Raw genomic sequence first — 72089 nt, forward strand, 5'->3', positions numbered from 1 at the left:
CATTAGATAAGATTTTTTGAATTTTTGCGGTCAAATTTTGACTTTCCAGAGTGGCAAATGTTAGCGGACGCCCATCTAAATTTTCAGGTCACCACTGAACAGTCCACAAGAGAATTAAGCCGGATTGCATTACAGCCCAGTTATGAGAAGGCCAATTTTGGAGGTCTAGGGACCAAATATGAAGTGACACCTCTAATTTTGAAGGTAACCATTAAGAAATTGACCACAGTAGTTCGGATGCCAACTCTGATACTAGTGTATTATTTGGATGACGGAATGGATAGCCTAAAGTTCGTGCAGGCATGCGCTTACATAAGGCTCTGTCCACTCACTCTTATTACATACTCTGCCAACGCGCTCCACCTTCGCGCGCTGGCGACAAGCTCTCTTGAAGCCGCCCATGAATCAAGAAATAGTTGCTCATTAAAATCTTTGAAATAATTACAACGTTAGCAGTAAACGATTGCTTTATTAGACACCATCGACGTATGTGGTTTAGGCCCCTGATACAGGTCTTCTTCTTCGTCGCGGATGTAATGCACCAGGGGGAGGCGGAGTACCACGCTGCATGCACAAGCCTACTTGAGGGTGTGCAGCCCAGGGGTAGCAGTCACAAGCAGGATGGCACGGCCCATTTTCAGGAACACTGCACTGGTATGGCAAACGAGAGGAAGAATTTGATGCGGACACTTAAGCTCTTAGTTTAAGGGTATAACGCGACAGCATTCATGACCCCCAAATATTACTACTCTTGTAGCACTAACCTATTCATTTCTGACTCCAGCATGCCGTACAGTAGTCGTAAGCTACCTGAATATATGAACGATTATCCCCATAGGGAACCTGCGCCACCCCGGGGGCGAACTTGAACTCAGACACCCAGCGCCACCTGGTTTCAAAATGAGCAAGAGTATAGTAGGACGGAGCACGCCGCTTGTACCGTGGCTGCGTCCATCGGCGGATTTTGATCTTTCTATTTCGCGCATAATGCTTTTATCGCAGGTTTAATGTTCTGCAGAACTTGGAGATTCCTTTTTAACTGCTTGAAGGCGCAACGTGACCGCCTCTGTTGCATGCCAATTTGGCTACGAGCCACGCCGCTGCTGTATGAAGGAAGCTATTATAACGTCATTTTGCTATGGGGCGCTTGTATAAGTGCAGAGTCTTTGCACGGTGAATTAAGGGCACAGTTTTTAGCAAAGATTCTCCAGCGATGAGGCATCGCTAGTGGACGGTAAATATATATCACAGCAAAATGAAACGACTTCCCTGCTATATTAACATTTAGAGGATTTGACAATACTGCGCGCGTTAAGCGCATTGAACGCGTGAAGTACTCACCTACTGCCCATTTGAGGAACGGTAATGAATAAATGGTGCCTCGCGTGTCGTAAAATATAATGCGCCATTTTAGGGCATCTGAACGCATTTCAACGCATCTGAAGAGAAGCAATCGCGTGTAGTTGCGTTTCGGCATTTGCCTATTTTAGAAAGCGAACGACAAGCAGCTGATGGGTTTAATTGTCTTTTGTGTATTCTTCGAAGCGAATAACCCCCAGATCCGCTGCAAAATATGCATCCAAAATACTCACACTGCTAGCGCTGTAAAGTGTTAAGCGGCCGCAATTGTCCTGTTGATAAATGTTGGGGTGAAATTATCGGTGCCCTACAATGTGAGAGAGTTGCCATACCATAAATATCTATAGTCTAAACCCGTGCCCTCTATCTGAAGAGCCAAAAAATGAACTGTATCGAAGGATGGGGTTAGCATCGGTGATGGTTATTAAAAAAAAAAGATCAGTGCGAACTTGTAACAACGAAGTTGCTATGCTTTATTCCTTGCACAGAATAACAATTGTAGCAGACACGATTTAACGGTGTGATGTGAGTTTTTGTACATTGGACGTATCCCCCGCCCCCACTTTCACTCGCCCCGTGCGCCGAACTAGAAATCGGCGTATCTATACTATTTCATGACCAAATAAAATACTCGAGCAATCATAGTCAGTTAACAGCATGCGTGCCTTACAACAATCATTTGGTGAGACAGCTAGATCATACAGCGCGATATTTACAATAGGCAAGTTCTGGATTTAATATGAAGGATATGTACCTACTAATTTGTACGTGTGCTAAAACAAATATGTCACGAATGTTTTCAGCTGTACTTCAGCCACCAAACTAAAACATTTAACTTAAAACCAAAAACTGCTTGCTCTGAAGCAATACATCTGTTATTCGTAGCAAGCAACGAACAAATTAATTCTCTAATTGTGGAGCTTGTATCAACCACAGCTCACTTTTTTTTTTCGAAGAGTTTGCCACAAGGCATAAGTTGGGAAAGGGGGAATGGGATGCAGGAGATAGAAAGTTAAAAGGAGTGCAGTCCAGTTGTGCCTATGAATTCGAGAAGGTTGGCAGTATAGCGATTGTCCATTGTCCATTTCTCATAATCACTATCGCGATTCCACCGCAGGCCCACCTTCATGATTATCCGTTGCCTGATATGCGTTGTTGATGGACACGTCCACCACAAGTGGCGCACACCGCAGACGTCAGGTGGAGTGTCACAATGAGGGCACCTGTCAGTCACTGGTAGGTCTTTTTCCCGCCATCGATGTCGAACAGATGGGGTCAGAGCCGCCCCTGCCCGGATCCGGCGCACTGTCACCTCCTCCTGCCGAGTAAGATTACGGGGGAGAGGGTGCGAACACGGAGGAATGAGAGCGCGTGTTCGGTGGCGCAGAACTTGCGAATCGGAAACGTGGGACAGGAACGGATCTGGGGGAAGAGGGGAAGGTGGTGGATCGTCTGATGTGTTTATATGCGTCATAGCATCTGCTTGTATGTTATGTGGATCGCGAGCATGGCCGCGAATCCAGTGTATGCGAATAGGACATGGGTACTTTGAACATAGCAAATGTATGGACTGTGTTATTTGGAATGTGCGTCGAACGGCCTTAAGCTGTTTAAGGACAGTGAGAGAGTCTGTGTAAAGATGAACTGCATTGAATGTAGGAACTGGTGGGAGGGAATGTATAGCATTGTAAATTGCTTGAAGTTCCAGTGCCAGAGGGGTGCACGTATCTGCGGTATGTGTCACGTGAGTGTTGAGATGTGGATGAGAGGGACTATACACGGCAGTAACTCCTCGCTCTGCAGTATGTGATGCATCAGTATATAATATGCACCCTTCAGGCAGATGTGCGGATGATACCGACGGGGAAGCAGTGGGGCGATTGTCCGTGAGCTGGCAGTACGACCATGGAGGTAGTGTCTTTAAATGATGTAGTTGTAAAGACTGTTTGCGAGCTCTGTTTGCCATCCGCTGATCAACGAGTTCAGTGAGCGTATTTAGCTGGGCATACTCCTGAAGTACTGGTATGGGTGTTAGGCGGGGGAGGTACGTTATTGCACGCATAGCCTCACGATTGATGGCCTCAAGGGAGTCCCACTGTCTGCGGGTGAGACGTTGAAACTGTGCCTGGTATATTATACGTGGCTGGAGGACAGAGCGAACAAGCTGGCGGGCCGTGTGAGCACGCGCGCCGCCAGAGCGCATAGCTATGCGACGAATGAGACCTAAATTAGCGTGAGCGGTCTTACGGATGGCTGTCAGCCACGGCGTGCCAGTCCCAGAGGAATGTAGAAGAAGACCAAGAATGCGAACGGTTTGTACCTGAGGAATTGGGGTATTATCTATCATAAAATTTATATTGGGAGCTTTCCGTAAGCCAGCTTTATTTTCAATTCGAATGAAACAGGATTTTGTATGCGAAAGAGTTAGGCCCAAAGGAGGGAGGCGAAATGTCAATACATCCAGCGCATGCTGGAGGGTCGCCTGATGGACAGACGTATCTGGGTGACAGCACCATAAGGTTATATCATCGGCATACGCAAGCACCCGTATAGAAGGTATGGCCTCTAGGGCTCGAATAAGTGGAATGAAGGCCAGATTAAATAAAGTAGGGGCGAGAACGGAGCCCTGGGGCACTCCTCTGTTTGAGGGGAAGTGACCAAAGGGCTTTCCATGGACACGCCCACTGAATGTTCTATTTGTTAGAAAGGCGTGAATGGCGAGGAGAAACCTGTGAGGAAGACCAAGAGTTTGTAGGGAGGCAAGAATGGCTGAGTGAAGGATGTTATCATATGCCTTTGTTATATCTGTAGCGATCACAGTTCTAACTAGATGACTGTGCGGAGAGTGGTGAAGCACGCCAGCAGCCAAAGTAGCAAGACCGTCCTCCGTTCCTATTTGCGGGCGGAAGCCAATTTGGGATTCTGGATAACAATCATGGGATTCCAACCACCACGATAAGCGAGTGGCGAGAATGTTTTCGTAAAGCTTGCAGATTGTTGGCATCAGGAAAATTGGACGAAGGGCCGAGAGAGATACTGGAGGATGACCTGACTTTGGTATTGGGACAACAATAGAATGCTTCCACTCGTCCGGCATGACACCAGAATGCCACACGTCATTGAATGCATCAAGCAGGGCCTGCAAAACAGTCCCTTCCAAGTTGCGGAATAAGAGTTAGGTATGCCGTCGTGGCCGGGAGCAGAGTTAGATTTGATGCGTTCAATGGAGGCCAGCAGCTCTGCCATGGTTAGGTCAGAAGTAATCGCATCGGGGGGTTCGGTAACCGGTAAGCAAGGTGGAGAAGTTGAGGTGGAATCATAGTGGGGAAAAAACTGTCTGGCCGCCTGTTTTGCAAATGTGTCCTCATCTACATTCATAGCAAGGCGAATGCTCTCTGTGTAATCAGAAACTTGAGAAGAGCGCTCCATGGCGTGAAACATTCTCCAAAGTTGTCGATTACTCTGCTTGGAGGACAGGCGCTCACACCATGAAGTCCAACGTTGCCTTCCTAGACGCTTTGCATACCGCCTCGCACGCGCGGTAGCCCGGTGAAGAGCGGGGATAGCCGATGGGTCATCGGCTATCAGCTCACAGCTCACTTGCTGGCCCATTGAAAAATTGTTGAACGGTCCCTAGGTGAGTTGCTATAGCTTAATGCAGAAAAACGTCTGAAATCAAGCGGGTTAGGGAATTACCCGACTCTTTGAAATTCCGACGAAATACTGCGTGTTCGATAGGTTATTAACAATCTCGGTTTGTCATCTCGATGATCGCAATATGCATATCAGGATGCCACGTAAATTCGCCCTATAGTGAACTAGAAAGTATTCTAGTTCACTATAGTTCGGCCTTTTGTTGACTTTGACTTACCGTCCATCTTGCAATGACCCCATTCTCGACCAGTTCTAAAAGCCGCCCTTCATAACACGTTCTCCTCAAGTTGTGCAAGTGATAAAAGCGAATAAACAGAACTTTATGTGTACGGTACGGCAGGCGAAGCCACCTTATGAACCGCAATAAGCAGCGCTTGAACGAGAAGCTCAATAATCCTCCATACTCATCCAGTCTCCTGAATCCAACCGAGTTCTACCGCCACTGTTTTATACACAGCTGCGGTGGAATAGAGTACAGAGCAATCTTTTTTTCGTACCGGAGCGCTTCTAAGCGCAGCAGCATGTTCCTTTGGTTTCGCGATAAATTAGAAGCTCTTCAGCGCCTCGAGCCGTGGCAGTCTCAGCCGTCCTACCAAGATAGGGACGCGGCGGCCACTAGGTGGCGCTGGCGGTACGCGGAAAACTCCAGCGCAGGTTCCCTATAGAAATTACTGCTTTTAAGCCAGGCGCATGAAAATGCCTGCATAAATTAAGGGCAGCATTTTCCAAACGGGATCAAGCGTCCTAGAAGATTGCACTGCGACCTCGTGACTTCCCACGTGAAAGACAGTGTCCGAGGTGGCTGTACCTGTGTCGAGGTCTTGTGGTCTAGGTATTTCACACAACCCTACGCTCATGGAGTGCACGACCCTTCCAACGCGAAAAATTTCTACCAGTTGCACAACAAAAATGTTTAGCTCACAGGGTCGACGCCGACGAAAACAATTTTCAAGGAAACGCTTTCAGTCGTGGTATAACCTTAGATGTGTGCTCTCGCCGTTGCCGTTCACGCCTCCTAAACTGCAGCAAACATCTGCTCTGTGCAGTAAAAATGCAATTCATAAAATTTTATTGGCACTGTTCCTTCCTTTATTCTAAGTAAACATTGCCGCCATGCAGTCGACGCACTCTTTGTGTTTATTTTACGCTAGGCTTCAGTGTGGCGAGACCTGCCTCAACACTAATCTCTGCCTGAGCTGCTTTCGGTAGTTATTACTACAGAATTACCACGCATTCCAAATATACGTTAGAGGGTTTACGCGCCTCAAGGCGTTCGCTGAGTGTCCCGCTAGAAACAAATAATCTCCATACCCTGTGGAATATTTACGATTATTTTGAGGTCGTGTCACTATTATTGCTAACGCATCGAAACGCGCAACTTGAGCATTCCTTATCTGAAACAATATGACTCGTTTATGTTTGAATGCTCGAGACAGCGGGAAATGCTGGGGCGAATATATTCTAATAACAGAACCGCGCCTTATAGGGGCAAAGTAATGTTAAGTGATCATCACTTTACAATGAAATGTTTTACAATATTAGCTTCCCATTCTTGCCTGAAGGACTCTTCAGCTACATTTTACACTAACCAATAGAAGGAATACTTTAAACAATTCAGAATTTCCACTCAAAATGAAGCATAGTAAACACATCACACGAAAATGGCACGCGCCCAGTTTTGTGACTTATGTAGGTTCCCAGCCACATAGTCTGTTATTCTTTACAAAATATTTCACTTCGGTGACCAGGGTGGAATGAGAGAAAGAAAATGGCTACATAGTGTGAATGAGCGCTGAACAAGGTAAAAGGGCAGCTCAAGTTTGACATTAAAACCAACGTTTGGATAGGTGGACTTGCCTTCGGTTAGGCGAAGAGAAGTCCACTTGTCCAAATATGGGTTCACTTGCGAACCGAATCTCTTCCCTACCATTCTTCAGTGCTCGTTTAATTTGGGTGAAGACATATAGCACACCAGGGTATTTAATATGAAGGCTTGAGAAACTCATAAGTAATCATACCGCGTTCAAGCACAGGTCTGGTCTTCCACGTGGACGCTGAGCAGGCTGCGCCCTGAAACTGTGCAGGAAGGCGTAGTTACGTATGATACGAATTGTGAAAATGAAGAATGAATTCCGTAAAAATATATGGGTGACAAACAACGTTAGGAAGTAAAAAATTTAAAGAATCCTTAAGCATCGCCTGAAGCCCATTTTGCATGCAACGTTTCGTCCTCTAATGTTCGCGTAGAAAGATCAGCGAGTGGAAATAACTGCACACCGAGACTGATGAGAAAAACGACTCTGTCCCTTCTGGCAAAACCAAGAAAAGCTTCTGTACGGCAATTATTTGCTAATTGTAGCAAGCGTACATAGGTCGCAAAGAGATTGGCATGTTTGAATGAATGAAAACGCATACCTTCACTTAGAGCAAAAAGGCTCGGCTAAAAATGTATTTAAAAAGTGTTGTATTGATTTCATATTGTTTTGTAATATTTTGCCAGTACAATCCAAATGTAGAAAAATACATTATTAATATATAAGAAGTACACACTGCATATTTTTACTAACATGTAAAAGTACATTTTTTTCTGCTTAGTGTATTTTTAGCATATTAAAAATGAAATTTATTTCGTTGTGATTATTATGAAGTTATGAAACATGTCCCACCAACGCACGGACAGTGTTCTTTCAGAATCATTATAATATACCTAATATGACCTTCACTCATGCTAGCAGCAAGCATACAAATAATGCGTAAAACGTATTCATTTCTAGAATACTTAAAATACCTAAAATGACCAGAAAATAGGATACGCTTTTCGGAACGCAAAAACTTTACAGAGGATAGATAAAAATATACTCTTCAATGCTCTAAAAAGATATAAAAAACACCGCGCATTTACTATGCCTCCGTCTTCATGATTCTTGAAACATGTACACGAGTTGACATTCAATGCATTTGAAACTAAAAGACTTGCGCTTTACTAGCCCAATTACGTATTAAATCATCAGTATTTATGCATTATTGACACACAATGAGAACAACAGGCATCATACAGAAATACAAGTCATTCCTGGCGGTGGCCAATATGACATTAGTTATGAGAATTTGCTTATCAGATTTGTTCGTCGAAATCAATCTTTGCGCATGTTCAGAGTGCGGCCTTAAAATTCGTTTAAAGTATCCAGGCAGCACAAAGTGGACCATGAAGTGTATGGCCCAAGTGGGCTCAATGTGGGTGCTGCAACGGGGGCCGAAGTAGGCTTGAAGTGGCTGCCGACAAACGCCTTAATGCGTCCCACTTGGGACCGATGCAGGCAGCTCTTGTGGGCCTGCCCAAACTTTTGCCGCAGGTGGGCCTACTTTGAACAGATTCAGGCAGACGGTCTGGATGAACGTTTATTTGTTATTTCATGCAGCCCCTCAGATAATTACAACGGCAGGCCGCACATCGGGGTGACCACGTTGTTCACATAGGTGTCCGACGCAGACAACTGATAGGAAGCCCTAGTCCAAGTTCTCCCGCTGGATATTTACGGCTTAATTAAGCAGTTATTTTATACATGACTGCCTTTTCTAAACCGCATTATAAATTTCACAATTCATAACATTAATCTAGCGTAAGTGACTTCATGTGCCGTCATGTTCAGGCGCGGAGAGGTGTGTTCTGAGCACTAATGTTATAGTGAGTTTCGGGTTGTCCACGCAATCACATAGCAGCAACATTCAGCAATGAGGACGTTTCTGTCTTTTCAGCGCAATTTGCATAGCCACGAGAACTAAAGCCATGTAATATATCTTACCGATGACAGTTGGTAACAAAATGTTATACAAACAATCTATGATAGTAATTTAGGGCAACTTCTAACATAAATAAAGGATGAAAAAATGCGTCGATTATAGCATGCGCTCACTCCGGAGTTTTCTGCCCCGCTATGGCTAATATAGTATCCACAGCGGCACTGACTTGTCAGCCCCATTTGGGCTAGCGCTTTTGCTCGCGACAAGAGCCCGCATCTATGTTGCTCAGCAATCATTCTTAACAAATCTGACGAACATGCGGAAGTTGAAGTTTCTATCCCCGTCAAGGCAAATGTGGGGTCTTCATCTGTTTTGTGTGTGCAGCCACAATTGGGTTGGGTGTTGTTTTTGGACGAGAGTCCACTTGGCTGTTGCACTTGCTTTCAAATTCCCCACAAGGGACCGATTGTGGTATCATGTGGGCACCCTGATCTTCTAGCCCCATTACAGCCGGTGGGGGACCTATAGCGGGTTTGCATGGGCCACCCCAATTGGGCTAGGTTTTGTTTTTGTACCTAAAGCCCACTTGCTGTTGCACGTGCCAGCAACTTTCCACAAGGTACCGATTTTAGTATTATGCGGTCAAGCCCGTCTTCCAGCCCCATTACGGTCGACAGGGGACCTAAAGCGGTTTTAAGTCTGCCTCGTTTGGGCTTCACGAGGGCTTGACCTAATTGAGCTCTTCCACCTGCCCTCAAGTAACCTACAAGGCCGAGTTTGGCAGCATATGAAACTGCAGCATATTTGCCCCACTACGGCCGATGTAGGTCTCGCCGAGATTTAATGTGGGCGGCCAGATTTCGGGTCTACGATGCAATTCCCATAAAAAAAGCTCACAGGTAGGTAGTATTTGCCCTCAAATTATTGTCAAGGGAACCTTGTCGTCTAGATGCATGAATGTGTTCTGCATTAGCCTGAGCAACGGCACTGTAGGATCCGCGTAGCAGGAACAAGGCCAGCCGAAATGGGGCTTGCCCACAGTGTGTCCTATTAGGAACCGATGCAGGTTGTATGATTGTTGTGCCAGACTTACTTATTTACATCCCACTTACTGGGGCTCCACATCCTGTGCTAAAATAGTACAAGGCTTAAAACATACTTCAGAATTATTTTTATATTTCATAAGTTTTTCAATTCATTGCTAACGTGTTAAAATCGCGAGCATTTTTCAGCTACTCGAAATATGATCGAAGTGTACTTTGTTTTGATATTTTTGACATATTTTAGGCATAATAATCAGTATGTGTGTAAGGAGGGTGCGAAGTCTGCAGCTCGACGAGCTTGAAATGGGCTCTTCTCTTTATGAGGTAGCTGAGATCGCTGAGAAGGCCCTTGATATTGACATCTTTGTCTTCTAAATGTGAGCAAGCGGTGGTTCATTAAGGCATACAATTTTAAGGTTGTAAGCGCATATCATATGACACGAATAAATTTATTTTGAAGAAGAAGCAGCTTTTGAATGTTTGCATTTTCGGTCACCTCTTTAGCGCGGCAGCCGTAGTTGAGGTGACTGTTGAACAAGAATATTTAATAGCAGTTTTTGCATTGGGGAGGGTAGCTGAGGTAATGAGCTCACAGCTTATCGGTGAGGAAATTTACACGGAATGCCAATACATATATTGATCGAAGTGCACCCCTAATACGATTTATCGTACCACTTTGATAGTAAAGGTAATCAGGAATCAGTAGTCTGTCTTCAAGCAACAAGATAGTCATATTTTGTTATGAAAGTAGAGATGTGTTCATTTTAAGCTTGTTATTAGGCCATTTCTAAAAGCTAAATGGTTAATTTATAAAGCACGCTGTTAGTACGCAAGGCCAGGTCATATGGCAGTTCCGATGAAAACAGAAGCCTGGTATCATCGGCATACTTAATATATGTAGCGTACCGATAAGTAATAAGAGGTCATTGATCAAAATGCTAAGCAAAAGGGGACCAAAGATGCTTCCCCGAAGGACACGTAGATGAACTGGAAGGTGATTGGATGACAAGCAGTTAACAGGTACAAATTACTTTTCGTGACTGAAGTATGATTCATGTAAGTCGAGTGCGGTAGTACCAATGCCATAATAGGTCAATTTACGAAGCACATGTTCTCTGAGAATAGAATTGAAAGCTTTAGACACGCTGACAAAAATTGCTTTTGGCTGAGCTCAGCTGGTCCGGGATATACATAGCAAAAGCTACGTTGGCTGGTGTTGCTTGCGTAAGTTTGGGGCGACACTGTATTAAGATACACTGTTTGATGTGTGTAAGACACATGTTTATTCAACACATGACTTTATGCTTCAGAAGATGACCCGGTGATTGGCACAGTATGGGGCTGCTATCTCAGTTTCGCTTGTAGATTATTGAGGCTTGATAATTTACACAAAGTTAAGCGTGGTCACCCGGAGTGTAGCTTGAAAGTTAGGGACGCGTTGACAGATTAAAGTCAAACATTTCCTTCATAAAACCTTTGAAACGGCCGTATTTGCGATTGAAGCGTTTGATAGCGACACGCTGTGGTTATCATTGGGCAGTTTGCCGAAGTGCATTTGCGAAACGTTTCTCTCGTTCTTCGGGCGTCTCGGCCACCTACATAGATTTCTCTCCTCGCTTTCAGGCTGTCGTCCAGCCTCATACCATGCGACGAATTCTTCATCGGAACACTAAATTTCCCGCAGCCTGTACTGCTGCCGTGACGATCACGGCCGCTCTCCTTGTAATGTGCGCGTCTGAGGGGCGAACGCATTGCCCCGGCTCATTTCCCAGCTGCGCGGTGGAACTCGGCGCATAAGTAAAGGGGCACAGGGCGAGGGGATGATGTCTGGCGCTTGGACTCGGCGCAGCGGCTGCGAATAGTTCGGTGCACACCTGTGGCTCTGAAACAACTGGTGGTCATGGTAAAGGCGGATTCGCTGTAGTGGCCTCCGCCTGGCTCAGCGAAATGCGCTTCTATTAGCCTAGTGGAGCCTTTGCTACAGAAACGCCTAATGTTAATAAACGTACACCGTTGTCAGTTAATATGCCTAGTGAGAAATTGTCACACGTACAGAAAGTTTGTAGTGCTGCGACTCACGTAGCAAACCCCGTCCTTTCGCAGTGCCGTTAGGGCCCTTAAAATGCAGCAGGTGTAAACAAACTAGCATTGTTTGTATGTTCGGTGAGTAGAAGCACAGCTCAGTGGCAAAAGCAAAAAGGCTACGTGCAGCATGTAATTACAAATCAAACGGTCATAGATAAGCGTCGAAGGCTCGGGGAAAAGAGCCAAGATGTGTTCGTCCATGCCTGGATCTTGCTCCTTGAGATTATGAGAGGTTCCTCGGGGTCAAAGTAAGCAGGCTGGGGCTTGCTGTCTCTCCAAAAGTACCGTGACTGGAACACAGCCTCAATGAACACCCATGCATGGTTATTGGCAAAACGATTTGAATTGAGGTGAGGCGCCTCGTGCTGAGCAAGTTAAAAGCATTACGTACTACTCACACCCAGAAACAAAATTTATGCTTCGTGACTATGGAGAGGCAGAATTAGCAGCTGAGGACCTCTCACATCTGCTGCACACTAATCCAACTTGGCCGCCTGCTTCTTCACCACTTCGTTTCTTTAACGAAAACAAAACAGTTCATGATATATCTGATAGTTAGACTGTAGTGGGTACACTTTGAGAAAGTGCTTCTTAAGCTAATCCACACCGCTAAGGTGCAATAGCAACTTACTCATTTTTCCATATGAACAAGCTGTAGTTCCAGTTAGGGCCAGCGCCCTTGGGGCATTTATGGCAACAACAACAACACAAGATTATAACAGAAAGGTGCGGTCCAGTGTATGCCAAGAAGTGGGACAGACTCTGTGCCTTCCCGATATATTAATTTACATTTTTCGTTTTTAGGATGAACAGAGTCAATGAACGACCTGTTCTAAAGCATAAAATCTTATTGGTACCTGATTGTTTCTGCTTATGCTAGAGCGAAAAAGAAGTGAAGTTGCCTTCTCCGTCAAAATGTGCTCTTATTGATTAATTGTGCTGAATTTATGGGTCTGCAGCAGCGTACTTTAAGAAAATGATTATAATGCTTATACAAATCGACAAGTTGCAGTAGCAACTTGTTAATTCACATCTATTTCAAGGCACTGGAGTCTGAGTTAAAGTACCTCGTAGGAGAGGTATCACGAGAAGAAAACTGCGAGTACAAAATCATTCAAAGCAACCTTGGTGAAATAATAGCCGTTTTTAAAGCACCAAAAGTTGGTGGTACCTAATTTCACTTGTCTGTTTATCACGACAGCAAATTGCTGATTATTTTTGCAGCAAAATGTGATGTTAATTATGACGCTGATCTATTCTGTACTTTTTTTTTCATTCTCGTTGCCGCGAGACGCCGCTTTATCATTTTCTTTTATCCCGGAAGATGTGCCGAGGTGTTTCTCGAAGATTAAAGCCGCTGTCGTGTGTTTCCACAATTTTACAGGTTATGCAAGTCATCGTTCGTGGCTTTATCTAGATGTTTCTTCGCCCCAGATTCGTTTGCTTTTCTTGAGGGTGCAAGTAATCCCAGTAAAATTTAATTCCAGTGCGACATCATTGTCTTCGTTTATGCCTTCGTGCTTGTCCCCACTATATGGGTTCCTGTCGCCCTGGGGGACCAGCCAAGAGGCCACCGAGCAACTCACCGACATTAAGGGCTCCAACCCGAACACGGTCTGCTGTCGGACCTCGTTCGACTCAGAAACAACGTCTCAACGTTGACAAAGGCCCAGTGTACAGTTACATTTGTTATGCAGCAGCGCCAAACCCGCCGTTTTCCATGGCACTCAGGGAGAAGATGCCGAAGAGTGGCTTGACCAATACGAGCGGATGGCAGCCTTCGACACCTCAATTGATGTTCTGAAGCTTCGGAACATTTTCGCGCTTGATTTTACCGACAGTACATGGTTTGAAAGCCACGAGTTGCCCCTAACAGCATTGGAAGCATTGAAGAAGGCGCTGTTCGGGCTATTCGCGAGCGTCGTCTAGGGTCCAGCTCTCCAGTGAATCTGTCCTCTAATACGTGGAAGAAGGAAAGCAACTTTTTCGTCGACTGTACCTAGAATCAGCGAGGAGAAAAGGCTGAAAATTTTTATACGAGCCATGAAGGATTCGCTTTGCTCCTGCTTCATCAGGAACAAGCCGAAAACCTTTGACGAATTCGTCACGAAAGCCTCCAACGTCGAAAAGATCCTCGACAACCGCACTCGGCAATACAAACTTCCAATGCAAAGCTGTGCTGTTGTCCCTGCACGCCAATAGCCCGCACAGGCTGTTAGCCCGATCAATTACTGGTAGGAACATGTCCGTGTAGTCCGGGAAGAACAGCCCCGACAGCTGCCATCGCCTCTGCAATCTGAATACGCGCAACTCGAGGTTGTCATCTCTGATTAAGTTCAGCAGGCATTAGTTGTTCCTTAAGGGACGTATCCGAAGCCTGCAACGCAAGAAGCCACTGCGATGAACTTTACGGGTGCTTTACACCGTCCTGCCTTCCGACAAGACCCGCGCCAAACCTTCCTTTCTAGTGAATTAGTCCCTGCTTAACGACGCCCCTTGGCCCCCGCCACCCAAGCCGTCTAGAACTTCGCGCTGCGCTATAAACTTCCAGCGTCAATTTTATGCATGTGAAATGGATGGATGCTGATTACGAATAAAGCGAAGTGGGATGAAGCCACGAGACCTTCATACCGGGGAGGAAGGCTCCAACAACCAGGTGGCATCCAAATACTGCACACTGTCCGTGGTGCCCTAGCTAGCTCTTCCACCTTGCATATATTGAGACGTTCACTACGATCACTAAAGGCCCGTTTACACTAGGCCGATCTACGTCGGCCGACCATCGCCAGACGCGTTTTTTGCGTGGTCGTCGTGCTTGTCACACGGCGCCGACGCCGACAGCGTGCCGATGGCCTAGCGACGGGGATGTTGGTCGGTCGACGCCGAGTGCGAAGCGATCGGGCTGCCATCGGCCGATTTCCTAGTCACACTACGACTGCTACGACGACGCGATGCCTCACTGCCCGAGCCGACCAATAGCAGTCGCTGCCTTCACCTCGCCCCGCCCACCGCCGCGTCTCTCGTCTGCTGCAGAAACCGGGGGTACTGATTTCGATACCTGATTCTAGGTTTTTACCACTTGTTCACCAAATAGCGCAGGCATTCGCTTAATGAATACTTCATGATAATATTAAACGCTTTGCCATTTCCCGTGTGAGCGAGAAATTTTATCAGGAATGCGCCGATGACGACGAGTCCATTGCATCGCTGCTGGAGTTTACACGTTTACATCTGTGCGCATGCACAACGCTGCTCGTTTTCATGGCAGCCGGGCTCTACTTTACTCGGGTATTTTCTCTTCCCGCGTTACGGCTGGATAACTCCTCAAGAACCGCCGATGAGGCGATGTACCGCATGAAAAATGTTTGGGATTTGGTTGTTGACATCGCACGCGAGCGGCGCTTCCTGCTAATTGTATTTGCTTTCTTCGATGCCATCAATGCTCGATTCTGATTCCTTTTAACCGAAAGTATGTTCGGCAATCATTTGCATGAATTAAAACAGTGTTATTGGTGACACGAGTGCCGCCGACTACTACCAGCCGCCCTCAACATTGCTTGGCAAACCGGGTTGCGCCGGCGCTCACCGCTTTCTGTACAGGCGTCCCGTGATAAAAGCAAACTTCGGTCTTAGGTCACTATAACCAAACCTACCCTGGATGACCATTTGCACTTGTTAAAACATAATAATTTGCTTCCCACGATTGTCGAAATCACACACAGGATTCCTGCGGGCTCGCTAGGCCTACTCGCCTTCGACGGGGCCGGCGTCAACTCATGTTGAGCGAAAAAAGCACACCTGCCAGTGCCGAAGTGTGATAATATGAACCGCCATCGTTCCTTGCCTATATTTTAGCATGTATATGACACAGGGAAGCGCAGTACGTCGTTCGTCGGCATTTCATTTTCGCTTGCACGACGATCTGTCGAAGACTGATCGGGCGACCGTCGGCCGGTGTGTTTCGTCGGCGTCGCTGGTCTGGGAACTTGTCACACTACGACGACAGGCGGTCGTTGGTCGTGCTGGCGTCGTTGTCGGTCTAGTGGGACTGGCCGGTGGATCAACGACAGGATCGGCCGACCGACCCGCCGACCACCGATGTCGGCGTTGCATCGGCATCGGCGTCGCGTTGGCCTAGTGTAAACAGGCCTTAAGAAGATTGAGAGACAGCAGACGTCCTCCGAAGTGAGCTTCATGCATAAAACTATCAGTACTCTGGAATCGAGACTGCCACACTTCAGGTAAACGCGGAGCAGCTAAGTAGACTTTTCACTCAAATTAAGTTGTCACCTGGAAGCAGAAAAAGTAGTGTCAAAGCTGACGCCAGATGTGGTGGTACCCTGATGTTCGCCCAGCAGAATCGGAACCTGAAAGCATCGTGTAGCATTAATGAAGGTCTCATGACAACGATGAGGCTCAGTCATATCAGCGATGACATCTCTAGCAGTTACAACAATCAGATGGACCAAGGCGCGAAACTGAAGCAGATGACGGACGAGCGCAAAAACGATGTATTATGGTGCCTCAGCGCTGACGAATCAGCGAAGTCTGTGGCTGGGTGTATAGCAAACGAATGTTCGGCAGAACTTGGACAGAGTGCGGGCTACAGTGCAAAATTTGAATTTGTGATTGCCATGCTCCTACGCATCCATCTTGTTCTGCACTGTTGTTGTCCAATTCCGGATGTTGGAAGCCCGTCCTCGTAAAGTATCGTGTCATCACTGACGAGCTTCAGGAGCGAGCTGTCAGAACCGATTTCATCACGGTGGGCATCTGAGACCATTCATGTGACACTGTTGCAGCTTCGAGCAACGTGGCACCTCAGGGCGTGGTGCGTGTTGTAGATTCGCACGCATCTACAAGCAAAACGAAGAGTAAAAGTAAGAGTGGGAGGAGATAGCCCGGTATAGAGATTGGGCGATTGCGACTTCGAAAATCGTGAAGCAGGGGAGTAAACGCAGTGAGAGGCGGACTGGTGCCTGCCTTCTTTCTCCTATGCATGCAGTGCGCAGCCAAGCATGGAACGGAAGGTCGACTGAAGGTCAAACTCTTGCGTACTGCTAGCCAAGTGAAGTTTATTTTTGAAAACAGCAGTAATGACCAAAGATTTTCATGTGATGACTCGACCACTGAGGCCAAAGACACGGGTTCATTCCAGCGGCTGCTTTCCGGTGCAGGCAGAAAGCAAAGCGTCCGTGCGGTTTCAGATGTCAGTGGACGACAACATACCCCAGATGTTCGAAACTTCCTGTGCCCTCCAAACTATGGTCATTTATAGAATGAGTAGTTTTGCGACGTTAGATCGCATAAATAAATATTTCATGCATATGTGAAGGCAAGTAGATTCTACTAAGCTTAGGCAAGACGTTGCCAGGTATTGATGTCAACTAAAAGATTTCTTGTCAGCCACTATTGAGGCACGAATGTTAGTAATTTCATGCTCAACTCTGAGTGGGTTATGAGCATGTTGCGACATCTGCTAATTTATTGGGGAGCTGAATAACTTGAAGTCCTTGCTTCCTTGAACAGCTGTTTCCACCTAACGACGAACCATATCGTGACTGTTTTCATAGCCTCATTAGACTATTACTGCCTTGCTGCGCCTGCAAATGAGGGCTTACAAAGTAATAGCAACAATAATATTCTTGGTATACGAGCGCAATAAGACGAACACAGACGAGATAAAAAACACGAAACAAAAACAGCATACAGATCACGAAAAAGCAAGAAGTTACAAAGAGAACAAAACTAGATGTGGTATCAGGGATCCTAATCAGGACACGGAAACACACACATGATAAAACATAAAGCAAAACTCAGAACACTGGCACCAAACAAGCACGCGGCAAACGCAAACGCAGCAATTTAGGAGCTCATTAAAGTGTCTTCGGGGGTGCTAACGCACATGTCAATTGAGTCTACAATATATTAGGCTTCCTTAAGCTCGCGGGCGAATTTGCCTGGGAGTGTGAAAAGAACAGTGCTAATATTAAACTGTCAAACATTGCTTACGCCTTCCTAATCTTTTGCTATGATCGGCCGGGTTATAGTGGTCTTGACTGAAATGATTGTAGTGCTCCATGAGGCCTATATTTGGCACTGGCTATTTTGTCCAATGTAAGCATCCCGACAGGCCGTCGGAAGTTCGTGTAGAGTATTTTTTATAACATTCAACATCTGCTATATGATTCATGTCACATACTTTGCTGATGAAACGGTATTAGCATCCGCTGGTTGCTGAACAGCCGCGCACATGCAGTACAGCTTGCTGGGGCGAAGACAAGAACATTTTCATAGCAATAACGGCCTATTTATGAAACAACGAGAAGCTTCATGTGCGTACGAGATTGCGGCAACCTTCGAGTTTCCTCGCTGACACTTTTTGCAGGCCGCGTTGAACCTAATAAAAATAGCCAGACTCTCAGATTTGAGAGGAAACCTTCAGGGAGCCCAAAGCTTTCAGCCTAGCAGCCTGTTAATTAAACGCATTTTGAGCATTATGCGTGAATGAGTTTCTGAGGGTCGATCACAGACAAGAAAATACAACCCTCTTTTTTCACGGTTTTTTGATTGTGCGGACGAGCAATATATTTTAGGTTTCGAGATTGTAGGAGCGTAATGCCAGTAGAAGTAGTCAGGTAAAAAGTGTATGCTAGGTACTGAAAACTGGATTTTTTGGTCATTTAGAAGTTGAAATAAGAAGGCAGTCCATAATGTATTCCTTAAAGACATTTAAAACATCAGTAATGTGCCTGCTGAAGTTATGTATTGTTGCGAACACCGCCAAGTCATCTGCATACACACATGGACGAGGGTGAAGTGAGTTGAGGTAGTCTTGTATGCGTACATCAATGGGGCCTAGAAAAATACTACAAATGGAGATGCTACCCCGGAATAATGCGTATACAAGAATTCAGAACGCACCGGTTATCGTTTTGCCAGAGAAAAATTGATTGCAGATAAAAAAAAAGCGAGAGACATCTGTTCTGCCGTTTAGTTTTGTTTTATTTCTATCTTTCCCCTCTCTGTGTTCTTTATTGCTTCTTTTTAAATAAACCATTCAATTCTGAGTGAGCGCTCATGCCGTGTAGGCTTCGCTGCTCATTTCCCGTTTTCGAGCTCGTTTACCATATGTACCAACTAGCCCAAGCTATCACAACTAACGTGCCAGGGTAAGTGTGCACAGTCATAAATTAAGTGCAGCTCACGAGTGGCATTAAATCGCCGCTAGAATCTATGAGTTAAACCAAGTATAGCAGGAGCGCGGAGAGAAGGCCGCCTCTACCGACCTTTAATCCCCAATCCTCCTGGCGGTCGATGTGGTTCAATGACGCCTCCGCACGCCCGTAGTTAAAAATCCCGTCTTTTTCTACCTCCCTCATTATGCAGACGCTTACGCGAATCGGAAACGAGCTCTACGCCCTCAGGTTAGACATATCTCGGACGGTTACTGGGGATCGAAATTAGAAGTTCATAACTGTGGTACAAAGTTCTACAAGTACTAGTATGACACCAATATTTACTCTAATATTCTGAAGGGGTTCCTGCTTATTCGGTTTCTGCGCAGTGGCCTTTCGTCTTAAAGCAGCGCGAAACACAGGACAAAAGAACAGGAGACGACAGAAGCGCTTGCGTTTTTTTTTTTTTTTTTTGTCCTGTGCTTCGCGCTGCTTTAAGATCAATCTAATCCTACTCGCCCAGTTTTCTATACACTGACCTTTCTTCCTGCGCTTCGAAAACAGAAGCCACTTTGTTATGATGCTCAAAGAGTGGCCTTTTCTCTTCTGGAACTCTGCGGAAGCTCTTGCAGCATAACAGGATTCTGGCTTGCACGAGCTTATCAACAGAAACATGCTATTCGGGCTTCGCTTGGGCCTTTTCGTAGTCTTTACGCTCAGCTCTTAGATGACCAGTGCAACAAGATACGTCAAAGCCTTAACAGCACCAACCCTGCAGGGAGCCCGGCGCCTAATGGAAATTGCGACTGTTACGTGGAAACAGAAGATGGCTTGCTCCTGCAGTGTATACCTGCTGCCGACGCAGACAGTAGTCAGTCCGCATTTCGTGTAGTCGTTCCTTAGAGCCTCTGGAAACATTTTCTGGAGTACTATTACGGCACACTCCTCGCAAGCCACAGCAATGGCAAGAACTTATGAAAAATTGTGTCGTGTCACGTCGTGGCTCCTCGTGAGCAAGGAGGATGTCCTGACGTACGTCTATAATTGTATTAATTGCCAGACAATGAAGTCGATAGGAGGGAAACCACAGGACTTGTTGTATCTGTGTTTGCGGCTGTGCGTCTGTCTGTCTGCCTGCCTGTCTCTTTGCCTGTTGACCTCTTATACTGTACCAGTTAAAGCAAGAATTGTTTGACACATACAAGCATTCAAATATTGTTAAGAATTTTTTATAGGAAATGTATGTAATGACACTGCCAGTATGTTTTTATTGGTACCTCTAGTGTCTTTTTACACAGTGTTATTATGTTTTTTGTGCTATACTGATTAGAAAAAAGAGAGAGATCCTTTATTGTAGAACAGAGAATTTTTTCGGCGTTTAGATTTTGCTGACATGATAGTCCGTGTAGGAAGGGTAATAAAAGAAATGAAGGGGGGATAAAATGCGGCCGTTAAATTCGTTTTAAGGTGCATGGTGGAGTAAAGGTACAAAATGATGTGATGAAATGAATAGTCCGATAGGAGGAGGAGGAAGATGAGGAGGAAACGCAGGGAGGTTAACCCGTAAAAGCTACCGGTTTGCTACCCTGCACTGGGGGAAGGGTGTGAGTGGATATAAAAGTTGTGAGAGAGCGATAGTTTAAGTTAGTACAGTCACATCACAGACATGCCGCATCACATCACATCACGGTCATATCACTTAACAGCGAACTCATAGTCTGTCGATTAGGCCTGTGCTTTTCATAAAGCGGAGCAGTACCTGGGAGGTCTTCACCGCAGACGATCGCCGTGTCCACGGACCTAAAATCTTGACTGTTTTTCCTCGCTATATATAGAGCACTCACAAAATATATGGTCTATAGACTTGTCGCACCCACAGTTTGTACTTGCAAGGCTGTTTTCCATGCCTATCATAAACGCATACGTGTTTGTGAATACTACACCAACCCAGAGGCGGCACAGCAAAAAGTCTTCGCGTCGGGGTAGGCCAGGTGAAAGCCGGAGCTTATGATCAGTGTCCACGGATTTCAAGTGGCAGTTTGCAAACTGGCCACAATTCCACAAGGAGAGTGTGTGTTCCCGCGCAAGTGCGCGAAGCCTGCCCGCTGCGTCTGCCCTGGAAAAGGAAATCGATACATAATCGTCGTCTTGGTGGGCTGTTCTTGCGACCTCATCCGCCCGAAGATTGCCCTCTATGCCGCTGGTCCTAGAAGCCATTGGAAGATGATGTCATGTCCTCCAGTAATTTCACAGTGATGAATTTGTCGTATTTACGCAACAAGTCGTTCACGGGCTCCACGGCGAAGAGCCGCTTATAAGGCTTGCAGGGCCGCTTTTGAATCTGTGAAGATAGACCCCCGCTTAGGGTTCTGCTGACTGATATGCCTAATTGCGACGCGAAGAGCGGTGAGCTCTGCAGCAGTTGAAGAAGTCTGGTGAAGTGTCCTAACTCTTATAGTCCGATAATTGCGCTTATAGAGTTCACTGGTCACAAATGCCTGAGGGTAACATTCAAGGTGAATTTAAAGTTTGTCTAGAAGACCAATATCTTTCAAATACGTAAATAAAAAGTTCACTTCGAGTTCCTAGTGCCTAGGGCAGGCTAAGGGACCTGTATTCGGAATAGCGCGATATTTATATTCTGAAATGTTTCTGATAAAATATGCCGCTTGTCTCACGCAATGCCACTCTGGATAAATGAGATGATCTGTGTCAAGCTTGCGAGCTTTTAGTCTCGTATCCTTCTTTAATTTAGAGAAAATAAAAGAACAATTGATTGGGTGTTTTGTCGGCAAACCACTTCCGGCCTACGTCGGCCCCCGTTGCAGCACCCGCACAGAGCTCACAGGGGCTTCCTGCATCCAATATTGGACCCATCAGGGTTTCCACTTCATAGTCCACTTTATGCTGAATGGACCATGTAGTAAGACATTTCTGCTCCCTTAGCAGCTACAAAGCCCGAAGTGTCATGTGGATTTATCCTTTGAGCACTGTTTAATACGGCCCATGAGATTGCGGTTCGCCTTTCATAACAATAAGTAGATGCCAGTATGTCTATCGAAAGGTTGTTACAAGCACTGCGAACGCCGATCGCCTGTGGGCCACGTCCCAGGAAAGCCACGTGGTGTCGGCAGCCGCACTTGAACGTGGAATAGTCTCTTTAAAAGCGGGCTGCAGGAATGCGCTTTCATTGCTCAATTGGGATAAAGGACTCATATGCCTTCGCGAACATCGTGATTCCTTGCCTGTCCCGGCAGCTTAATAACCAAGGCGTTATAGCACGATGAAACCTGGAGCCCATAGCTGTACGAAAAGCTTTCTGGGAGTAGGAGACGCCTGTCCTCCAGCCTCGTAGGCAGAGCCTTTGTAGCTAACCCCTTCAAGCTACTCTCGACGCAGAGGTCACAGGGAGGGTCATCTTTGATTGTTAGCTTGTAGAACGCAACGTACTAGGTTGTGTCCCTGCAAGGAACAAACTTCATAGCTTTTATGACGCTGACATACCCTCTGCTTTACCACCATAGTCGTCGCTTTCTTTTGAAGTTCCTACACGCCGCGTTTTTCATGGCTGCGTCGCATTGCGTTTACCAAAAGGCTTTCATTTTTGACTTCTTACTGTTCTCTCCAGAGGAACATGCAGCCATCATCTACTCGACTTTTCCTAGTTCTTCTTGGTATACCTTTCAGTAGCTATTCCTTTCTGCATCCTGCAGGATATTACTGGAGAGCGCTTTCCTGGGTTCAAACGCGAGAAACGTGTTGCCTCCAAAGCTTATCGTTAGAACTCCGAAGAGTCCTAAAGTGGGTGTCTTATTGTTTCTGCGCTCTAGTCACGGCTGTTTCTCAGTTAAAAGCCTTTTACGGTAGGCGTATCTGCGCTGACGTCTGTGCTCTACGTTCGCGCCCGCACGGCCGCGCCAAAAACTCCATTAGGGCCTTGACCAAACTACAATTTGTGCAAGGCCTGAACAAAGTGCCTCGTCAAACAAAATTCATTTGAAGTAATTGAACTTGCTTGAGAATAGGTACGTGTACACTGGGGAAGCATAAATGACACAGCAGCCGGTGTTGTAAATGTGCCGAAAGGTCCTTCAACAAGCACGTGTTTACGGGTAGACAAAGAACTTCCTGAGCTTACCGTATTCATTGGCCATCTCACGTGAAAATCTCGTGTTTTACGTCATAAGTGTAAACACTTTCATTGTAGCTCCACAATTATGAACCTCTAAACATTCTTTAACTCTTACGAGGAGACTTCGCGTGAACGATTCGAGCAGATTCGTGGCCTTGTGAATTCTATGTAATGAAAAGCACGATGGCAAAAATACAGCGCAGTGAATGACGAGGACAAAATAAAGAGACATATGACACACAAGCGCTGTTTTAAGCGCTCGTGTGTCCTATTTGTGTCTTCAGTTTGCGCTCATCCGTCTCTGCGCTGTATTTTTTTCATCCCGAATAACCAACGCGCCCAGACTACTACGGTATTCAAAAAACACGATCTTTCATTCTTTCTCCGGACACAGCGCCGAAACGTGATGTGGCTACTGGCATGTAGAACACGCGCGCGGATTCGCTTTCCCGAACCTCTTCGTGCATTTGTGTTTCGAGAGTGCTGTCTGACTAGGTATGCTCGGACTGCTTCCACTGGCATCAGAAAAAGCGTTTATCTGTTAAAAATTACGATCACGAATGTCCGTCCGCTAAAAGTGTCACACTTCTTCACGAAACTCCGCGTCAACTGGTTGCGTAATCGATCATTACTTGACGTAAAGTCATGATAGGATGTGACGTCATGATATCACGTACAATAACTGGAACTGACGTCACCATGACGTCATGCCCGGTCATAACCGAGACATCGCCACGTGATTTGTGCATGTACGTAGTTGACCCCGCCGGTCATCCGATCAAGACGTCCGTGCTGCTCCTTTCATTTACAGCTTCCTCGGGCGCCTCATCACCATGCATACAGAAGCAGATGCAGTGAGCAGGAACCAACCGCGTTTAAAAAAAAGGCTTTCACTTAATCGCACAGTAGTGGTCTGAAGTGCCACACATTTCTTGTTCCAGTGGGCGTGATCATCACCTCGCAAACTTAGCTCCGCGAGTATGACGTGCTCTAAACTTTTCGTCTACTCGGTGGCACATCCACTCGACTGACGTATTTCACATCCTAGACCCACTACAGCTCGCTGTCGGGAAACCGACTATAAAACTGTTCCAGTCGGAAACACTATATAACTTTGTTGTTATCACACAATATTTTTCCTGCCGGCACTGAGACTGTAGTAGGAAACCTCTGCACAGGACTCATTTGCGCCCTTCTATACTTTCCACAGGAGGTTCCGAAAGAATGGCTTTATTTACAGCCTTTACTTTTTAGCATACTCGATTTCATTTTGTCGGAATAAAATGCCCCCTCTCGTTTCTTCATGAAAGCAATGATGTATTCTGCCTTAGCAGGTAACAAAGGGAGCAAGCTCTATGGTCACGTTTGCCGAGAAAAGCCTTGCTGCCGCAGCTTCACCCTGAGTTAGCCAGAAGCCAAACTATGTCCTCAGCAAGCTTTACCGGCTGCATCAGATCACTTATTTTGAGCATTGCTGCTGCAAGTCATTTTCACATGTAACTCGAGCGCGCTCCATCTTTATCACTGGGTGCTTCATTTCCAATGCACGTTGTTGCTCCGGTCCTCTGCCTCCCAAGGTTTACATGCCATTTCCTTCTTTTCTTTACGTTACCGTTCAATTTCCCATTCCTCTATTTTAACTGCCGCTCCTCAATTATCTTAAGCCATGCCGAGGGCACATCATCATAGACAGTTAGCGCAACAATAGCCGCTAGCAGTGCTGGTTTCCTCAGTTTGTCTAAAGCATCAAGAGAAGACTCTTCCGAGAGCTCCAGCAATTTAGGATGGCCCAACCACTTCAAATACATGGCCTTTTCGGGTACTGCTTTTTCTGTTGGCCACTGTTGGTTCTCTGCAAATTAGCTGAGGAGCAACGACAGCCCTAATTAACAGCGCTGTTTACTGCGCTAACGACTCTTATCAACAGGCATTAGTATAATATCCCGCCCTCAACGAACCTCGCATTCGAGAATCGAGCGCAGTCGTTTAGGAACAGTAGTCGGTCCATTCTTTATGCTGGCCTCACTGCATCATTTGCGGCCCACCGATGATCTCATATGTATAGAGTTAACCGCATCTCACCGCTGGCATCCGCCGCGATCTCGCGCATTACTGCTCTTTGTTGCACGGTCAAGCTTCGGAAATATCGTTGCTGTCTACTATATATTTCATGCAGCGGTGCAGGGGTGGCGTAGCGGTAGAATATCCGCCTCGCATGCAAGACGACCGGGATTTAAATCCTGGTGCCGCGCAATTCTCCACCGGATAAAAAAAAATCCGCGTGTCGATGGAATTGCATAAAGAGGTTTGGGGTGCGACCTGATGCCGACCTGATGCAGGTTTGGGGAGTGCGACCTCCGGCAACGCACTCCCTCATCAGAACAGGAGTTGGCCACCCTGGTGCAGTAATTGGCCTCAACCTGTCATGATAAGCTCCGTAAAACCTCGGCCCTCAGTCATTAGCGGCTGCGGAACAACTGACCACGGCGGCGGTCAGACCTGTGACGCAGCAGGGGGTGCTAAAATTTCCTGGCTCCGCTGGACAGGCCGCCATCGGAAACTGACTCTGGCAACGTTTAACGCTAAACCCCTAGCTAGTGAAGCTAGTTTAGCAGTGCTGTTAGAGGAACTAGAGGGTATGAAATGGGATGTCATAGGGCTTAGTTAGGTTAGGAGGCCGAATGAGGCATATATTGTACGGAAGGATGGGCGTGTACAGTGTTATCGAGGTTTACCGGAGAGGAGACAACTAGAAGTAGGTTTCCTTATCAATAAGTATATAGCGGGTAATATAGATGAATTCGATAGTATTATTGAGAGGGTGGCAAGTATTGTAATTAGGCTTAATAAGCGGTATGAACTGAAGGTTGTACAGGCCTATGCACCTACATGTAGTTATGATGACCAGGCAGTTGAAAGCTTCTACGAAGATGTAGAATCGGCAATGCGAAAAGTAAAGACGCAGTACTAATGAGCGAATTTAATGCCAAGGTAGGGAAAAAGCAGGCAGGAGACCAGACAGTAGGTGACTATGGCATTGGTTCTAGCAATAGCAGGGGGGAGTTACTAGTTGAGTTTGCAGAGCGCAATAACTTACGAATCACGAATACCTTCTTCAGCAAACTGAAGAACCGGAAATGGACATGGAAAAGTCCTAATGGGGAGACTAAAAATGAAATTGACTTCATCCTGTATTCAACCCCTGCCATTATGCAAGATGCAGAGGTAATCGGGAAAGCGCGATGCAGTGACCACAGGATGGTGAGGTCTCGAATTAGCCTAAATCTGAAGAAGGAACGCAATAGAATGGTAAGAAAGAAACCCGTCAACGGATTAGCGGTGAGGGGGAGGGCAGAAGAGTTCAGGATCTCACTACAGAATAGATATTCAGCTCTAACCGAGGATGGCGACATTACCCTAGAAGCAATGAACAATAATTTCAGAGATATAATTACTGGGTGCGCGGTAGAAGTAGGCGGTATAGGATAGTTAGATAGGATACCGGTAAGCTGTCTAAGGAGACGAAAGATTTGAATAATAAACGCCAGAGTATGAAAGCTTCAAATCAACAGAGCAGATCGAAGTGGCCGAGATAACAAAGCTAATCAATAAGCGCAAGATGGTCGATATAAGGAAGTATAACATGAAGAACATTGAACATGCTGTAAAGAACGGAGGAAGCCTTAAAGCGGTAGAGAAGATATTGTGCATAGGCAAAAACCAGATGTATGCGATACGGGACAAGGCGGGCAACGGCGTCACAAATATGGAAAAGATATTCAAAGTAGCCGAGGAGTTTTATAAAGATCTTTACAGTAGCCAAAGTAGTCAGGACCGTAATGAGATTGACGGTAGGGAAAAACAATCAGACGTTCCACCAGTCACGAAGGACGAGGTCAAGAAAGCATTAGAAACTATGAAAAGGGGGAAATCAGCTGGAGAGGATCAGATAACTACAGATTTGCTGAAGGACGGGGGAGATATCGTGCTAGAAAAACTAGCCACCCTGTAAACGCAGTGCCTGGTTTCTTCATCGGTACCGGAAGCATGGAAGAATGCAAACATTATCCTCATTCATAATAAAGGGAACTGCAAAGACTTAAAAAGTTACAGACCAATCTGCCTACGTCTGTTATGTATAAGGTATTTACTAAGGTAATCGCTAATAGAACCAGGACACCCTTAGACTGCAATCAAGCAAAGCATCAAGCAGGTTTACGGAAACGGTACTCTGCTATCGATCATATCCATACCACCAACGAGGTGATAGAAAAATGCTCAAAATATAACCAGGCCTTTTAAATATCCTTCATTGATTACGAAAAAGCGTTTTACACAATAGAAACCTTGGAGGTGATGCAGGCATTGCGAAATCAGGGGGTTGACGAGCCGTACATGAAAGTGCTGGAAGATATATATAGTGGCTGCACAGTAACCATAGTTCTGCATAAAGAAAGTAACAAACTTCCCATAAAGAAAGGTGTTAGGGAAGGAGACACAATCACCCCAGCCCTATTCACAGCTTGCTTAGAGGAAGTATTCAGAGACTTGGAATGGGAGCAGTTTGGGATAAGGGTAGATGGAGAATACCTAAGTAATCGGCGGTTTGCTGATGACGTTGCCTTGCTAAGCAACTCGGGGGATGAACTGCAAATATTGATTGATGACCTAGACGGAAACAGTAGAAAGGTAGGATTGAAAATCAATATGCAGAAGACTAAGGTAATGTTTAACAGCTTCGGGAAGGAACAGCAGTTTACATTAGATAGCGAAGTACTGGAAGTAGCAGGCGAATATGTCTACTTAGGACAGGTAGTAACCGCAGATCAGGACCATGAAAAGGAAATAAGAAGAATAACATTGGGATGGAGAGCATTTGGCAAGCACTCCCAGATTATGACTAGCAGCTTACCGGTATTACTCAAGAGGAAAGTATACAACAGTTGCATCTTACCTGTACTCACTTATGGGGCTGAAACGTGGAGGCCAACCAAGAAAGTTCTAGTTATGTTGAGGACAACCCAGAGGGCTATGGAACGAAAAATGGTAGGGGTAACATTAAGAGATAGGAATCGTGGAGAGTGGGTCAGAGAAATAACTCATGTTACCGTCATTCTAGTGGAAATTAAGCAGAAGAAATGGGAATGGGGAGGACATGTAGTGCGAAGAGAGGATAACCGATGATCGCTTAGGGTAGCAAATTGGATTTGAAGGGAAGGAAAGCGTAGCAGGGGGCGGCAGAAAGTTAGGTGGGCGGATGAGGTTAAGAATTTTGCAGGGGTCAAGTGGATGCAGCTAGCACGGAACCGGGTTAATTGAAGAAATTTGGGAGAGGCCTTCGCCCTGCAGTGGGTATTGTCAGGCTGCTGATGATGATGATATTTTTTATGAGGTCCGCAAGCTCGAAGTGTGGCGCTGCCTAACGGCTGGCGGCTACAGTAAACAGCCTCAGCGGGGATCGGCGCAAGAAGAAGCGATGTGTACAAATCTTGGATCTCACTGCCAAAGATGCACGCCTAAGAGACATGACACATTCAATAAGAACGTGTTTCGCCGGCAATACTTTTTGCGGATGTGAGTGCCGCTTTATACCATCGGTAGCCCGGAAGAAGATGGAGTATTGCTTCGAAAGCTCGCAGCGCTCGGCAATGCGTAGTGTTCAGAGAGGCCTCGGCGAAGCAGTCAGACTGGTTCAGGAGTTACGTGCGCTCATAGCTGGAGTTGGCCACTCTCTCTGCGAGCGCAGAGCTTGTCAAGTGTTCTCGCCAACACACGTACACACAAGAACACTCGTGGCAGAGGCGACGGGTCTTGGCGAATGTGACGGAGAATCGTTTTATGGCAGTTGGCGCCGGTCTGTAACGGCCCGAAATGTCCCGCCGCATTGATTGTTGATCTTGAATCCACTGCCGCAGCGGCGGTGCTCGCACATGCAGGTGGCTAAACGCAACGGTGAGTATAACTCCAATTGGTTTTTGAAATATTTTGGGAGTAATGACTAGGAAATCTGTAACACGCTGTGTTACCCTATCTACTCTATAGTGCTGTAGTTTGCGAGATTTGGATGTGTTATGTCCATTGTTCACTAAAGTGCGCTTGAACCCAAGACGAGCCCTAGCCTTTCGACTTCCACTCCATTGAAAAACTTCTAAGACGCTGGCATCCTATTGCTTTCTTGAGGCATTGTTGTAAACGGCTATTGGTCACCCTCCCAGCTTTGGCTCCGCGGTAATGGCGCTGGACATTTGAACCCTAGAACGTGAGATGTAATCCTGGGTGTAGTGGCTGCTTTTTGCTAGAGACACCCGTGTGCTTTTTGTTCTGAGAACACTCTGAACGAAGCTCGATTGTAGAAACGACTGGATGCCCTTACTACGACGTCTCTCACACCTGGGGTCACTTTGGGGCATTAAACTTTATTACCATAGCTATTCATAATGCATACTTTCCATCTACATTCCCGCCATTGTTAGTTGATTAGTGTTGCTTTTCTAAGTTTCCTCTCCTGTAGCGTGACATCCGCTGATCCTTCGCTAACGGTCTTGAAGAGTTGTCGACAGTTTCGGAGATATTTGGCAATGTACGCTGCGATCCATCTTAGAAGGTTGAATAGGGCTTTGATGTTGTTCCTAATAGAAACCGCTCCTCACAACATAAATTGTTTCCCTTATCCCAGACGACCTGTTAAGGTATGCTCACCCCCACAGTCAGTTTGACGCTTGCGGTCCAATCATCTAATTTTCAATCATATTTTCACCTGCTAATGCACAGCAGTACATTTCTACCAGCTTGGAGAGAGAATTGTGGAGCTAAAAATCACAGATGCAACGTTACAAGATAGAAAGTGTGCAGAGTGGGTTGGAAACATAACTGTTGTTGATGAAATTCTAGCGGAAATCAAGGACAAGAAATGGGCATGAGGAGGGTATGTATTGCGAAGAGAAGATAGTCGATGGTCGAAAATGGTAACAAATGGGTGCCAAGGCAAAGAGAGTATTATTAGAGAGAGGGGCGAATGAGGTGTAAAGTTTGCAAGGGTTCCGTGGGTGCAGCTAATACAGGACCGGTTAATTCGATATGGCACACTTTCGCCCTGCAGTAGGTATAGTCCGGCTAGTGATGACAGAGGTTAAGAAGTTTTCAAGGGTCAAGTGAACGCATGTAGCACAGCGCCGGGCTAATTTGATATATATTCCAAAGGCTCTGCCCAGGAGGGGATATATATTCTGGCAGATGATGATGATCGTGAATTATAGGTTCTGCTATTTTCTGGAAAGGTGAATTCTGCTCTAGAATTTGTAAACATGAACGTTGTGACATATATTGCTTCTATTAGCGAAGTTTATGTCTGAATTGGAATGTTTGAGGTGCAAAGTATTGCGAACAGGCATGCTGGGACACCTAAGTCAGACTTGCTTTCACTTCCGTTCTGCTGTGCTTAGACTGCTTATGCGTAATACTTTCTTTCATCCATAGAGCTTCGCAATGGTAGCGCTATCAAAAAATCTTCATTTATTTATATTTGGTTGTGGCGAATGGGTTTAATCTCCCAAAGCGACGTCAGCTATGACGGATGCAGTAGCTGTTGGTCAGTTTATTTCGACTACATGAGCTCACGTCTGGAATACAAGGGTGCTTTACTTTTTTATATAAAACCGCGACCGCTATTGCAGAGATCAAGCCCGAACCTTAGAGATCAGCAGTTAACTGTCTTGACTTCTCATACTCTATAGAGAGGCGCAGGCTACTAACGTATGCCAAATAACATTATTCCTAACAATTTTCGAAAACTCATCTTTAATAGAGTATCCCAGATTGTTACCCTTTCTGTGACCTCCTTCTCGGGGGCACCCGAATTCAGCGATGTGAGGACAAAAAAGGAAGGGCAGAAGAAGAACCAACACCACCCCGTTTAGAGCAACGAGGACCATTAGGATTCCCGGTAGTCATGTCAGCGGCAATTTTTCAGGGTGCCTCGTGCCCCCTTCTCTGGGCACGGTAATTACCCGTTAAGATAGGTTCATCTCTTACATTCCCCTAAGCCTAATTTGAATACCTGCTACGAACACAAATTGAAGGCTTCATTCGAGGTCTTGATCAATGACATTCCTGAGGGAAAGTCTTCGAGGGCCCCTTGGATGCAGAAACAGACACACTAACAGTAGGAAATGGTATAGCTATTAGCAATGTTGGATCTATGTTGTGAGTAGCATGTGCGCAGACAAGGAAGCGCAAAGAAATCAGCTGAGGGGAGGCAGTAACATTTTGACGTCATTCTGTAAGGAGCGGAGTGTTCTCACCTGAAGTTTCCCTTATTAAAGTACACCTAAAAGCCTGCCAGAGAATTATCTACACCATACATTACATTGCATACTGAGAAGTGTCACGTTGTTTAATTGAACGTGCAGAATGCAATTCAAGACGAGCAGCTTGTTGGGTGAGTTGGTGCATAGTTGAAGGTGAAAACCAGCGAAACGGGGACTCGTTAACAATGCACCTCTTGGCCATGCCAATTGCTCATGAATACGTCGAGTTTAAGTGTTCTTTTTTTTACAAGAAACAACTGGTCAAAGTAAATCAATAAGAGTCAATGTAAATTGAAAAACGGCATAATCAATTGCGGCAGAAATCCAAACAAACAGCACAGAGTGCAAAGAGTTTGCTGTGCATTTACCCTAAAGGAAGTTCGCGACTAATGGTTTAGAGTGGTCGTGTACCGAGAAGTGAGACGGCGCGGAGCTACTGCTGCTTATCCTTCTTATTATTTCATATTCTATTTGCTATATGTGCCGCACAGTTCTTGTTCATTCTGCCTGAAGGGAAAGGATGCCGCTTCCTAAATTGTTTTATGAACTACAAACACTAATTCACATTTCAGGTTGTTATATTATACATCAACAAAAAAACTGCTTAGTTTGCGACACATTTTAAACACTGCGCGTTTACACCTGTAACATTTATTGAAAACGTGCAAGTTGCACTTCATTTTTCTGCATATTCTCTATTATAAAGAGGCTGGACTCATCAGGCTACATTCATTTACGTTAGTTGCAGAAATAACTTTTCGCAATTTATTTTTGGACATAGACTCCGCACTGTGCTTGACGGCAATTATTTCTAAAACACCGTATTTAATTATGCATACACAGACGATAGTCATTATTCCATGCCTGGGCACCCATGCCGAGATAGAATGCCAGACGTCCTATGAGACAGCTTTATTGCAATTGCGCCGTGAACCAGCCAGCTATTTTCGTGCGAACAATTCTTCTCCGTGACCAGTTTTCACAAACAAAAAATAACGGACTTTCGTGAAGTTCTAAAACTGGGTGGTACCTAAGACTGAAAGTGTTCGTAAACATACAGGCCAAAGGAACACCCTCATTACACTACAGACATTGGATTCGTAGACGGTTTCTGTTCGGCCCCTCAAGATGACTACTGAAGTCTAATTTTCCGCAAACATATTCCTGCCTTAGGGGAAGAAACGCGGCTTAAGAATCAACTGAAAACCTTCTGCCTCGAAGGAATGCTAAAGCTGGGAGACAAAAGGAGCAAGCGCTCCAGAAATGCACATAGCGCATAGATATTTTGCGTATATTTACATAAAGGTATACTATTTGCTCAGCAAAAATTTCTGACAATTTTCGGCGTGCGTGTATATCTAGGATGCATCAGCGCGCACATACAAAATTTTGCTCCAGGTGAAGTTGTACTCTCAAGTTCACACGTTTCAGCTCCATGACCTCTCCAAGTTTACTTTCTCTGAGCGCACGTAATTTTCAAGGGCACATCTTTTTCATTGGAGTTGGATCCTCTGTCACAGAGCAAATTCAATATAAGATAAGAGCAACAATATGCTGGAAAGTGCCGTCCTTTATCGACAGAAAATTTTATGAATCAAGATTCGTGCCCTAAAAAGTTTGTAATAAATTTTTCTTTACGCACAACTAAACATATTTGGCAGCTGCTTTTCCCATGACAGCAAGCTGTTTATATACTCTGTCATTTCCGAAAACGTATTCTGCGAAAAGTTCGCAGTCAGTCTGCTCATTTTTTGTATTTATTTTGTAATTTGCCTGCAGAGGAGCTCAGATATGTCATTAGCTTAATAAATGGCAAGGAGCCATCGCCGGCGAATGCCCAACAATACTCACTCAACGACACGATCCAGGAGCAGCAAGAAAGAACCCAGCATCGCAACGTAGTTCATCGCGACCGAAGAAGCAACGGCCAGCGAATAGATGTGGGCCGAACCTTATAGATGATATTTTAAATGAGGAACTTTACTTTCCAAGTATTAAGTTTAAAATGCCTGATTGCATCGGCCGTTTAAAATAAGGACCTCATTTGCTACACACATCGATAAAGCGAAGAGCAGACAAGTGTCAGTACAGCCATGATTTAAATTCCTCGAACCGCGCAATTAGCAGCGACCTCATTAGAAAGCCGAAAGATTTAAGACGTCGTTTAAGGTCATTGCGGAAAGTGGGGTGGAAATAATACTAGAGGTGTTTTATTTGGCAAATATCTCAATACTACTGAAATCCATGTTTTAGAGCTTTGAAATTTGCATCGTACTGTCCACCTTTTGAGACACAAACACGGCAGCGTTGAAACTCCATAGTCTTCAAAACGAAATGCGGAACAGATTGGCAAGAGCTGTTATGCGTGAAATTTGAACTCATCACCATTTGTAGGCTGCAATGTTGTTGCTAATGTTATAATTCATTAAGGCTCCTCATAATGAATTTGGATGCTTCTTGCACACCACGTAGGATATCCTTACCTTTTTGTTAGAGGGAAAGGAAAAGTTCTAAGTTCTGCAAGGGCTGGTACGAAAACGTAGTATAAAAGTATTCGAGTATCTACGTGTTGTTTCAAGCGATATTTTGGTGCTTTCTTGCCTGTCGCCTTCAATTAATGCGCAAGCACAGGCGCTGTACTACCCGGCTATATTTGATGTTTGCAAGTAGTGAATATCAGCACAACCTCTAAGTATAGTAATATGTGGTCACCTCAACGAGTACAACAGGCGCCCTTCAAACACATTTGAACAAAGTATCCTCTAGCCTCGTTAACTTAAGCTTTGCATGCCCGCCCCATACGCTGAGTACCTGGGTTGGAATCTCATAGCCGGCATTTTTTGTATAATTTTTAATTACAACGCGCGACAATCGGAATTGTTTTGATAAGTAGCATTGAGTCTTCAAATGCAAACGTCATCAACCACAGCAACAACGCCTGAGAGATTTTCGGATATCGGGGCTCGTAATGGTTTTGAATTAAAATCGCCGGCATGCCCGAGGCAGGTTGCATTTGGCAAATGACATGGCTGCGCCCTGCTTAGTCGATAGAGAGTGACGTCATACGAGCCTTATATGCAGTCTAACCAACAGCAGTTGCTTAGTTAGGAAGTTTCACTAAGCTGGGCGATGTGAGAATCGTATATCCCAAACCCAAACTGCCGAGTGAGATGCTGTTCATAGGCCGCCGAGGCATATTTGTTTGGCTTATTTAACGCAAAACACTTTTTGTCGCTCTTTTTATACTTTCATACTCTGAATGAGTTTATAACTCTATGGCGATCATTATTTGTGAGAGAATGGGTAATTGAATTATTTCGAATGAGGAAAATAGCAAAGGGCGTATACCCGAACGAGGACCGGCTAGGGGAGCTGCAGGAGACGGCGAATAGAGTCTCAAGCAGTTGAATGCGGACGTTTATTACCAGACATTTGGTGGCATACTGAGTAAAATCTGAAGTTTCCTATTAAACATAAGTGCGGCAATTGCAGAAGCTATTGCCGCGATTCATTCGAATCTTTGTTCTTTTTAGACAGCCGCTGGCACGCGATCTTATCCCTGCGAATATAGCGCGCGTATAGATTATGTGTTGCTTGTTATTCATATGTCTCCTTCCCGAGACGATGCTGTATCATTTTGTCGCGCATGATGGACCGAGATATTTCTAGAAGATTCTGACCACTCGCGTGTTTTCTGCAATGTTCCAGGTTGTGCTAGTCATTGTTTGGGGCTTTAACTCGACGTTTCTTCGCAGCCTTTAAATTGAGCGTTTACGGGTGCGACGGGCAGTTTTTGTTTGACGACCGCCGAGCACGATTGTTATCGCCGCCGCAGGATGGCTTAGTTTACGTGCGGCCGCAAGTCAGCCCAATGAAGAGTTTCTTCAGTTTTTGTCATCCACCTTGTCACCACCACGTGACACAATGTGGGGGTATATTTCAAGTCGTAAAATGTACACCTTAAAAACCGTATCCAATGTTGAGAACAGACAGCGAAAAAGTATTTCAGCGCATAGATGGCATGTTTAAGCATTTGTACTGTCCTAACTACAATTTATGCATAGTAGACGTTTTTAAACACAAAACCAATACACTACATTTAATTTACGCATTCTATACATGTTACCCTTCGCGTCAATGAAATGAGCTTCAGTCAAAAAGAATCTTTTCCCCGTAACCAGACAGCTCGCACTGCCGCAACCGCCAGCGAGCAATTCTGCCGGAGGCTTCTTCGGCAATAGAGTTTGGCGATAATGCTAGAGGCACTCGTTTTCGGCAGTCTTCGTCATGAAAAAGACTAATCACTAACTTTCTTATTAGCGATCGTAAGCCTATTACAGAGTTTAAGTATCGAGCAAATATATAAAATTTGCTGGGTGGAAAACCGTGCTCTAGGTCTACATGTACACAAAGGTCACGGATAAATATCGCCGGACTAAAGAATATAGCGGATACAATAATAATTCAGACTGCTTGTTTTGTTCTAGGAATTAATCAATCCGCATCAATTCATTCAGATTACAGCTGGAAAATGAAATGAAGATCGATTCATTTACAAGTCTACTGGCAGACCATATGCTGACATGTTCCCTGAAGTCGAATGCTTCCGGGTCAACACTTCGATACATTTATATATTGATTTGGAGCATCTCATTTTTGCAGTAACTCATTAGTTTTCTTTATCCTGGAAAACATATTGGATGGGTCTACCAGTTTACTCCGCAGCCAATTGCTTGGTAGCGCTGGCTTGCTCTATGCCACGGCAACTTACCGCTTCGTCGATTACAATACAGGCCTTCATGTCCGCGCCATAACACCCCCTCCTGTCTCTACTCCAACTTTCCTCGATTTTTTCGCCGATACGTCACCCTACAAAGTTTCAAGGCTTCGATTAATTACCCACTATGCTTCAACAGTGGTGAGCCCAGGTACATCCTTGCCCCTGTCTGTACAGACAAATCGGTCGTCGCGGTTTCGCATTCCACCCGCCCCGCCCAACGGCCCGCCCTGGTGAACGACCACAAGAAATAGATGATTACTTAGAATGGGGAGAATCATCTAGCATTCAGGCCAGCTCCCTATGTCTGTTCAGCACACAATTTGCACCCACCGAGCCGTGGTTACATGCGAGGAATGTCCCCTACTGCTCTTAGGGGAGCTTAAGACAGCACCCTTTGGAGATGCTTAAGACAGCACCATTTGGAGATGATGTTGCTACGCAGTGAACTAAGAAAGCTCCTCCGCCGCCGACGACAATGAGTTGGGACGCTATAAAAATTACACCGCTGATATTCACAACATCGACTACCATGCAACCAGGCTTGAAAGCGTATATCCGATCCCAACAAACGAATGCGGCGCGAGGGGGAAAACGAAGATGGAGAGTGAGAAGAGGCCTTCGGCTGGCTGTTACGAGCTGCGGCCGGCACCCCCATTCCACGCTAGCGACTCAAGGCATGGGCCTCGGCGCTCGTGTTGTGGCAGCGTGCGATGCGCGTTGTTGCGTGGATGTGTGTGCGCGCTCTTGTGCTATACATGTGCCGCGAGTCTTCTCCAGAGACCGCATGAGGCTAGTCGTCTTGTCTTGCCCCGGATGAACTATATGCGATTTGTGCATTGATTCAATCGCTGGCGCACGGCCGCTCCACGAAGCCCTTCGTGGCTCAGACGCAGGTTTGTTACATACCGCTTACATGCAAATCGGCCCCGAAATGCGATCTATTTTATGAGGGAACGCAAGCCTTGTATTTTCGCAAGATCCCTTGTGCTGACTGCTAGAGTTTGTTCTAGTAACGTTGCCGCTAGCCGTTGGATGTGCGTGCGTGATGTGCCGCGAGACTACTCCAAAGACTGCATGAGGCTAGTGCTCTAGTGGCTAGTCTTGCCACGAATCAATTAAATGCGGTTTATTTGTGCATGTATTCAATCGCTGGCGCACGACCGCGTCATGAAACCCGTCGTGGCGCTCAGACGCAGGTTTGTGTTACATATCGGTAACATATGCAAATCGGCTCCGAAATGCTATCGCACGCCTTGTATTTAGGTGAGAACCCCACCTAAACCGTCCAGTGCAGCAAAGGCCTGCATAAAAAAAAAAAAAAAAAGGTGACCGTCCGTAGCTGTGCTTCAACCCCAAAAGCTGATACATTACTTTTCTGAGTGCCATCTACTGCGTGCAAACACCTTCCGCCGTGCATGTAGTGAAAATGATTTGTGTATTTTGCAAGTGGCTTTAAACAGCTCGTGCAGCTGTTGCTTAGGTATTGCAGCAATGTGGCACTGTTCAAAGCTATCTTGTTTGCTTCTTAGTTTCGCAGGGTAGTTGAAAGGGTGCTCACAGTGTCATAAATGGCAATATAGCATCAACAAAACCTGCAGATGTCGCCCTTCATCAACAATTTTCCTTCTAGAGATTTACTTTCAGATTAAAACAAGCATTCATTGAATATCCATGCTCAGGTGGCAATTGCCACCACCAGCTGCTGCCTCTGAATACACTTTCTTTCCTTCAACATCAGGGTTAAAGGCCAGGGCAATCGCGAGTTTCGTTTCTTTTTCACTTATTTGGTCAGTAAAGAAAGTGTTGTTCCTCCTTCGGTGTGGTATATGGTGTTTAACTTCCATAAGAAAAACTGCCTATAAGAGACGTCATAGTGGACAGCTCTGCATTAATGCCATTGATTTGAGGTTCTTCGTGTGCACTGACATTGCAAGTGTGTCTTGCATTTCACCTTCATTGATATGTAACGACCACTATGGCTGGAACTGAACCCAGGTCCTCGGCCTAGCATGTCTTAATATGAGTACTATTTTCTTTTGCAAATGCAATCCTTAGAAATGTAGTTTGTTGATTGCAGACAGCAGCAGAAACAAAGCCTAGCACAAACACAGACTAGAAATCACTTTTTTCACTGGTACACACTATGTTACTTTATCTGTGTCAATGTGATGTGGGCATTAACAAAATCAGCCTTGCATGTTACGCAAATTTGCAAAAATGTTTTTTTTTTCTTGCGAACAAAGTGGTAAAAGTTTATTAATAATTTATTGGTACAATATATTAATCCATTTATTTCTGCTACCAGCCCGAAGTGCAATGTCTGGTGAAGGTATGTGTCTAATACTGATCAGTTAAGCGAGGCAAAATGCATGAAACAAAGTCTATTACTGTTTTCACATAGAGGAGAAGTAATTCATTTGTAGTCAGTGTGCACGAAGCAAGAAAAGTATTAACTTTGGCATGTTTTAACCTTGACAGTGTATTCCCTTGCAGCATACTTGCGCTCTTGCTGCCCATGCAGTCATGAGGGAGCTGCACTAGTTGCTACTGTTATCATATGGGCAAACTGTCCCGATGAACTAAAATGCTGGCAGGGGTATGTCGCTGTAGGTCGCTGTATGTGAGCAATTCTTCCATTTCAAGTTCCTCGGCATTAGGTCTCACCGCACGGCCGACAAAACCTCGAGCGTGTTGATGAGCAGCCTCATTGCCTCGGTACCCTGAGTGGGCAGGTGTCCATACGAGTTCTATCTCTCTGTCGAGTCTGATATCCGCGAGGTTGTTTCTGGCAGTATTTGATATTCTGCTACGCGAGAAGTTACGTATGGCAGTTTTTGAATCAGTGACAATTATGTCCGCATCTGCTGTAGCGATAGCTAAAGCGATTGCGGCTTCTTCCTCCTGGTCCGAGTAGCGGACTTTGACTGAAGCAGCTGATACGCATTTACTTACTGTACTGCTTAATTACAAAGATAGCAACGGCACCGTCAGCCATATAGTAATCCAAGGCGTTGGTATACACCACCCCATCGTGATTTCGGTATTTTCTGTTTAGGGCCCTAGCTCTAGCTTTCCTCCTGCCTTCACGGAAGGAGGGATGCATGTTTTTGGGCACAGGTTTGGAGATAATTTTGTCGCCAGCTCCTCTTGGTAGTGGTCCTAGTGGTTGGCTAGTGGTTCGGCATTAATTCTCATGCGGTTGAGAATTTGTCTGCCTGCTTTAGAGTTTGTTAGTCTTTGTAGCTGCAATCAGCTCCTCTACATTGTTGTGTATCCCAAGTGAGAGAAGTTTTTCGGTTGCAGTGTTTCTGGGTAGACCTAGCCCAGCCTTGTAGGTGCTTCTAATGAGTGTCTAATTTCTCCTTGTCAGATTGAATGAGGCGGAGATAAGGGACAGAGTATGTGAATCGACTCAGTACAAAGGCATGGATAAGAGGACAAATATCAGCCTCTTTCTTGCCGTTACTCTGTGTATCAGTCTAGTGATTTATCGCACAGTCATTTCCAGCCTGTTGATAGTAACATTGCTCTTCCTATTGCTCTGGATGTAGAGCCCGAACATTCTAATAGTATCAACTGTGGGTATGGGTAGTCCGTGCAGGCAGACTTTTATCTCTACTTTGTCTTGCGTTTTCTTTCTCACTGCAGTAGTTCAGACTTATGTTGTGAGCATTTCAGCCCAATCTGGTTAGTGTATGACTGGACTACATTCACTGCTTCTTGAAGCGTTTCCTCTATGTGAGCGTCCGAACCTTTTGCTACCCACAAGGTGACATCGTCAGCATATAGGGAGTGTTGAAGATCTTGGATTTCTTCAAGTTTGAGAGGCAGACCTATCATTGCTAGGTTGAACAAGAAGGGAGACAGGACTGATCCTTGCGGGGTTCCTCTGTCTCCTATTGCTATTTTGTCCGATGCAAGTCTTGCGATACTTAGCTCTGCCCGCAGTCCTTCCCGAGAGAAAGGAAGGAATGTAATTAAAGGTTTTGTTCCCTGCGTTTATGTTGGCGAGGGTTTGGAGAATGGCTTCATGAGAGACATTGTCGAAGGCTTTTTCCAGATCCAAGGCAAAAATCGCTTTGGTTCCGGTTTTGTCAGGGGGATCTATCGCTTCTGCATGCAACTGAAGCATTACGTCCTGAGTAGAGAGTTGAGTTTTGAAGCCAATCATTGAGCTGGGCAGAAGGTCATTCTCTTCTGCGTAGTTCTAAAGCCTATTTAGAATAACATGTTCCATAAGTTTACCTAAGCACGACGTAAGAGAGATGGGCCTTAAGTTCTCTATGCTTAGTTTCTTTTTGTGTTTAGGAATAAAGACAACCTTCACGTGTTTCCACATCTGCGAAAGTTCACCTTTGTTCCAATATTCATTCATTAAGTCGTTAATTGCTGAGAGGTAGTATGTATATGACCAATTGCGGCCCAAATTTCCGCTTCCGCGATCTCTCTGTCGAAGTCTTCATTAGGAACCCCTTCGTACTCATAGGTAGCATTGGGGTTGCTACCGGTATTGAGATATCTGCTTCGGAGTTCGCTTAGCAGATCTGCATTTGTACTTGGGTATTCTTATATGATTTGATTCATAATAGCATAATAATAACATATTAGCAGCGAAATGGCTGAACACAATCACTATAATATTTGGCTTCTGCTGTGCCTTGGTTGTATAGTCCTTCCCCCCAGCAATAGCAACACACTTTCACCACTAGTGCAGTCGTCGGCACGTCTACAATGCTGGAGAGGTGTGCTGCGGAGTGAACAAAGTGAAATTTTGTCTGGGCTGCTCTATTAGTGGTAAAGTGTATCTGTCAGTGCAAGTAGTATGCCTATGCACCTTCAGTATAGCGCCATCATTGTTCCTAGAATTGGGCCCCTGCTCAAAAATTTCATTTTCTTTGTGCGACAGGTTGGTGTTCGAGCACTCCGGGCAGACTTGCTGACGTCTGTACATCAGTCTGTACATCAAAAGTTGCTGGTTTACCTCGTGCCCCCCACAGTACCAACCTTGTGCCATTGAACTTCTAGCTGCTTCCTAGAATAAATTAAATCGTCAACTGCTGTTCACTGATAGTTTAGTCAACAGATGCACCAGTCACAGTTAGCGTGCTGCCACCAGTGAAAACTGAATCAAAATGTGTGAAGTAGGACTGAGCTCATTTCTAAGCGTTATTTTAGATGTAAATTCTTTGAGTTCCATCATGTAATGAGTTACAGGACAAAAAGCAAAACGTTTTTTAATGCACACTGTATTAGGAACAAAAGTGTTCCTGTGACACAAACAGCCAGTGGTTAATAAAGCCATTCGAAGCTGCCTAGCTGTGTCATCGTGCGGAAGAGCTAGACTTTTTTCTATGGCTACAGTGGAGAATATGATGGGCTTTCGAGTTTTTCCTCCTCAGCTAATTATATCTCTCATTTATTTTGTTTACACCTTAGTGAATTTACGTCCTACGAGAACTGCAGATTGCAAACTTTTTATGACTGCAACGTGCAACAACAATGGCTTTGCAAAATGAGTACATTTCTCACACCTTACAAAAGTTTAAACACCTAATCTTTTCGGCACAATGAAAAACATACTTCTAAGGTAATCATTCCATGAAATTTTTGTTAGAAATGCTGTAGAAAAGTATTTACCAAGAATATTTTCATCAGTTGATGTTACTGATGTCTTTTGTTTGTATGAAGAAGCTGGAAACCATGATAAATGAGCAAAATGTCAATCACAGGCGGGCAAAAAGGATGTATTGAAAGCTAATATAAAAAGAAAGCTCTGCTGCCAGACATTCATTTTTTTCTACAGAAGAGAATAATATATATATGAGTTCCCGCACCCAGCTGTTATGGCACTTTGACAAACGCCTAAGTCTATGCAAGCATTAAATGACCGTGGTCGCCATTGCAGCCAAGAAATGCAAAACATTGTGGTTCCACTGAGTGACAGAAGCTAGACGCACTTCACTGGCGAAGTGAAGGGAGCATTTATAAACAGCAGAGTGATGGCCAGAGAGTGCATAAACTAAAATAGAACATGAACACTCGTGAAAGAAAAAAAAAAATTATGTGCACTCTAATACTTCACCGAGATGTGGCCATATGGTGGGATGCACCGGTAACGGCAAGGTTTCACAGCAATGTAACACTCTAGCTCATTTGATAAGATTTTCAGTGATAAATAAATCCTTTTGCTTCCTGTACTGCTGTCCTCAATTGCAAGGCAAGAGCTGCCATTTCCATCATAATTTATGACACATTTTGGTCTGTTAGTCTCTTGAATGTGAATGTGAAGAAACCACCTACACATATTTCCGCCACTTTGTGATTCTGCCAAAAACAAATTCCGATAAATGAAGATTACAATCAGTTCGCCACTGCGTTTAAGATAGTTAGTGTATAGTGAGAACTCGGTATTTTTCTGTATTTCTACCCAAGCATGCTTCGTGAATGTGCGGACAAACCCAATCATTATCCGAAAATTATCTGCATCAACTCAGCTGCGTTTTCAACTGTTGAGGACAGTATAAAAAAAAATTCGGAGTGAGAAAAGCATAACAGAGAGATTGCTGGCAACACTGCCAGGCTTTCCACATTAGGTGTACTGTAGATGCAAGATGTGTAGTGCTGAATGACCCTATAATTCGTCTCTTGTGCTTGATTGTACAAGTGCAAAACTAAAGGAAGTGCGAGTTGCTTTAAGGTCACTCATAAGGCAAAGCCACTTGCCTATGCCGCAGGGAACCCGTCACAGAAAGAGCACAATACAGGAGCCTCGAGGCACAACATACACTGACACGTGACCAAGAGAAGATGGTTTGTACTTATCGTGTTAATACAGTTCTTTACAGCTTTTGCTTAACAAAACTTTTCAGAGTTGTATAAAATTCCTCATTAAAAACTACCTAGCACTAGTTCTAAGGAAAGTTCACACTTTTACAGCCATCTTCTACAAAATATAACTTGCCAGTACAATAATCTCAAAGCAGTGCACAAAACAGCTTTTGATAACTGTATCTCCCGAATGAAATTTCAGCGATTTCAGAGAAAGTTGCAAATTCCCTGCAGTATACCTTTAACAGTGGCTCTGGCTAGAACCCTTTGGTGCTCCTAGAGGAGGACTAAAGGTTTTTGGTACAGCTGTTACTCTCACCACTCAATCGCATTCCAAGTGGCACTTGTGGTATTAGACCTATTGCCGCATTGGTTGGGGGTGACCCTTGTGAGCAATCTCAATATTCAGCTATGCACAACCGAATTAGTATATACTTGGACGAACAAGGTTTAACAGCCACTGCTGTAGCTTTGGATCTCTCTATTTACATATAGTTGCCGTCTCTCCTACTTCCACCGTAATCTTTCAGGTAAAAAACGATTACAGTAATAATTTTCCATTGAATATCCTGTGAAACAACAATAATAAAAATTTCCATATGCTTTACTTGATTTCAATCACTTTTGGCTTTTTTCATATGCATGTCGTCACGAGCCATTCATTTTCCTACCCTTGTCTGTGCACGAAAGGAATGAAGTTGTTATAAAACTGCTGCATGGAAACCACAACAAAGAAGGAACAAATAGATGAAAGCAAAGCTGCATACATTTTTGTGATAATGAACGAACTAGTTCAGCTCGATTAAAGGAACAATGAAAAGGTATTTGCTGTGGCTAGAAAAGGTGCACTAACGATTAGTATTTCATCACTCATTTCACCAACACAAATTTTTAAGCTGGTTTTACTAACGCAGATGGAGGTAAAAAATAATGCCCCTCCTTTCCCTTCAACTCGACACATGCCGATGAGAAAAGTAAAGAAAATGTCACAACCATTCCCCACTGTGGCCCATTTCACCTGCATCATTTGGTCCCAGATGGCCAAGTTTATGTCAGTAGGGGGCAGCTAAGAGTAGGCCGTGAGATGATGTCCAAATAGACTGCGAAAAGCAATTTTGAGAAATTTGTAAATTAAAGGGGGTATGCAGAGACATTTAAAATTTGACTTGAATACCAACAAAAAAAATCCTAGAAGTGTACTGCATTACAATGACAATAATTACCTTTATAGGTTCCTTTTAGCATATTTCCTCAAAAATAAAAAAAAAATCAAACCTTGAAAAAAACGCAAGAAAAGAGAAAAAAACTGGAAGACATCAGCCCTAATGCGATAGTTTTAATGGCTTCCCCTGCAGATCCTCATTACTTTACAACTCGCTGAATCACCAATTCCTGAATTTGTGACACTATCATCCCACACCTACTCATTAGCTTATACTCGTGAGCTACCACATTACGTGAAACACCAACAGCCATAGCTAAAAAGACCTGCTTCAACCAACAACGTGCCTGCATGGCATACGAGTAATGTGCTTGACTCGTTATCTGTTTCATGCCTGTTTAGTACGGATGAATTACTCGAGCAGTTTTTAAATGGGCATAACAGGTTCAACTAGTCTAGGCTACACAGGTGTGGGCCTGCTGTGTTGCAGCTAGAGAAGAGATGCCATGTAACGTCAGTTGTCTGCTCTGTGTGAGGAGGGAGACAATGGCTGCCAGCCACTCCACTCTGCGCACGGCTCTCGGTTGGGGCTCCCAGCTGGCTGCTCCGATCGATGAGGATACGATGCATCGCTGTTGTAGCTTGCGCTATCAATGGGAGATTCTTGTTACAGTATAGAAGGCTTCCGGTGGGTCCGATTCTCATTTCCCCCTCCATCTCAAAGAAGCTGCTTGAGTCAGGAGTTCCAAGTCGGCCATGTCTTGTGGCTTTGTGGCGACAGACAACCTGCTGACCAGTCAGTGCACGGCTTCTCACCTGCCAACTGCTACCTGCCAGAGGCATGCCCATGATTTTTTGCTCACATCAATATTGCTGCTGTTGCTGGATTTTCTGGAAAACGAAGTCTTTAAGCTATCATATCAAAACAATGCCGCAGAAGCTAAATGCTACTTGGGCTCGAGGCAAGGCTGGCATTATGCAAAAAGGAACAGGGGCCGAATACATTGTAGGCTGAAGACCTCGGGAGAGAAGGACGAGACAGCTGATAAGGATCTAGACTAGAACAGACCAGCCAACTGTGGTTTCAAGTGCCACTGCCAGCCGGCGTCCCTTTTCATTTTTCCAGCGGCCATGCTTTGGCCGCAGTCTTTGCGCAGCCAGGGGAAGGCGCTACACCATGAAACTGTTTGATTTGGAACTGGCTCGCTTTGCCGCAATGTCATTTTGACATTGGCATAGGTGAGCAAACATTTTGGTAGGACGAAAAGGCAACAGCAGCCAATCGGCCATCGAGCGAGCTTTATTCTGCATTCACGAGAAGGTACCACTCAACTGAATTTGCGTGGGAAGCCTGTAAAACTTTTAACATAACAAAATTTTGGAGTGTTTTGCAGAAAATTTTCTGTCAGCGTTATGGAATGTGTCAGCATCATGAGCGAAAAATCACATGCCATTGCCAGAAAAAAATATGCATCTCAGTGCAAAAAACACAGGAAGAAGAAAGGAGACAGACGCAGGGCAAATTCTTTAAAGGATGCAGGACGAAGCGTTCATCCTGCGCCCGTCTCCTTCCTTCGTCCTGTGTTTTTGTACCCGCAGCCGACATACCAATACCAACTAGCCCGTCTTTCCACTTTAACTTTGTCAGAAAGTAGTTGGCAGCTGTCATGGCCGGGCGCTTACTGGGTATGAGGTTGTCTTTATGGCAGAAGACTATACGGCATGGCCACTTTGGCAAGTGCTGCAAACTCAGATTTTGCCTTTGAGATAAGAGGGTGAGATCGGAATCCAGCCCTCCAAGACCCTTGGATCTTGAGTAGGACACACTGCTTCTAGGCCCAGGTAGGACAAAGGTCTCTCCCATATTTCTCGAATTAACCATGTCCTGCACTAGTTGAATCCACTTGACCCCTGCAAATGTCTTAGCTTCATCAGTCCACTTAAGGGCAACGCTTGGCATCCGTTGGAAAAAGAAATTGTTACCTTTGCAAGCGGAAAGGACTATTCCAGTTAATGCAAGAAGGAAATGACCCCGAACTAAACATTGTCTCCGTTATGTCAGGCCCGCTGTAATGTTAATACTATGTGGAAGTGGTGCTGTTGCACACAAGTGTGATGTGAGTGGTGCCCTAGGAGACCTAGCATATCATTGAAAAATGGGGGTAAATGTGCGTCAGTGCTTGAGAAAGTAAGTTTTGACATGTGGCAAACGCAACGACAATCAGGAAAATTTGTGAAGCATTTAACACAGCCCAGAAAGGCATTTTCATAGGTCCTTTATGACTATCATTCAGCAGGAAAGAATTCATGTTCATTGCGGGCACAGGCAAGCAAAAGAATGAAGCAGATGGACATGCTCAGAGGTATCGTCGCACCCCTCACAAAGCTTCAAGAATTGCTTGATTATGCTAGTACAGTCACAGTCTATAAAGTTGCCCTACCTGCTTGAAGCTGATAAACATGCTGAGCTGATGAGTGCTTCAATGGTAATATTCTAATGCAAGAAGTTCATGGAGGTGGTCTTTCTGAGCACTCAAGTCAAATTTCAAAGCTTTGCAGATAATGTTTAAAAAGTGCTCCTGGCAACTGCTCGCAATCAAATAAGGTGACGCCTCTCGTGCGCTCACTCTTCAATGATGTGGTCTGCTGGGCGCACAAAATAACTGGACGCTCCCAGGTGATGCAGGCAGGCAGGCGGGACAGGGCATGGTGGCATGCGCTGAGTTGATGGGGACAAGAGTAAATTTTTGCACCGATATGATCAGTGCTAATGCAGGTAGCTTGAAAATGTTTGCATTGCAGAGGTACTGATTGCTTGCACGCGTTTTCTAGTTTTAATAAATGGCTTTTCGTGGGCCCTTTCAGTAACAATTCTACAGCAATTATGTGCGAGACGAGACACTTATTTAACAAACACAGTTCCACTGTAAATATATAAGAATGTAGCCTATACCATGTTTTGTCATAACTCACTAGGCACGTCAAGGTGTTAAATCATTTGCATGAAATGTCAACCACGATATTGCACATGAAAGAACTGAACAATTGACTGCTACAAACTTGGCTTGACACTGCATTTAATCTTTGTTTCATCAAGATTTCTGATAACAGGAAACTTTTTATGAGGCAGTTTGAGTCTAGAATCAATGTGTACCTGTTAGCAAGGTATGACTAATTGTACTGGTGTTATAAAATGCTTTGGAAGCAATAACGGGCACACAATGCATGCTCATAACTGGGAGGTGAAAGAAGCTTGCTTGTGAGAACTTTATGCAAAACTGTGCAAAATATGAGCGCTCGTTACATTTGTGCAGTTGTGGAAGATGGTGGCTTAATTATTTCTTCCTTGTCCCTACATTTCACGCAATTACCTTTGAATCAAGATTGCTGAATAATTGAGCTATAATTCAGTTTGCAGCATGAAGTTCATACTTACCTAGAGAGCATGTACTATGGTTGCATTATCTAGCTCTTTTATTTTGCGCATTTTGAAATGCAGCTTCTGAAAGTTTTCACAAAGCCATGGCAGCACTCGCGCATCGTCAGAGTATCACCAACGAAACAGCCGCAGGCATCTGAAAAAAGCTGCAGTACGCTAGTCGTTTTAGGACAGCAGGCCCCGTCTCAAATATTAGGTTGTTTACAGCCTTGCCAGAGACGTGTGCTTCAGAATAAGCCCTGAGATGCGTTCTAGCTACAACACCCGTATGGAATCCTAAACGAAGGGTCATCTTTTAGTTATCACTGCATGGAACACACCGCGCCTACGCTGCTCGTCGTCCTCGGGTCTCCGTCCGCTGGTCCGAACCATGATCCACTGCCGAAGTTTACAACGTTCCTGATGATGAAAGCTCTATGGCTCCACTTTGATGATGTCCGAATTCAAAACCACCGTGTACAAGTTCTTTCCCGTGCTGCGCATGGTGCTGCGCCACAATGCGCCATGCTGCTAATGTCGCTGTGGTTGCGTTGTGTTGCTACGCTGCTTACTGCTACTGTTCACATACAATCATGTGCCTTTAGACACATTACAAATTATTTTGTTTACTCCTCATAACACAAAATACAATATAATTCACTACTTTGCGTGCATGTTTTGGAACAGTTAAATGTGGCTATATTTGACACATTTTGTTTTTGTCATTGATGTTATTTTGCAAGATGGCTGCGCCCAGTATAGCGAGCTCGCTATCTTCTCAGAATATCTCAGAGGTTTGTTTTGCTCCTCCCGGTTTGCAAAGCATTTCTTTTGAAATTAACCTTAAACGAGTGTGGAAACAGTTGTGCTGCAAGTTCACATTTTTTCCCAGCAATAATAGTGCTGAAGCGATGTTGGTTTTCTGATGACCACTTCAGGCACCGTCTGCTTCCACATTAAGCCGGATTTTAAACTATTGGCTTTCGTGAATTGTCTTGTGCTTATGGAAATGCACTACAGATATTTATGTTCTGAATGTATGCGGTTTTCACGGACGCGGTCCGCTGTTACCATAGGGTGTCTACGGCTGTTGCCGCATGTGTTGCCCGCAAGTACTCTGGCTAGTAGCATAATGTTGATCCGAGTTTTAAAGCGTCTGCCTGTCTGGTTTGACTGCACTGGCGCTAGATCCATATAGTTCTTTGGTGGTGCCACCGTCATTAATTGAAATTTCTACTGTTATACTTGTACTACTGCTTCGAGATTTGAGCGCTCATGCTTCATACTGTTCGATTGAGACTTGTGCTGGTGGGCAAGTTGGTTCGACTTCAAGGCCAAAATGGACAACACACACGACTCAATTTCGTCGTTGCCTTGGCGCTGGTTGCCTAAATCATTATTTTTTATCCTTTACTCTGTAAGCGGTCACACATCGATGATAAGTATTTTTGTGGGGGTTTGGTATGTCGTTGCTATATTTATTTGTAGCTGTGGGGCCGACCAGTTGTAACTTACTGCCTCCCCCATTAGATATCCACTGCAAGGCAGTACAAACTACAATCGAAACATGCAAATTCTAGCTTTGTAAAACATATGTACACTTGGTTAGCAAGCCTGGCTTTTTGCTTGATGGTAATAGAGTGTTTGTAAATAGATGAAGAGCCGCAAAGTGGTTCGCTCTCCCTAAGCCAGGGAAGCCACATTTTGGTCAAAGTGTTTTTTTCTTTAGAAATAGCAATACAGCATACCCTACATACATACACCAGAGCAGATACATGCAACTTTTTTTTTTTAACCAAATTATAACAGCTCGTGCGTGCTGTTCAGATGTCATTGCCGTGCAGTAAACAAATTGAAGGAAATTGCCTGTCTTTGTTGAAATTGTGTGTTCTTGCGTTTTTCACCGGTACATTAGAAAATCAATAGTGCTTCAATCAGTTTGACTTCTGCTGTGTAATTTAAGACGTCATAAAGTCCTTGTTAAATTTAATACTGGATTGCTCTGCCATTAGTCATCCTAAATATTGTGGTTAACCAATCCTTTCATGCCACAACAAAAAGGAAACATACTAAATGTATATGCAGCATGAATGAACACGAGAGTTCGGTTGCTAAGAAAGGGGACAGCTGGACAACTGCCATAATGTGGGTACAGACCTCTTCAGACTTGAGTTGCAGGTAGGATATGGCCTACAAAGCACAGTTCAAGGAAGGATGCTGACAATTGTTTGTTGCTGCTAGGTTAAATGTACCTTTTGGCCCAGAAACCATAGTCCCCAGAGTTCATAACATTTTCACAACCATTTCAAGCTTATTGGTTCCATCAAAACCTATGGTACCTACCAGGCTGTTTGATAACACACATCCACAAGCTTTTGTCTGTAGAGGGTGCTAGGAAGCTGCTAACAGATATGACCTACAAAGCACAGTTAAAGGAAGGATACTGACAATTGTTCACTGCTGCTAGGTTAAATGTACCTTTTCGTTCCAGAAACTGTAGTCACCCGAGTTCGAAGTGCATGAATGCATATTCATGTGACAGCCCCACGATGCCTTCCTTGTTCACTTCTGTAAGGGATGCCATAGAGAGTAGCGGCACAGTTGATTTCAGAACTCCTCAGGTGTGTCAATTAGTAATTTTATGAAGCTGGTATAATTTCATCTCAGTGTGACGTTTGTATCTTTTGATAACAGCTTTTACCGACAAAGACGAAGGATTTGCATGAGATCCTGCGTAGCCCCAGTGCTAACATTTTTTTAGCCTTTAATGACCGCACCCTAGAACTCAGTTTGACTGAGAAGGAAGTACTAAACGTTTTCAGGTATGTTAATGATTTTCTAATAGTTATTAAAGAACAGAAAGATTTGACCTACACAGATGCTGTAAGCCCAGTTTTAGCCAACTTTCAAGAAGAGGGGCAGGGATTGTGTTTTACCCGTGAACTCCGTTTGCGAGGATATTTTCAGTTTAAGTATAGATTTAAGTATTACCTTGGGTGAGCATCATGTGTGTTGGCAATACTCGCCTCGAGCACGGAAGGAGCTGCTGCCTTATTCCTCGGTTCATTCAAAGACTGTGAAACGCGCTATTGCTAACCTCTGCCTTGGGTCTGCTCTTGTGAAGTCATGTGAACATACTATGCAGGCGAGCTTTGAAAAGCAAGTGGATTGATTTGCTATGGCGGGGTTCCCAAGCTCGGTAATCACTGGTGATGCTGAAGCCTTCCTAAGGAAAACCAAACGTGTAATGTTCAAAAAGTCGTGCGAGACAAGAAAGTCAAGCGTGAAACCAGAAGTGGTACCCTATGTTCACAGGGTTCCGCACAATGTGAAAAAGGTTCCACGAAAGCTTGCACAATTATGCGCGTGCATTGCGAGCAATGAAAAGGAGGGCGCTTGCAGCAAAAAACATGGCAAGCAGTACGTGAAGTGCTGCATAGGAGTAGTATATGAGATACCACTGGCCTGCGGAAAAGCCTATGTGGGCCAATCGAGGCGCCGTGTGAATGACCGTGCAGCTGAGCATGTACTATCACAAAAAGAACCAGGAGGTGCACATCTTTCACAGCATTGTGTAAATTGCTTCGTGTGCAACCGAGCGGCAAAACATGCACCGGGGGAAAAAATATGCGTGCACTGAAAGATATGTGAACCACGGCTTCATGAGATAAAGATTCTGGGCAGAAGTAGAGATTTGAAGGCACGCGAGGTCTTGGAGGCGTTTCACATAAGAAAGAGAGGGAAAGCGTGTGAGTGGTACATCGGTTCACCTTTTCAAGACCGAGATGACATATCTTGAACGGTTTGTTTAATGCGTCGTGTTGTTGTTCATGCACATGCCTTAAAATTTCTATATATTTGCTCCCTTGGCAGTGAATAAAGGTCAGATGAATTTAGCGCTCGTCCTGCGTCATTCTCTCTTGTGTCACTTCTTAGCACTATTATTTTCAGTCTCGAACAGTATGCACTATTTAGCCCAAACTGACATTCTTCTAAACCATTTAATCATGTTGGCTATAGGGGCCATATGTGACAGAAAATATATTTAGAATGCTGTGTATTCATAAGTCACTGAGAACAAAATATATCAAAAAGGCTGCGTTAATCATATCTGGTTCACTTTTCATACCCTTCTACTTTAAGATGACAGACATGGAGTACGACTGAAATCGACAATATGCAGGGATTGTCTGCCAACTTGAGCATCACAAGAATTTTGTACCTTTTTTCCAGCTTTACAGGACACAATAACAGATTTTTTTGCAGATAGTGACAGTGTAGGGCAGTATTGTTTATGCATCCAGAAATTACGACACCAGAGCTTAATGGTTTTTGCTTGCTGCATGTGAAGAAATGAAGCAGGAATAAGTTCTTAACAGAGGTCCATATTTTAAAGCAATGAAATTGCTCATGGATGTTTTTCTCAATGTGAAAAATACAAGTTTATGTTAATGAAGCAATGAAACTGAATTGAAAATGAAAAATAAGTTATGTATAAACAAAGACGGAGGGTAAAAAAAGTAGGAAAGGAGAAGCTCGGAAGCACTTCACATTTTCCACTGTGGCCATGGAAAAAGTCTGGCTCTTCTGGACGATGACACCTGCTAGGCAGTTTCCATCAACCTTAGCCTCAGACCATTTGTGCCAAGTGAACACCTTACTGCAACATTTCTAACTAAATACCACTATTGATGACACGTCTATGGAAAAGTTTCGCTTCTCGTCTTGCAACTCATTACATAATGGAGCTGAAATATGTTCCGCTTATAATAAAGTTGGCTATGAGCTTCTCACACTTTTTGACAGTTTTAACTGGTGCAGTATGCTACTGTGAATGGTACAGGCGCCCAAATCTTTAACTGGCGTGCGCGAGCGGCGACTTTTCTGTGCGTCAGCGCCATATGACGGAGCGAAGTTGGAAACAGGATGAGGCTAGGCGCATGCTCACAAAGCACGCTCAGCTGGACGGAACAGCCTGGCAAACGACGCGTCCAGTTGAGCGTGCTTTGTGAGCATGCGCTTAGCCTCATCCTGTTTCCAACTTCGCTCCGTCATAGGGCGCTGACGCACAGAAAAGTCGCCGCTCGCGCACGCCAGTTAAAGATTTGGGCGCCTGTACATCTGGGCACTCTATTGATGTGCACTCCACTGGTGTCTTATTCATCACATGCAGTGTTTATTCCCTTCAAATTTAATTTATCCTAAGAGTGGCGCTGCTGCAAGGTGCACGATGCAAACCAGCAACTTTCACTTGATGTACTAGTGGTGAAAGTGTGTTGCTATTGCTAGGGGGAAGGACTATACAACCAAGGCACAGCAGAAGCCAAATATTATAGTGATTGTGGACAATCCCTGCCAGAATTCTAGTTCATCGGGACAGTTTGTCCATATCGTAACAGTAGCAACTAGTGGCTGCATGGGCATCAAGAGCGCAGGTATGCTGCAAAGGTTAAAACATGCCAATGATAGTACCTTTTTTGCTTCATGCACATTGGCTACAAATGAATTACTTCTTCTCTATTCCTCTATGTGAAAACAGTCACTGACTTTGTTTCATGCATTCTGTCTCGCTTAACTGATCAGTATAGACATATACCGTCACCGGACATGGCACTTTGGGCTGGTGGCGAAGAGAAATGGATTAATATATTGTAGCAACAAATTGTCATCACTTACTTAGCAAAAAAAAAAGAAACTTGCTTTTAGAAGTTGAACGCCTTATACCACACCAAAAGAGCAACAAAACGCTGTTTAGTAACCATGCAAATTAACGAAACAAAACTCGCGAGTGCAGTCAGAGGCAGCAGATTGCGACTGGGCATAACGCAAACAAGATTGTTCTGAAAAGTGCCACATTGCTGTCATTTATCGAAAAAGTAGCATACAAAAACAATGTTTCATACTGTAAAGGTCACTTCATCTGATGATAATGCGGGCGATCTCCAAATTTTGGAATTGGTTTCCAAGATCAAATAAAAAAGGGCGTGCATGTCATTCATGAAAGCGGACGAGTAACAAACTTCGTGCTTTACACATAACCAAACTTCAATCACAGCTGTTTCATTTAGAGCTTGCAGAAGCCGCACATTACTGTCAGTAGAACAAAACACGTCATCCCGAAAGCAGCCAAGTGCTTTTGGTCTCCGCACTTTCATTTCATTGTCGCCTTGCGAAATGCACAAATCACTCTCACTGCATGCACGGCGGAACGTGTCTGCACGCAGTAGAGGCGTTCAGAAAGCACAGCTGCGGACGGTTTGCTTTTTTTTTAAATGCAGGTCTTTTCTTCACCGGAGGGCGTAAGTAATACAGTCGTACCTTAGTGGGGATCTTGCCTAAATACAAGGCTTGGGTTACCTCATAAAATAGATCGCATTTCGGGGCCGATTTGCACGTAAGCGGTAACAAACCTGCGTCGCAGCGGCCTTGCGCCAGCGATTGAATCAATGCACAAATCGCATTTAGTTCATCCGCATGAGGCAAGATGACTAGCCTCATGCGGTCTTTGGAGAAAACTCACGGCATAAGTATAGCACAAGAGCGCGCACACACATCCACGCAACAACGCGCATCGCGCACTGCCACTGCTGCCACCACAACACGGGCGCCGAGAGGGTGTTGGCCGAGGCCCACGGGTCGCTAGCGTGGAATGGGGGTGCCGGCCGCAGCTCGTAACAGCCAGCCGACGGCCTCTTCTCCCTCTCCATCGTCGTTTTCCCCCTCGCGCCGCATCCGTTTGTTGGGATCGGATATACGCGGCTTGAAACGGACTTCACTGCCCACCGAAGTGACAACGGTGTGTAATAGCCGCGACTTCTGTACACGGCGATTCAGAGTTCTGACACCGAGGCTAAAGCATAATGCGAGGATTTCAAAATATGATCTTGAAGTGGCTGTTCACAGTCACCCACACAATGGTTTAGTGAAGACGGCAGGTCACTTCACTCAATGTCATGCTAAAGAAGTAACGACCGCTTTGAATGGTCCTCTGATAGCACCGCTGGTAGTAACCGTATTACATTGTTGGGACTATGCATCGCAAACACTGTTATTGAATGGACGTACGTATCCCACCAGCTTTGTGGTCCTGAAGCAGTTCTCGCTTGAGTAATTTTCGGTATGGACGTTTTTATGAACGTCGGACGATCGCCGACCTTTGCTGAAAGCTCACCAAGCGTTCGTAGGACAGAACCGTACTTGCTGCGTGAACTCCTACTCACTACATAGTTCTAAATGTCCTCGAAGAAGACCATGTAATCTCGATCACGCATCATTGTTTACTTGGGCACATGAAAACCACAGACGGGGTCGCAGAAGGAAACGCCCAGCTGCTCTTGGTTGTATCGTGGACAGGGAACTGAAAGGAGCATAATTCGTTTCCGCAATGAGAAGCTTTAGCGCGGGTTACGAATTTCACAAAACAATGCATTGAAATGAAGCGATCACAGTGCCACGTTTTTCGACGACCTAAAATGCGAGCCTTGTTTGCCGTTCCAGCAAACCCCGGGCAGTGCAGCGACCCGAGGTAATTACACAATCAATCACCTATCAGCCGCGCTTTATTTGCAGGAGAAAAAAAAAAGCAATGGGACGGGACTCCGGCCCACCGCGCTGTGCCGCCGCCTTAAGAAAGAATTCCGGGTTGTGTGCTGGTCAACAGTGTGCTCATAAGGAGCGTCAGCCCTGAAGAAGTTGGCTCTTTACAGTCGCCGGCAAGCCATACCCCAACCCAGGGAGCCGTCTTCGACGGCTCCCTTGGTTGGGGTATGTCGTACTGTCGAGCCCGCTCGACAGTACGGGATTCAAAGCAAGACGAGAGATCCATGAGTGTAGTGGGCATCACCAGAACCGGAACTTTTGGGAGTCTTGGGATGCAGAGAGCCTGGAACGAGCTATCCAGCGAGCATCATGAGCGCGGGCGACGGCATCACTGGCGTAAGTGCAGGTGGCGTCTGCCGCGGGTAGGGAGGTGTCGAAGGGCAGTAACGGATGTTGGCCAAATAAATAAAATGGGGAGTATCCAGCTGTAGAATGGGCAGATGAATTGTAGGCGAATTTTAGAAAGGGAAGATGAACGTGCCAATCTCGTTGGTCATCAGACATATACATGGCCAGCATGTCTGTGAGGGTACGGTTTAGACGTTCTGTGAGGCCGTTGGTCTGGGGGTGATAGGCGGTGGTGAATGTGTTACGGACGGAGCACGAAAGGGGAATTTCGTCAACCACTCACGATAGGAAGCAGTGGCCACAGTCAGTTAGTAGCTCACGAATGGCACCATGATAAAGAATCATGTTTTCTAAAAGGAAGTCAGCGACGTCTGTGGCGCAGCTGGTCAGGATGGCTCGGGCAATAGCGTACCGAGTAGCATTGTCGGTGGCAACGGTGATTCATTTGTTCCCCGAGGTAGAAACTGAGAAGGAGTCAAGAAGGTAAATGCCTACACGGAAAAACGGGACATTCGGCATGTGGATCGGCTGCAAATGAGCTGAAGGCGAAATTGTGGGCTTCTACTGACGCTGACACATTTCACATGCGACAATGTACTGCTGGACAGAGCGGTAGAGCCGCGGCCCCTAGACACTTCTGCGCAGGCTGTCGTATGTGCGAGGGACACCAGCTGGCGACCCGTGGGAGCATCATGGAAGTGTTCAAGGATGGCGGAACGCAGGTCTTGGGGAACGGCGAGCAAAAGGTCTCTGTCATCTGGTCGCATGTTACATCGGTATAGTGTGTTCTCGTGGAGCATAAATGAGGCGATAGATGGATCAGGGCGGTCGGAGGTAAGACGGGTGATAATAAAATGCAGCGATGGATCTAACTGCTGTTTGTTTGTAATGTTCGGATGTAACGATGGATATAACTGCGGTTTTTCGGTAAGAAGCACTGGCCCGTGAGAGTGCAACGAGGTTTTCCCTTCCAGAGCGTTGGACTTTAACTGCCTGATCACCTCAGCGATATCGAATAAGCACATGGATTCGACTGTGACACACGGCAAATAGCCAGGGACAGGTATGTGTCAGTAGAGGAGTGATTTCAATGCCTCCGTGCGCTCAAGTGTCTGCGACCTGGTTAAGAAACCAGAGGTTTTAGTACACTGCATTACGTATTTTCCGACCATACTACAAAGCGGGGTAAAATAATATCGGCCGCAATTTAGGCGTGACATCTATAAATAACAAATATCTCAAGAGTGCTCATGCCTTCATAAAAGTGGAAAATTTCCTTCCTGCACTCCTTCATTTGACATATTTTTCAGCGGATTGATTAAAGTGGAGCTCTATATGTCGTGAAGTGCAAGTTAGTCTAGAGGAGTATCGCAATTGAAATTGAAGAATTTTCTATAAGGCAAATAGCAAGGCTTAAGTTCCCCAGCAAGGATCCGCACAGGAAGTTACAAACGAAAGCAAATAAGTGTTCGAGTCATGCCACTGAAAGCGTAGCTTTTGTACTGCACATTGTTTTTGACATCCTGAGCAATGGGTACATTTATCTATTCAAAATACAGAACAACGATTTGAGAACCTTATGCAATGACATCATTCTAATATGCAGGCTTTTAAAACCTCCATGAAATATTCTGAAAAGACTGTGGAAACAATTTTAAGCACATAGGTTTGTTTTAAACATCGGTGCTTCTGTTACATTTTCTTTACAATTTGTGAGCATAGGGAGTATCTTAAAAGAAGTGTTGCAGTAAATGAAGGATAAGGATTCAAAAAGCGCGGTTAAACATCCTGAGCAATGTGTACATTTATCTATTCAAAATACAGAACAATGATGGGAGAACCTTATGCAAGAACATAATTCTGATATGCAGGCTTTTAAATCTTCTATGCAATATTCTGAAAAGACTGTCGAAACAGTTTTAAGCACATAGCTTTGTTTCAAATATCGGTGCTTCTCTTCCCAATTTCTTTACAACTTCTGAGCATGGGGAGTATCTTAAAATTGTTGCAGTAAATGAAGACTAAGGATTCAAAAAACGCGGTTTTCACAGCATGCTACAGCCTCTCATAAGTGGTATTTGCTCAATCAAATTATTCTTTTCGCCAAGCCAAGAGGGGTTAGGAAGCTTAAACAAAATAGGAACTGGCGACCACCTTCATTGGAGGCTTCTGCTGCTAGAGTGTCCATGACATTTCTCGTGTCACTTTTTCTCGGTAGTCTTAGTAATAATTAAGGTTTATCATTGACTTGAATTCGGGACGTTAAACTTATTATAACTTCAACACCTTCTGAAACTTTAAAAAATCTTCAAAGTCGAAATATGCGCGCTGGTGATACGTGTAATAAAAGCAGTTCATTGATACACTTTTGGACCAAGGCATTTACCAGATGCAGCAATAAATGAAGCTTCTTGTTCTGTTTTAGGACATGCCTCGTGTAATGCATGACATTAGGAGCTCGCAAGACAGATTTGAAGAGCTAAATGCTCCGCCGGGTATGATTATGAGTTCCTAGAAACCAAACATTTCTGGGTAAATGCTTTAGGGGATTTAAATATCGATTTGGAATTCCGCCATTTTTAGTGGCTTGGGCTCTGTTATATCGTTCGCCATGGAATAAAAATATTTTTTTGACAATTGACAATAACAAAGATAACTTTGTAAAAATAAAACACTAAGATGTAAAGCGGCTCGCGGAGCAAAGGGGTACATGATTTTACCGGACGTGAATTTTCTCAGTTACGCTGAAGCAAATAAATTAGAGAAGCTAATGCCATTCGCCATTACCGTTTTTTCTACGCGCTCGAAATTGAAGCAATATCTGCTATGCAGCGGTGGGCCACTACATCGCCGCCAACTTTTGTAATCTTTATTGCTACTGATGACAACTGCTGGCATTTAATACTCTGCTTGTACTGTGGACTGACTTGCAATATTTGTTTGTTTACGCTCAGTTTCGGCAAGATGTGGCTTTAGAGGTTTCGCTGGCGCTAAGATGCGCCGAGATGTATATCGAACGATAGCAGTCACTCCTGTCTACTTCAGCAGATTATTAGGCTTGGCCGCTTTCTAGAGATGTTTCTTCGGCAGCCTTAAATTCAGCCTTGATGCGCGCACCAAGCATTTGTAGTTCGTTGAGCACCGAGTACGCTTGCTGCTGTTGCCACCACCAACATGCGCACTACTTTTGCGGGCGCACGTCAGCCCAACATTTAAGCACAAAGGAAGTCTCTTCACTTACTGCCCTCGGCATTGTCACTACCACGTGGTAATATTTAGTGCCCATCATATGGCACCTAATGCAAAAATTTTTTATATTGCAATAAAAAGTAATCTTGTCACCCTTCCATAAGTGTTAAAATATTTGGCTGCTATTTTCACAGAAAGCAATGTTTACGTTATTTTTCAAGCGTAAAATTCCTTTAAAGTTTTTTAAATCCTTAATCCTCACCAAAACACCTGCCAGCCCATCACCATACACTACTTCAAGAGGTCTAACCGGCTTACCGTGCGGCGGTGGTGGTGACAAACATTTATTTGTACATGGAGGTGTTTGGACCAATGCCCTATTGGCCCAGGCCCTCACAAATCTAGGTGGAGCTCCAATTCCATAGCCCTAATGGCGTCTAACGCCGCTCATGCCCTGGCGACCAAGGTCCGCTGGGAGTGTAGGTCATGGCAGCTGAGCAGCGCCGCCTCCCATGCCTCCCTAGAAAGGTGGGTAATGAAGGATTGGGAACGGTGGGGATTAAATGGAAAAGCCCAAACCATGTGGAAAACGTCCGAGAAGGTCGTTCCACACAAACTGCAGCCCCCATCAAAGTCTGTATTGAAGGGCTTCAAGACTGCCGGGCACAGCATTGTGTTTGTAAAAAAATTTGAGGAGCCTTTCATCCGCTCTCCGGAGACCTTTGCAAGGTTCCGGAAAGCGGCGATGGCTGTCCTTATAATATGTGGTAATTTCTTTGAATGTAATAAGACATTGAGTGGGTTCGGAGTAGACTTCCCGAGCAAGTTTGAGTGCCCGGGGAGAAAGCGCGCGGGCTGCCTGATTGGCTAACTCATCGCCCAGGAGTCCCTGATGGCCGGGAGCCCAGATGAGATTACAATTTTGAGGGTCGCTGGACCGACAGCCATTTTGTATGATGCGCTTGGTTAGAGGAGGTATCCAATCCAGCCCATAATTCCGACAGGCCCCCTTGGAGTCGGTATTGATGTGTTTTACTTGAGGGAGGGAGAGGGCGAGCGCAATCACGATTTCTTTCGCGTATGTTGTGTTGTGGGCCTTGAACGTGAGTCCTGCCACTGTGTTGGTGTTATGGACAACTGCCGCGGTGAAGCACATCTCACGGTAGAGACCGGCAATGTCCACGTGGTATTCATGTTGTTTTTACCATAATGCTGCTCCAGTGCTTCCGCACGTGCCTGGCGACGGCCATTATGATCAGAGTGGGACATGTTGCGGGTAATGGGTCTGACCCTAAGGGCGCGTCTCCAGGGTTCTGGCGCTCGTACCCGTTCCTAAAAGGTGGTGGTGCGTTCGATGTGTAGTCAGTCAGGAATGCGGCGACAGCATGGCGTTTGTGATAGGTGCGTGTATTGGCTGAAAAGATGAGCCTCTCTGAGTTCCCGATAGGTATTGACCATCCCAAGGTCCGACAAACGCTGGTTGGATGTGGCAATGAGGAGGTCAAGAGGCCGTTTGATAACTTTGCGATGTATGACCTCGAGATGGTCCTCGTCTTGTCTGCGCATGTGAAGGTAGGGGGTTGAGTAGAGAATTCTACTCGCAACAATGCAGGTGCCAGCCGCAAGGCATCTTTACTGCGTAACCCCCACACTTATTGGAGGCCCGGCGAACCATAGGGCCCACCTGGTCGCCATACATGCGAAGTTTTGTTAGTGTTGTGCCCGGTCTCCGTTGTTTCCATGTTTCCATGTGTCCAACTTTACTTTCGGCTGTCCAGATATAGATGTCATCCGCATATATGGCATATCGGATGCGAGGCACAGAGATTAATTTTTCGGGAAGGTTTTTCATTGTAAGGTTGAAGAGGAGAGGAGACAACACTGCGCCTTGTGGTCTATCCCGGCATCCGATGGTATAGGGCCCATGTTCCGTGTCTTGAATTCGAATGTAGGCGTGTTAACCCGTGAGAAATTGCTGTATGTATGGATACGTATTCTGACCACAGTTGGTATCTTGGAGATGATTGAATATCACTTCATGTTTGACGTTATCAAAGGCTCCTTTCAAATCTAAGGCCATGACTACCTTGTCATTGCGAGGAAGTTTTTAGGCTCTAATATGTCATGTTGAATTTGTAGAAGGATACCTTGAGCGCATTTCTGTGGTCGGAAACCAAACATAGTGTCCGCAAAAGTGTGATGTGTTTCGAGGCAAGTAAACAGCCTGTCTCGCACCATAGTCTCCATCAATTTGCCGACACAAGATGTGAGGGAGATAGGGCGCAGGTTTTCCACATCAATTCGCTTGCCTGCCTTAGGAATAAATGTCACTAGGGCTGTCTTCCAGTCCTGGGGGAGAGGAATTTCTACCAGTCAGATTTGGTTGGTAAATTCAAGGAGAGTATGGTACGCTGCATCTGGACGGTTCGCGAGAAATTGGACGGTAACCTTGTGCCGGCCCGGTGCAGTACCGTGCTTCATTTTGTCTTGGGCCTTTTTCAAATCATGAAGCTGGAACGGGGCATCCAGCTCCAGATTTGCTTGGCCTGCGCATGAGCATTCGGAAAGACGAGGGTCTACTGCAGTACAAAGATATCTCACACAGTGTTCGGGCTAACTGTGTTGTAGTACCAGGAAAGTTATGAATGACACGGTGGAGATGCCACGTCGTTTCTGCACGCGTTTGAGAGGGGTCTTAAGTGCACGAAAGAAACGCCACGTATTACGACCAGACATCTGGCGCGCAGCAGTGTTACATCGATCCACCCTGTTAGGGTCCGCTACTTGAGCGGTATAGTAGGCAGCCTTTTGGGTGAGTTCAATGATGCGGTGTCTGAGTTTCTTGTTGTGTTTCTTTTGTTTCCATCATTTGGTAAGACTGCGGCGCGCCTCCCAACGATGGAGGAGATGGTTGCCTGCTTCTGGGGTGGCGTCGGTGAGTTGGATGCGTTGTTGGTTAGTGCGGAGAGTTGTCATTAGAGAGGTCAGCCACTCGTGATATCCCGAGCGGACAATGTCGACAGAGGGAAGTGTCGTGCGGAACTTCGTCCAATCGTGTATATGCGCTTGTTGTTTGAGGCGTTTAAGAGGCCGTGTGTGGTAATAATAATACAGTGGTCACTGCCCAGAGTGTCCTGCGTATTAGGACAGTCGGCGTGATGAATATTGCGGGTAAGAGTAAAATCAGGGCATATATCTCTGGTTACTCAGTTGCCCATGCGAGTGGGATTGGACGGATCGGTGTGGATGGTAACACCGAGGGCCGAAATTAGTTAAGCCAATTTTCTTCCTCTAGGTTCCTCTCTAAGGTAGCCCCATTGCCGACAGGGAGCATTAAAATCTCCTACAATGAGTAGCGGGTCACGTGAAGCTACGCGCATTGCTTCGGTAAAGAGCTTGGAAAAAGTTACATCTTTAAGTTTGGGGGGACAGTATATATTTAGCACATGAATCGGAGGGTCTTTGCTTCGCAAAGTAAGACTGACCATCACATAGGAGTATTCGGTGATCGATGGAAGGGTGACGTTTCGTGCTGTGTAGTCTTTGTGGACTAGAATGTAGGTTTTTGTGTCCCTCTGGAAAGTCTGATAATTAGTGAGTTCGGCGTTGGCTTCTGGTTCCTGAAGAGCGACCAGAGCCACGAGGAACTCAAATATTTCAATGTAAAGGCGAAGGTGTGCTCGCTTCTGCTGGTACTTGAAACCTCTGCATTACACTGGGTTAGTGTGAAGGTATGTGTTTGTGTGAATGATAGCGATCTAGGACTGGGAGCAATGATCAGAGCTTGAGGGGGTGAAGGATGCCACTGTGTTAAAAAGGTTCGATCCACTGACGCCAGACGCCTCGTGGATGGCGCGTTCCCCGTTACAGAATTGTCAATGCGACGAGAAAATTTTGCGGGACGCGTGGGCAGCTTACGGGGTCCTGCGCGTTTAGAGAGACGCAGCTGTTCGAGCATCCATTCCGGTGTTAAACGTGTTACCGAACGCGTGATGCGGGCAGTTAGGCTTTCCATCTGAGCGGTAATGGCAGCGTTTATGATTTGAGGAAGTTGGGAAGCAACGTTTTCGATAGCAGCCACTCGAGCCTCCAGAGCATGAAAGTGCGCTTCAGTTTGGGGAGAGGGGTCCCGTTCAGATATGTTCTCGTCGTCCTCCGTAAGGGAGGGCCTAGAGGAGGCGTTTTGAGTGACCAGGGCGTTCAGTCTGGCTTCGAGCTTTTCATTCTGTGCCCGGAGAAGAGCAAGCTCACGTCTAAGTTCAGTTTCGAGGGAGAAGGGGAGTTGGTGGAGGTGGGCGAGGGGAGAGAGGAAGGGGAGGACTGGGAGGCGACTCTTTGTGCCCAACTGCCCACCTGTGATTGTCTTGGTTCCCGCTGGGGTACGCGATAAACGGCGCATTTTTGCTGACGTGGTCCGGACGCTAGGTCTCCGGTGCCGCCGCTGTATGGCGCTGCCTTCTTGTGTTGGAATGACGCCAACTGTTGATGCCCGTTGTCGTTGTCTTGCTTGGTAATTTTGGCGCGATCCCCCTGTAGCGCGTCATTGTTGACATCTCCGGATGGCGTTTTCAGCTGTGTGTCCAGGCGTCTTGTTAGTGGGGTCCTCTAATCCTCGTAGCGGGCCCGCTGGGTGATTGAAGTTTTCGGAATTTTTCTTTACAGTCACGGAGCTGGTGAGATGACTACCCCCGCAGACCAGGCATGGGGATTTTGGGTTGAAGTGATTAACTGGTTTCACGATTGTGCACCGTGATAAACCCACGGCACACATCACCACTCAGTGCTCCATGTCCACGCATCGGAATGAGTACCTGACCAGAGAGAAGTTGAAAGTCTCTAAACAAGCGTCGCACCACCTCTTCTTCTTGCGTGCCACACACCACTAAGTTCTCTTCCCAACTAGGGCTGATAGGGCGTTGAGTTGAGTCGGTCGAGCGTAATGCGTGAAGGCAGCGCCCAACATACACGCCTGGAATGCTGTCTTCAGAGAGACCATTGTTGCAAGCTTGAGCACCAGCACATAGTCCCCGGGTTGCATGCGCACACTTGGTTTGGGAACCCGTGAAGATGCCGGCGTCTTCTGTTTCTTCAGAGGAGTCGGGGTGGAGAGAGCGCGATTCTTCCCTTTCGACGAACTACATGTGGAGCCGGTAATTAGCTCCACACCCCTGCTTTGTTGGCGACGGCGTCTCTGCATAACTTGGAACGCAGCCTCTTGTGAAGGTAAAAGCGGCTGGGGCTGCAAGCTGACCTGTAGGGGTATTTGCACACGAGATAGTCCTAGGGACGTATCCGTGAAGCATTTTGGTGGCCAGGTTTGTCACAGGAGCGTCAAGCGAGCTCCGTCGCCAGCGTCCGGATAGCCGGAGCCCTTAGGCCTAGCTCCCCGTTCACTCGGCAAACAAGGTGACACTCGAAAATCGGCAAACATTGGCCCCACGTGGTTCAGAATGATGCCTTCAGACGCCAGATGAGTTCACGGATCTGATGAATACATTCATTCGGTAGTCACAGCAATATTTCTGTGCTTCCTGACAAAAGTTGGTGGAGCAGATGCGCTGCACGTCTGATGCGTTCGCGCGCTTGCAGCGCCCCCCACAACCGTGTGGATGCGTTGCCAAATATCAGGCGGTGCCATTTCAGTCTCTGTTAGTAACATGTGAGCCCAAGATGAGATCGCAGCCTGCCATAACCCTTGAATCAGGAGTTAGGCACAGGATACCTAGGCCCCGCAGTCACTTGTGTACAGGGCCCGCATTCCGAGTTTTCGCGTTATCGAACTGTCGCTGTCTCACGTGACCTCGAGTCATCTGATTTGTCGAAACGCAGGAACCCGGTGTTGCCAAATGGAACCGGAAAAGGTGGCAACATCAAGCACGTTCCGGTGTGTCCACCATCATATGACTCGAGGTCGTGGAGATTGCGACACTTTGCATAATGACGCAAACTCGGAATGCGGGCCCAACTTCATTAAAGTGGTGCTTTTTTATCGGTCGTGGCAATTTCAGATACATACAATTTTGTCCTGATTACTACGTTGCCTTTGGCAGGTGATGGTGCGAAGAAATAGCTAGACGGTGTCATGCATCTGGCGCCTATCCAATATAAACCACGAGAAACGGGTGCTGCCGCGCGTTATTCTTGGTTTAATCGCATTAAATATTGTCACATTTATTAGAGAACTGGTGGTGGTGATTTAGGTGAAAACGTCTTGATGTCAACGGTAAAAGAAACCTCTAATCGGGTGTTGTGTACAGAAGTGTCTGCCTCCAGAAAAGCATTAGAAGCATAGCTTTGATTGGAATGAAGGCTTTAAAGTTTAACAAGACTACTGGTTGCTATTCCTGCAACAATAACAACTTTAATACCAGCCTTATAATTTCGACTTTATAACGTATATAATGTAATTTTGCTTGCCCATTATTGCCCGTTCCTTTAAGAACGACTGCTTCATTAATGTGTATAAGAAGCTAAACACGGCAACCTTCCTTTACTGACCTTCACCTTTGCTCGGCACTGATAATAATATGAATATTTTTACGCAATCCATATTCGCTTTCCTAAAACTGCAGACTTACTACATTTTGGCATAGGAGAACAATAAGGAAGAAACGTTTTCATACCTCAGCTCCTATGATCTTTAGTTTGGAATAAACGCTTGAAGCCAGTGCCATATATTAATAGAAAATACTTTAGTCAAAAGTGAACCAGGATAATATGCCTCAAAATATGAATTTATGTTTTCTCAATAGCGTACATGGTGTACATGATGGTACGGTGCATCCAAGCAGCGATTCTTTGCAGGCAGGCGAGCAATAAAACTTCAAGTTTGAACAATATTTAAATCATGGTTAACAGTGAAAACAACCATAAATAGGATGAATATTGCTGTTTTAAATAAACGACGAGCAGAAACGTTCACTGTACAGTAATAACTACAATGAAACTATGTGAAATAAAAAATGCAACATCGTTAATGACGCAAATAAAACTCTTGAGACATGTTGAAGTATGCATCTTAACGATAATAAAATTGAGCATAACAGAAGAAGGTTACACTAAAATTTATGAGCTTTAATTGCATACTAATCAGGAATTGGTTCCCATAAACCTCCAAGAATTAGTGTTCAAAATATTTTCACTAGCTTTAGAAATTCGTTGAGTGTTGAAGTTCGGATTATTAATGAATTTAAGCGGTTCCACATCCTAATTTCAAGAGGAGAAAAGGAGTGCTTAAAGCAGACACAATGGCAAGAAATATCACTTATAATCAGAGAACTGTTATGGAGCGTGAGTTTTATTTGTGAAGATATTGCCTTTTCATGCATCTATATTGACGTGTTCATGCGCGAGTCGGTAGAGGAATTTTAGGCCAGCCAGTATATCCCCTTTTCCCGGGTTTAGCATACCAGCTTAAGCAGGTGAGTAGGTAGGTCAGTCATTTCATATATTTGGGGGAGGAAGAAGAAGTTGTTCTGCACCAGAACGCTAGCTTCACAGCTCTGCATTTTTTTTCGGATATTTGTGCCATAACAATTCAAATTACGCACTTTTGTGCCACAGCGATGGATGTGGAGACCACTGGGCCTCCTTTGAATCCCAGTGCGTCGGCAGCGAACGCCCAGAGAAAGCGGGCGTAGCAGATGAGCGACTCGAGCAGCCTGGACAAATATGTCTCCTCGGCAGCAAGTGATGAGTTCTCGGCAACAAGCGATGAATCCTCGGGCGACGATGACGGATTCGTGCAAGTTGTCAGCAAGAAGGCCAAGCGCAAATTGCGAAGACAGTCCTTCGAGTCGTCATCGTCATGCTCGGCAACGGTCATCACGGAGCGTCGTGCAGTGGTGCATACTGCGTTGTTTGTGCCACAACAACCTACGAACAACCTGAACCTCCTTAACAGACAAGTCACATCAATATATCTTGACAGCCTCGTACCAGGACGAGTTAAGGACGTGAGGATAAACCCCAACAAAAAATCATTGCAATTGATGTTACGGACCGAAGCGCACTCGACAGTTTGGGTAAAATCAACAAACTCGGCAGCATTAACGTCCGTCCTCTTGATGTGCAAGAGAGCGGGACCAGGGCTGGCGTAATCTAGAACGTGGACGTCGAAATCAGTGACGCTGATTTACCCATGCTAATCAGGCCCACGACTAACAGCACTCCAATAATTCGAATTCAGCGCCTTCGAAAGTCTCCCTGCATCAAACTCACATTCCAGGGTGACTGCATTCCATCACACGTCAAGGTCGGGCACTTCCGACACCCAGTCCGACTCTTCGTACCAAAACCGCTACAATGCAGGAAATGCATGAGGATCGGTCACGTCAGCAGCGTGTGCAAATACTCCATTGTGTGCCCAAGATGCTCCGAGGCACACAGCGGTGACGCTTGCCAAGAGATTTCCTTTAAGTGCGCCAACTGCTATGGCCCCCACGACGCTTCATCGAAGGACTGCCCTCGGCTAAAGGCTGAGCGGGCAGTACTCCGACAGATGGTTCGAGACAATTCTACACACAAGGAAGCCACTGCTAAGGTGAGACGACGTCGTTCACATCGAAAAAGATTGTCAAAGAAGGTAACCATCTCTGAAGAGCAGGTCTCCAGCGCTACTGTGGCTTGCCCACCAACAACCACAACCACCCACAACATCCCTCACCATGGTAACGTGATACTTGGAGCTCCAGAAACGTCTTGGCCACCGATGCCGGATCCAAGTAAGCCCACTCGTCCAGAGACTTTGTTACACTCCGACCGTCCAACTGAGCCATCCCAAGGGCAAGTTTCAGACTGTGGCCAAGATAAGCAAGTGATTGTCATGCTTAAGTCTCTGATGAGCGCTATGCGAATCCTGCTTTCGAACATGCACACGCCAGCAGCGAACAGCGCCTTGCAAGTACTGGACGCATTGCAACCGGTTCTTGCAGCTTTACAGTAGACAGCACCATGGCTTTCTCGGGATTACCTTTTCACAAAAAAGGTCAAGCAAGCATTCATCTTTCAGTGGAATGCCCGTGGACTACAGTCCAAGATTTCAGATATTCGACGCTATGTATACGAAAATAAGTTCCCTGTTCTCATTATTTGCGAGCCGAATCTACCAAATACTTTGCAAATTTCCGGTTACGAGGCATTTCCTTCGCCAAGACTGAACAGACCCAGCAAAGTCGTCGTCTACGTACGACGTGAACTAACATATGTGGTCCACTCTGTTCCCCCGAACAATGACGGCCAGTATGTGTGTTTGACCGTGAAGTGTCGCGCCCTGACATTCACGCTAGTGGCTGCATACCTGGCACCTTCGACGATGTCAGATTAAGTGATCTTATAGCCATCACTTGTGGACGATGGATAATCACAGGTGACGTTAATGCTCACCACCCCGTTTGCGGAGGCGTTCGGATGAACTCTAAAGGCAGAAAGCTTGTGTCCTTCGCCTCCGACAATGGTCTACTCTGCCTTAACGATGGAACGCCGACCTATATTACAGGTGTTAATTACAGCAGCTGCTTGGACTTGACTTTCGTTTCACATTGCCTTACAAAACATGTCTGGTGGTTTACAGATATAGAAACTCATGGCAGCGACCATATCCCAACCTACCTCAACATTACCAGCCATTCGACATCTCTCACAGCGACACCTATGCGGCGTATTGATTGGACACTTTTTAAAACTATTATGGAAGATACTTTCACCCAAGACTTGTCCACAAGTCTCGAACAAAAAATTAAGGACGCTATGGAGAGTGCAACCTGTACCTTTAACCCTGTCGCAAACTATACAGATTTTGACTTTGAACTACAGCGATTACGAACGCTTCGGCGCAGTGCGGAACGTAGATACCGGCGCACAAAGTCTCGCATAGACCTCACATACGCAAGGCGCATACAGAAAAAGATCCAGCGCAAAATTCAATCCCTGGAGTCGAACCGCTGGAGGGCATTTTGTGAAACTCTCGACCCACGGAAGTCATTGTCACGTATCTGGACTGTCATTCGCGGCCTTCGTACATCACCTCAACAACGACACCCTTTCAAATCAATCGCGCTTCACCAGAGATGCAGTGAGGTCGACGTAGCCGAAGAATTCTGCGCAAGAATAACAGGACCTTTAAACACACTCGTGCCACAGCAGTGTAGTGATGTTCCGCCATCGAGGGATTTACGAATGGATCTACTGTTCACACTGGAAGAACTTGATGCTGCTCTTGCTTGTTGTAAAAGGTCATCTTCGCCAGGGCCAGATGGTGTGACGTACTCTGCGCTTGCCAATCTAGGCCAAGAGGCTCGACAGGCTCTCTTGCAGACATACAACAGGTCATGGAGCGACGGCAAAGTTCCTAGTGAATGGAAGACAAGTCGTATCATTCCACTTCTAAAACCCGGAAAATCACCGCTCGATGTTAATTCATACTGCCCCATTGCGCTCTCCAACCGCGTCGACAAAGTAATAGAAAGGATGCTATTAACACGCATTGAGTGGTACTTGGAACGGCACGAAAAATATCCAGATTTCATGTCTGGGTTTCGACGCGGCCGCTCCTCTATAGATAATGTCGTAGACCTGGTTACGTCAGTCAATGTCCAAAAGAATCTGAAAAGATTGACTGCGGCATTGTTTTTAGACATTAAAGGTGCCTACGACAATGTAACGCATGAAGCCACCCTAGATGCACTGGAAACTGCTGATATCGGAGGACGAACTTATAGCTGGATACGCACTTATTTGTCAGACAGGTCACTGTTCATCCAGACAGAGGACGGACGAACATCCTCACATAGAACCTCTCGCGGAGTTCCGCAGGGTGGGGTACTGAGCCCCACTCTATTCAATCTTGTGCTCATCGGCCTAGTCGACCTGCTGCCTCAGTCAGCTCAGATCTCCATATATGCGGATGATATTTGCATTTGGGCCTCAAGCATGACTCGACCCCAAGTTCGTGCAAGACTACAAAAAGCGGCATCGATTGTGACGTCATATCTTCGTGCACAGGGTCTTACTATCTCAACAGAGAGGTGTTTTGTGGTGGCCTTCACACGAAAATCAATGTCACAATACGCAGTATACATAAATGGCAAAGCTATTCCTTATGAAAAGAGTCATCGCTTCCTTGGAATCGTCATTGATAGGAATTTCTCGTGGAGTCCACATATCAGTGGTATGAAGAAAAGACTGACGGCGATTGCCCATGTTCTCTCCTTTCTAGGAGGCAAGTCCTGGGGCGCGTCAGTGCACGCTATGCTGCAACTATACCGTTCACTTTTCCTGGGTTACATGCGGTACAGCTTTCCAATATTTAATAATATTAGGAAGACGAACATTGAGATCCTCCAAAGAGTGCAAGCTCAAGCTCTCCGCATCTGCCTTGGACTGCCAAAATGCACCTCAACGGCAGCAACGGTTCTTCTCTCCCGCGAGCATCCCATAGCTACATATATTGCTGTTGAAACCATGAGAACACATATACGACACTTCGCCCGGGTTTCCCGTCCCCACCTGGCAACTATCCCAACAATTAGACCACATACTGCATTTGCCAAAACCATAGCAGCTCATCGCACCAACCTTCCTTCACAGTTCACTCTAACTTCAAGACCGAGTTTACCCATGTGGAGCCTACATGAACCGAAAGTTTACCTATCTATTCCGGGAGTAAAAAACAAAACGGGTGTACCATTGCCTGCCTTGAAGCAAATGACGTTGGGTCACCTGTATTCTATGCACAATAATAGTGAACACGTCTACACCGATGGCTCAGTTGCTTCAACAAGCTCCGCGGGGTCCGTAGTGATACCGTCGAGGTCCATCGTGCTGAGAATCAAGACGACGTACCCCACCTCTTCAACTGGTGCGGAACTGGCTGCCTTACGTGCAGATATTGAATACATCGGCCAGGAACTTCCAGGTGTCTGGTCTATTTTTACGGACTCGAAAGCAGAGCTTCAAGGCGTTCAAGCTGCGCTAAGTCGTGGATCACATTAACAACTAACTGCAGAGATCCGCGTGCTATACCACGACGCTACATCAAAAGGTCATGATATAATTTTCCAGTGGCTACCTGGACATTGCGGTATTGAGGGAAACCACCAGGCAGACCAAGTTGCCCGTTCTGCACACAACGACGGAACTACAGTGAACATTCCTATATCTAGAGTTGACGCAGCTTGTCGACTTCGTTCCTTAGCGGCGGAGCTAACGCTTTCAGCCTGGAACAAAGGAGAATTTTCCAATCGACGCCTGAGGGAACTAGACCCTGGGCTGCGCCTTCATGTTCCCCCTAACAAAGGGCGGCGCGAAACAACACTGATGTGCCGTATGTGGCTCGGTGTTGCATTCACCAAAAAATACGCTTATGTGATGAGAATGGCAGATAGCCCTAACTGTGAAAGATGCGGCTGCGAAGAGACCACACAGCATCTCCTTTGCGAGTGCCCTGCTTTTTCAAGCGAAAGATATGCGCTGCGTTCGGCTCTGGACCATCTTGACAGCTGTCCTTTCACAGAGGAGTAAATCCTCGGCCCATGGCCACAGAAGGCGCCTAACGGCAAAGCCTTCAAAGCACTTATGTGTTTTATGAGAGACACAAACTTGATTGCGAAACTGTGACTGTGCTCCTCGCCGCCTTACCTTTCCTATCATTCTCTTCTATCTTTCTCCTTTAAACTCCTCATTCCCCTTCCCCAGTGCAGGGTAGCAAACTGGAAGCTTTCCTGGTTAGCCTCTCTGCCTTCTCTCTCCTTCGCTCTCTCATATTTTTTTAAATGTACGTTATTGCCTTCCTTCGTATCCTTTCTAGTATATTTTGTTGAGTTGCCAAGAACCATACTATATTTGCGTATTCTGCTGTTGACCTTATAAAGGCATTGTAGGCTAGCCATTTGGTTTGCAGAGGAGCAACGAGGAAACGATGTCTAATTTCTTGTAGCAGCTGCTGTTGTAGTACTTTCGTGTGAGTTGCACTGAAATTATGTTGTAGTGTAAAGCCAAAAATATTTCCAAACAATGTCTGAGGCTGGCAGGGTATTTTTATTGTCTAAGCAAAATCCAAGCTCTATTCTTGTCTAGTTTTCAGTGGGAAAATACATTTTCTTGCAGATAGTGCCATCTGCCATATTGTAAAACAGTTTCACAATTTCCAGTGCTTTGTTTAGTGCTACATGATCTTCAGATTATTAATATCGCGATCTAAATTGCATAAATCTGCAAAATGTATGATTTTTACATCAATCTTCGTGAGAAGCTCATTTGTAAAAGTCAA

At 45.5% G+C, this 72089-nt stretch overlaps 1 long non-coding RNA gene across 1 annotated transcript; it reads right to left on the bottom strand.

The window, feature by feature from the left end:
- Positions 1-458: 458 nt before the first annotated feature.
- Positions 459-33484, bottom strand: LOC146193258 (uncharacterized). The gene is made up of 3 exons (XR_014706420.1): positions 33350-33484; positions 7032-7089; positions 459-651 (listed from the first exon to the last, which is right to left on the bottom strand). It is a non-coding gene; the product is annotated as an uncharacterized LOC146193258 (long non-coding RNA).
- Between the last annotated feature and the right edge of the window lie 38605 nt (positions 33485-72089).

Source organism: Amblyomma maculatum, chromosome 4 (assembly GCF_055883805.1).
Source record: "Amblyomma maculatum isolate TAMU_Amacu chromosome 4, ASM5588380v1, whole genome shotgun sequence".
NCBI lineage: Eukaryota > Metazoa > Arthropoda > Arachnida > Ixodida > Ixodidae > Amblyomma > Amblyomma maculatum.